This window comes from Oryzias latipes, chromosome 10, assembly GCF_053564925.1.
Source record: "Oryzias latipes strain Hd-rR chromosome 10, Olatipes_Hd-rR_3.1".
NCBI lineage: Eukaryota > Metazoa > Chordata > Actinopteri > Beloniformes > Adrianichthyidae > Oryzias > Oryzias latipes.
This window is the reverse complement of record NC_136246.1, coordinates 31,030,888-31,095,010: the sequence shown is the minus strand read 5'-3', so window position 1 is coordinate 31,095,010 and position 64,123 is coordinate 31,030,888. Positions and strand designations below refer to the sequence as shown.

At 42.1% G+C, this 64,123-nt stretch overlaps 4 protein-coding genes and 1 long non-coding RNA gene across 7 annotated transcripts; 1 reads left to right on the top strand and 4 right to left on the bottom strand.

The window, feature by feature from the left end:
- Window positions 1-7,832: 7,832 nt before the first annotated feature.
- On the top strand, window positions 7,833-16,120 carry LOC101166640 (integral membrane protein 2A). Its single transcript, XM_004073586.5, has 6 exons — window positions 7,833-8,071; window positions 8,288-8,425; window positions 12,835-13,014; window positions 13,083-13,193; window positions 14,005-14,149; window positions 14,825-16,120. Exons 1-6 carry the CDS (start codon window positions 8,000-8,002, stop codon window positions 14,917-14,919), a joined length of 741 nt encoding a protein of 246 aa, XP_004073634.1. The 5' UTR covers window positions 7,833-7,999; the 3' UTR covers window positions 14,920-16,120.
- Window positions 16,121-18,000: 1,880 nt separating this feature from the next.
- gpr174 (G protein-coupled receptor 174) lies at window positions 18,001-25,147 on the bottom strand. 2 transcript variants are annotated; one of them, XM_020706859.3, is made up of 3 exons: window positions 24,957-25,147; window positions 20,598-21,001; window positions 18,001-19,100 (listed from the first exon to the last, which is right to left on the bottom strand). In XM_020706859.3, the coding sequence occupies exons 2-3, from the start codon at window positions 20,787-20,789 to the stop codon at window positions 18,258-18,260; spliced, it is 1,035 nt and encodes a 344-aa protein (XP_020562518.2). In that variant the 5' UTR covers window positions 20,790-21,001; window positions 24,957-25,147; the 3' UTR covers window positions 18,001-18,257. The 2 variants fall into 2 exon arrangements, with proteins under 2 accessions (XP_020562518.2, XP_023815143.1); XM_023959375.2 differs by lacking the exon at window positions 24,957-25,147 and adding an exon at window positions 24,325-24,574.
- Window positions 25,148-25,671: 524 nt separating this feature from the next.
- p2ry10 (P2Y receptor family member 10) lies at window positions 25,672-37,056 on the bottom strand. Of its 2 annotated transcripts, none has more exons than XM_004073652.5 (6): window positions 36,917-37,056; window positions 36,665-36,817; window positions 36,476-36,574; window positions 27,128-27,337; window positions 26,870-27,050; window positions 25,672-26,720 (listed from the first exon to the last, which is right to left on the bottom strand). In XM_004073652.5, exons 4-6 carry the CDS (start codon window positions 27,295-27,297, stop codon window positions 25,818-25,820), a joined length of 1,254 nt encoding a protein of 417 aa, XP_004073700.1. In that variant the 5' UTR covers window positions 27,298-27,337; window positions 36,476-36,574; window positions 36,665-36,817; window positions 36,917-37,056; the 3' UTR covers window positions 25,672-25,817. The 2 variants fall into 2 exon arrangements, with proteins under 2 accessions (XP_004073700.1, XP_011478837.1); XM_011480535.4 differs by having other exon boundaries at window positions 36,665-36,834; window positions 36,917-37,029.
- A 4,491-nt stretch (window positions 37,057-41,547) lies between these two features.
- Window positions 41,548-49,040, bottom strand: lpar4 (lysophosphatidic acid receptor 4). The gene is given in 3 exon segments (NM_001305413.1): window positions 41,548-42,036; window positions 42,118-42,883; window positions 48,932-49,040. Coding segments are annotated over 2 exon segments (1,065 nt in total). The 5' UTR covers window positions 42,694-42,883; window positions 48,932-49,040.
- Window positions 49,041-53,741: 4,701 nt separating this feature from the next.
- LOC144994934 (uncharacterized) lies at window positions 53,742-54,081 on the bottom strand. The gene is made up of 2 exons (XR_013658669.1): window positions 53,983-54,081; window positions 53,742-53,868 (listed from the first exon to the last, which is right to left on the bottom strand). It is a non-coding gene; the product is annotated as an uncharacterized LOC144994934 (long non-coding RNA).
- Between the last annotated feature and the right edge of the window lie 10,042 nt (window positions 54,082-64,123).

The window sequence follows — 64,123 nt, the reverse complement described above, 5'->3', positions numbered from 1 at the left end:
ATGTGGCGTGTGGGAGAAGCTACCGTTAAGTTTTTTTTTTTGCTACATGGAAGCAGTTACTGGGTGATTTTGAGAGATCCTATTCATTTATTTTGAAGAGTTCATGTCTGGGTTAACAAGGTCATTCAGAGTTGTTGTTTTTTTATATGTAGATCTAGATTTTCTCCTTCTACTGCAGGAGCTGCGTCTGAATAAAATACATAGGAGGCAATATTTTTTTAAAATCACATATAAGCAGACAGCTCGGAGTAGAACCGCTTCTCCTCCACATCGAGAGGAGCCAGTTGAGGTGGCATCAAGTCCGGATGCCTTCTGGACGCCTCCCTGGGGAGGTGTTCCCGGCATGTCCCACTGGGTGGAGGCCCCGGGGAAGACCCAGGACACCGGAGAGACTACGTCTCTCGGCTGGCCCCAGAGGAGCTGGAGGAAGTGGCCGGAGAGAGGGAAGTCTGCGCATCTTTGCTTAGACTGCTGCCCCCGCGACCCGGAGGAAGATGGATGGATATACTGTAAGTTGCTCCTTCATATATGTCCCACCACTGGCCAAACTATGCAAAAACCAAAGACTTATACTCCAAAAAATACAGTCCATGGATCTAGTCGTCAACACGTGGATGCATCAGAAAGGAGTTGGGCAGGGAAAAACAAGCCTGGCGTATTTTTTCGACATCACCAACAAACAACTTTTCATATGGCATATTTTTCCTCTGCTCCTGATTCACAAAGATAAAAAAAAAAAGAAATACCAAAAATTACAATTTTAAGCTTAATCTTCTTAATTTACATCCCCTATTATCAGAGAAATGCCACAAGAACATGTTAAAAACAGCAAAAAACTGATTTTCATCAGAGGTTGTCTTTATTGATCACTTTACATCACACATTTAAAAATATTGGCATTCCTTTTCATCCACCATAAAGCTTCTGTGTGACAGTCCATGTCTGTGCTGCTCTGTTTTCAGTTCCAAAGGCAGCATTGTGTTAGTAGGCCTGTTAGAACTCTTTGGAAAACGCCGTTGAGCATCAAACGCTGCAGATTACTTTGGATCTTCCTGCAATTTCCTGAATGTTTTTTCATTTTTCTGCACCAGTCATCACAGCATATCACCTCCTCACCCACCTTAAAGCCCACCCACCCAACAAACTTGTTTCCTAAAGCAAGAGAGCATTTTTGCTCTCTGCTCGTCTTCCTTTGTAGTGTTTGAGAGGATCTCCAGATTAAAAAGAAGTTTTTAGCTTTTCATATATCGCCTAATGAGGCTCCCCTGTACATAAAGTGCAGACTGTGTGTGTGCTGGTGCACTTGGTGTGCGTTTGTGGGCAAGCCCTTGGATCAAACACAGTGTAAGATGAACCCATAAACAAGCCTTCAGGACCACTTAGGGGTTTCAGTCAGTCAGTGCTGAGGAGCGCATAGAGGGGGAGTGGGCCACAGAAATCAGCTGCTCTGTTTATGTACCTTTCAGTGGTGATTACCGGTCCAATCTGTCTGTTTAACGGAGGAACGTTCGCAGCTTTGCACAGAGCAGATTCATGCTCACGTGTGTTTATGTGAGACTCCGAGCTTCATATGGTACAGTTGCAAGCGCAGAGTGCTGGAGACATGCCAGTGGGTTTGCGTGTAATTAGAGCTCTGGTGTAGCAGTTAAGTGTTTATTTACTCATACGTGCAACCCTAACTGAGGAGAATGAAAACAGAGGAAGCAGAGGACCACCACAGACCAGAGACGGCTGAGGGAACGTGTTGGACACACTGTATTGCTTTGGCAGTGGCCTATGTTTCCACATAGTGGACGAAAGCTGAATCATCTGTGTGTCAATGTGTGTGCGTGGAAGCAGGAAGGCATCGGTTTGTCTGCCAGAGCAACCATCTACTCCTTCTACTCACCGAAGAGTGGACCCCGAAAAAGGTCTCAGGGAGCCAGGACTGTGTCAGCGGATTAGGTTTCATCTTTATTGTGAGGAGCTGGAGTTGCCATGGATACGACGCAGCAACAGAAGCAAGTGTTGCTACGTGCGTCTGGTGATGACGTATGAAGACAAGGAGTCCGTGTCTGGGGGGAAAAAAAACAAGCGTTCTGTCAATCTTAAGTGTGTAGAAGAGGATTGCTGGGCTGTATGCACCATTTGTGATGCAGCCTGTTCACGAAAAACCCTGTCCCATTTTTTTCTGTTACCACTTAAACTGGATCGGCGACAATGGCGGTTTCCGACCGCCTTATGAAGCCAGAAGCTACAAGGTAACAACTGGGTGGTGACTGTAGCAGAGGCTGCAGAAGTCCTGACGGCTTCAAAAGCCATAGAGCATGTTGGCCGTCATCTCCTCACAAATAGTGTCGAAGCATTGAATGATTATGAGAACTGGACAGAGTTCGTCTCCAACAGAAAACAGCTCACTTCAATGAAAGGAAGTCAATTCAGTCGCCATTGATTTCGACACACGGACACGTCATGTTGGAGACAGACATCATGATTCGTGGCAACCACTCTATCCAATTAGAAGTGGGCTTGTTGGAAGTCCACACCCCTACCACTTGAAAGAGGGCATGACACCCTGTACTTTATTGAGGCTTCTGATTGGCCAGTTTAGAATGGTTATTCTGGCAAATAGAATGACTTAGTAATAGCTGTTTATTTCTCAATAGAAGTCTACAGGATTTAGACTTCTTGGAACCAGCGGGTACTTCCTGTTTGGATTACCAGGGGGGAGGAGTCACTCAGTCCAGTTCTCAAATTCAGTCAAATTGTTGAAGGCCTTCGATTAGGCTTTTAGAGTGTCCATAAAGTGCTTATTTTGACTCAATTGTTAGTGTCTGCCTTGCTACTGGTTCTACAAAAGTTGCTTCAGCAATTGGCGGTCTCCTTGGCAACCAAGTCTTCTGCGCATCCCAAACCACCAGGACCTATGAGGGGTTCTGTGTCCCGCCCAAGGACACTTTTGACACGAGGGTGAGCAAGACGGGGAACCAAACCTGCAATCCTCCAGGAGGATATACCTCTGCACCACAGCCACCATAAAAATTGTCGATTGTTCCCAAATTTTCTTTTACATTTTTCAATAAAATATTAACATTTACTGATTTGTTTTAGATGTAAGCAGAGGGAAGATTGTTTCATAAATTGCCAGGATTACTACTATATATTATCAATATTTATTTTTTAAAATCTAGACTTTCTATTATTGTTTTTATTATTACCATCCACCATGCAACTTACTATTAACATGTTTGAATTAAATTTCAATAGTAATAACAATTAGTTGCTAGTAGGCTGCTAGAAGTTAGAAGCTGGGGAAAGTATGGTTCACTGGGGTTATGTGCCCTAATCTCATTTACTTCTGCTCTCCTCTATTCATGATAATTTATTTATCCTTCAGTCCTCCATGCCTCTGTTTGCTGCAGAGCAACACTTGTTGTCCCTCTTTCTCACTCTCCTCTGGCTGTGGACCCTCGTCTCGCACCCCCAGTTCCATCTGGATGAAGCCCATCTGCTGGACTATTCAAACGTAGTTGTACAGTTCCATCCATCCATCCATCTTCCTCCGCTTATCCGGGACCGGGTTGCGGGGGCAGCAGACTGAGCAGAGATGCCCAGACTTCCCTCACCCCAGCCACTTCCTCCAGCTCCTCTGGGGGGACCTCGAGACGTTCCCAGGCCAGCCGAGAGACGTAGTCTCTCCAGCGTGTCCTGGGTCTTCCCCGGGGCCTCCGCCCAGTGGGACATGCCCGGAACACCTCTCCAGGGAGGCGTCCAGGAGGCATCCGAACTAGATGCCCGAGCCACCTCAACTGGCTCCTTTCGATGTGGAGGAGAAGCGGTTCTACTCCGAGCTCTCCGCGGGTGACCGAGCTTCTCACCCTATCTCTAAGGGAGCGCCCAGCCACCCTGCGGAGGAAGCTCATTTCAGCCGCTTGTATTCGGGACCTCGTTCTTTCGGTCATGACCCATAGCTCATGACCATAGGTGAGTACTGGAACGTAGATCGACCGGTAAATTGAGAGCTTTGCTTTTCGGCTCAGCTCTTTCTTCACCACGACGGACCGATAGAGCGACCGCATAACTACGGACGCTGCTCCGATCCGCCTGTCAATCTCACGCTCCGATTTTCCCTCACTCGTGAACAAGACCCCAAGATATTTAAACTCCTCCACCTGGGGCAAGGACACTCCACCGACCGAGAGATGGCAAACTACCTTTCTCCGGTCAAGGACCATGGCCTCAGATTTAGCGGTGCTGACCCTCATCCCAGCCGCTTCACATTGGCCGCAAACCGCCCCAATGCACGCTGGAGGTCCCGGTTCGATGAAGCCAACAGGACAACATCATCTGCAAAAAGCAGAGAGGAAATCCTGTGGTCCCCAAACCAGATCCCTTCCGGCCCCTGGCTGCGCCTAGAAATTCTGTCCATAAAAACTATGAACAGAACCGGTGATAGAGGGCAGCCCTGCCGGAGTCCAACGTGGACCGGGAACAGGTCTGACTTACTGCCGGCTATGCGGACCAAGCTCCTACTCCGGTCATACAGAGACCGGACAGCCCTCAGTAAGGCTCCCCGGACCCCATACTCCCAGAGCACCCCCCACAGGATGCCACGGGGGACGCGGTCGAACGCCTTCTCCAAATCCACAAAACACATATGGACTGGATGGGCGAACTCCCACAAACCCTCCAGCACCCTAGATAGGGTGTAGAGCTGGTCCACTGTTCCACGACCAGGACGGAAACCGCACTGTTGTTCCTGAATCCGAGGTTCGACTATCGGACGGACTCTCCTCTCCAGTACCCTGGCATAGACTTTCCCAGGGAGGCTGAGGAGTGTAATTCCCCTATGGTTGGAACACACCCTCCGGTCCCCCTTCTTAAAGAGGGGAACCACCACCCCTGTCTGACAGTCCAGTGGTACAGTTCCCGACCGCCACGCGATGCTGCAGAGACGTGTCAGCCAAGACACTCCCACAGCATCCAGAGACTTGAGGTGCTCAGGGCGGACTTCATCCACCCCCGGGGCCTTGCCACCGAGGAGCTAGTTGACTACCTCAGTGACTTCAGCCCGGGTAATGGACAGCCCCACCCCAAAATCCTCATTCTCCACTTCTTCAAAAGAAGGCGTGTCAGTGGGATTGAGGAGATCCTCGAAGTACTCCTTCCACCGCCCGACAATGTCCCCAGTCGAAGTCAACAGCTCCCCACCTGCACTGAAAACGGTGCCTGTGGAGAACTGCTTTCCCCTCCTGAGTCGTTGGATGGTTTGCCAGAATTTCTTCGAGGCCAACCGATAGTCCTTCTCCATGGCCTCACCGAACTCCTCCCAGGACCGAGTTTTCGCCTCCGCAACAGTCCGGGCCGCAGCTCGCTTAGACTGCCGGTACCTGTCAGCTGCCTCTGGAGTCCCGCAGGCCAGCCAGGCCTGGTAGGACTCCTTCTTCAGCTTGACGGCATCCCTTACTTCCGGTGTCCACCACCGGGTTCTGGGGTTACCGCCGCGACAGGCACCAGAGACCTTGCGACCACAGCTCCGAGCAGCAGCAGAGACAATGGAGGTGGAAAACATGGTCCACTCGGACTCAATGTCCCCAACCTCCCCCGGTACCTGTTTGAAGTTCTCCCGGATGTGGGAGTTAAAGACTTCCCTGACGGAGGGCTCAGCCAGACGTTCCCAGCAGACCCTCACAGTACGTTTGGGTCTTCCAAGTCTTTCCGGCCTCCTTCCCCGCCAGCGAATCCAACTCACCACCAGGTAGTGATCGGTGGACAGCTCCGCCCCTCTCTTCACCCGAGTGTCCAAGACACAGGGCCGAAGGTCACCTGAAACAACTACAAAGTCGATCATTGACCTCCTGCCTAGGGCGTCCTGATGCCAGGTGTACTGATGGACACCCTTGTGCTCGAACATGGTGTTCGTTATGGACAAACTATGACGAGCACAGAAGTCCAATAACAAAACACCACTCGGGTTCAGATCAGGGGGGGCGTTCCTACCAATCACACCCCTCCAGGTGCCACTGTCATTGCCCACGTGGGCATTGAAGTCCCCCAGGAAGACAATGGAGTCCCCCGTTGGGGCACTTTCCAGTACCCCTTCGAGAGACACCAAGAAGGCCTGGTACTCCGAACTGCTGTTCGGCCCGTAAGCCGAAACCACAGTTAGAGACCTGTCCCCCACCCGGAGGCGGAGGGACATGACCCTCTCGTCCACCGGGGTGAACTCCAACACTTGGCGGCTGAGCTGGGGGCTCACGAGTAAGCCTACGCCAGCCCGCCGTCTCTCACCTTGGGCAACTCCAGAGTGGTAGAGAGTCCAACCCCTCTCTAAGGACTGAGTTTCAGAGCCCAGGCTATGTGTGGAGATGAGCCCGACTATATCTAGACGGTATCTCTCAACCTCTCGCACCAGCTCAGGCTCCTTCCCTCCCAGAGAGGTGACATTCCATGTCCCAAAAGCCAGGTTCCATGATCGGGGTTTGGGCCGCCGAGGCACCCGCCCTCGACTGCCACCCAAACCACATTGCACCGGCCCCTTTTGAGGTCTCCTACGGGTGGTGGGCCCATGGGAGAGTGGTCCCACGTCGCTCCTTCGGGCTGTGCCCGACCGGGACCCGTGGGAAGAGCCCCGGCCACCAGGCGCTCGCCTCCGAGCCCCGACCCTGGGCCTGGCTCCAGAGTGGGGCCCCGGTGACGCCAATCCGGGCGACGTAATCGGGTCCTCGTTGTTTCTTTTCATCAGGGGTTTCTGAACCGCTCTTTGTCTGGCTCGTCACCCAGGACCTGTCTGCCATGGGAGACCCTACCAGGGGCTTAAGCCCCAGACAGCTTAGCTCCTGGGATCACCCGAGCTCTCAAACTCCCCCACCACGTTAAGGTGGCGGTTCACGGGGGAGAGTTGTACAGTTCGATAAGCTAATTCTTCTTTAACAGTTCTGGTACATCACTTGTCCGTCCTGGGAGAGGATCCCTCCTTTATGTGGACGTATCTGACGTTTCTTCTTTGTTTTTTCTTATGGGTTTTGCCTCATTGAGGAGGGTCTGAGGGCAGGGACGCCCAGTTTAGTTTAGTTTAGCAACCAGCTATTATATTTTTATAACTGATTTTATGTTTTGTACAATTAGTGAAGCCCGTTGTGACAACTTTGTTTTAATATTGGGCTATATAGCCAAAACATCAACCAGTGTGACTCAGACATAAATATCTGGCACTGAACAGTCAAGTTTTCCAGATTCCTTGTAATTCTAGAAAGGCAATCAAGTATAGATTTAATTTGTACAAACAAGTAAACAAGAATTAACGGCTAATTCATTCACCTTTATGTTCAATCCAGACACACACTGGACTGTAATGATGGTGGATCGTTTTTTTTGCTGCTGTCACGTGTGTGATGATACTTCATAGTAAAATAAACTAAAATAGATTTATCTCATTTTGAAACAATGTATAATGGCATAGGTCAATTGGATTAGGAGCTTGCCTCAGGCAGATTGATCTGGTTGGATTGTATGAATAGAAATAGATTAAATGAATAATTAATTGATTGCTACACCCCTATTATAATACAATATTATACAACTATAACATAAAATGCGATAACAATTCATATTTAGATGTAATCATAATATATGTAGTTTCAATGAGTGGCCACTAGATGGCGACAGAGTTGCCGCATTGAGTGAGAAGAACCTCGGGGCGCAAAAAACCTTGTTGTTTTCCGTTAACCGTTATTCAAAAACATCTGGATGCGCTTGGAAAGTCGGACTTTAAAAATGTCTTACATTCCCCCCAGCAGATCCCGTTGCAAGAGCGCGAGGACGTCTGACGCGTCATCAATGCATTTCCCACCCCCCCTCCCCCTCCCCACCGGAAGCGCTCGGCAGAGCGGTGGAAGCAAAGTGCGTCACACAGCTGAGCCGCAGAGGAAGACAGCAGAGAACCTCAACCCGCGGCTGCATCGCCGAACAGCACGCCCCGCGTCGCAGAAACCCGAGCCTCCGTCCGCGCGGCAGCATCATGGTGAAGATCGCCTTCAACTCGGCTCTGGCGCACAAGCCGCTCAGCAAAGAGGCTGCGGCCGCTGCCAAGGTGAGCTGACACGGGGGCCCGCGCGTGACCGTAAGCAGCAGGCCCGCGCCGGACGCTCTGAGTCTGAGTGCATCCTGCTCGGGCCGTGGGATTTGCACAATTCCTGCAGACGTTTTGTTTGGCCGCACAGCTGATCTGCACATCACTCAAACGAGGCTGCACGTTATTTGCACCACCGACATTCCTGGTGTCCCCCATCTGTTGTGTTGCGTTCAGGATCCTGAAGCGGCCTCTGTCCCCGTGGTTGCAGAGGGATCAACGGGTCGCTGCCTGCTCACCCTGCTGGGCATAGCCTTCATCCTGAGTGGGCTCATCGTGGGGGCGGCATGTCTGTACCGGTATTTCACCCCAAAGGTAAATTTCAAACTCATTTTCTATTTCCAACTCATCTGCATGTCAGCAGAGAAGAAATGGGGACGTACCTAAAATTTCAAACCCTTATGTCATTGGAAAGGGCTTAAAGAGCTTTCCAATTACATAAAGATCATCCAGATAGCTCAAAGAATGAGAAAGTTGGGCCACTTTTAGTCATAAATTTCTGTCAGATTCTTCTTCCACAAATAAAAAGCAAAGTTGTACAATTTCTGAGACCCAAAACAAGGACATCATAACCTTCTTATTCTTTGTCCGATTCAGGAAAGAAAGGCATCATTACAAAGCTAGTGAAAAGAACTACAGGAAAATCTATATTTATTTCCATATGATCAAATAAACATGACTTATGACCAGAATCGAGACAGAATTAAACAGATGTTTCGGGGCTCAGTAAAGCTTCAGCTTGACCTAAATCAAGTTCAGTGAGGATCACAGTATCTTGAATCAAGAGGAATAGATATATATATATAAATATAAAATATGAATAACCAAGTGGCAGATCCAATTTAAACAGAAATCAAACGTGACACATGAAAAATTGAGTAAAAACTAAATAAATAGTGTTTACAGTCTGAAGAAATGTAAAGATAATGGGTAAAATACAATTAAATATTTGTTAAAGTTCTTGATTCTTTTTAATTTTATGAAAAACAAATACATAAGAATACAACGTCCAATAAGCATATACTCAGTTACATGTGCCCCATAATTCTCAGTAGTCCGATGATCAAATAACATTTAACTGTTATTGATTCATAAAAATAAGTCTTAAAAGTCATTTCGAGCTGATTTTACATGATGATTATAGATAATAACAGAATTACGAAAGAGTATTTTGAGCCCTTTAAATAATTAGACAACTACCTAATCACGTTAAATTTTTTGCAAGCGGTTTTGTGAGTTAGTTATAACTTAGTTAGTTAGTTATATGCACGGATTAAAAAAAAAAGAGAGAAACAGGTCAAAGACAAGTATATCGACTATGTTTTTACCAGATTTGCCCGACTTTACGCAACTTACCGAGAAAGCAATTTTTGTTAGAAGAGAGACTCGTCGCTGCCGCGCGCGCGCAGGTCAAATCGGCGCTGTTGTGGGAGGAATATCCGCCGGAAGTGCTGCGCATAGACACCTCCCTAAAAATGAAAAAATCAGATAGTCTCCATCCAGATTATCTGTCATCAGACTCATAGAAAACAGTAAAAAAAAACTGTCCTGCTACTTTTAAATAAAGTGAAACTAATTATTAAGGGAAAAAACTGCAGTCTCAGGAGGAAGTGGAGGGTTATGTAACATCAGGAAGCATCCCTGCATCTCAATCCGTTGTTTTTATTTTTGGGACAGATTATCTTTAAAGTCCCCCTCTGATGAAAATCTGGATTTTGTTTTGAGTTTTTGACATGGCAATTTTTTAATTTAATGTAATAAAAAAGTCATTTCGTTTTTGCATTTCTGAGTATTTCTCCTTATCTCCTGTCAATCAAACTAAATTAATAAGCCGTTGTGATGTCACAGCGGCCCAGGAGCGCATGTGATCTGCCCACATTTAAGTGCGTCCAAGAATGGATTTTATTTTTAAAATTAAAAATTTATATTCAAAAAATAAAGTTCCAACATTTGTGTTCTCTCTCTCTCTGACTTCATTTGAAGGCTTGCTGTCCTGCATTAACCAGCGACGGTAAAAATAAAAACAAGAATAGAGTCAGGGGACCAGCGGGTCAGTGTTTGGTTCGCCAGCTCGCCTCCCGGAAGCCGACATATCGGGATCACTCCAGCTCCATCAGTCCTGTGCCAGACTGTCCAGGGTGTGCCCGCCTTTGCCCAAAAGCAGCTGCTTTTGGGCAAAGGCGGGCACACCCTGGTTTAGAGAATTGCGCCGGAGGACCTCAGATCGCGTTTGTAGCATTGATATAACATTGAAACTGGCTGCCTCTGCTGGCGGATGGCGTTAACCGTTACCTGAAATCCTAAATTTAACCCTTCTTCTGGGTCAGTGCGATCTACCGTATGTTCAGGACGCCATAGGGCACACTGGATTATAGGGTTTATGAGGGCTTTTTCTGTATTTAACGCATACAAAAGGCACACTGGGTTTTAAGATGGGGGCATGTTAACACAAACCGGTGAAACATGCATGCACGTGTGTTTAAAAAAAATAAAAAAAAATAAAAAGGCAGCAGGAGCAAAACTTGGTTCTTTATTTTTTCAGTCAGCATCCAAAAATCCATCAAAGTCCTCATCTGAAATGAACAGCTGGGCTAAATTTCTTTCAAACACGGCAGGTTTTTCCCTTTCGTCATCGTCAGAGACTATCTTGTTGCCGTGCGGCTCCTCATGCCCCCCCAAGCGTCTTACAGTCCATTCACAGACTGTGGCGTAACTCGCCCGGCGCCGCCTCCCAGTCTTAGTAAAACAGTGTTCGCCATGCGTCATCCACCGCTCCCACGCCGTTCCCAACCTAACTTTGGACGCCCTGTTCACACCGATGTCCAGCGGTTGGAGCTCCTTCGTCAAGCCTCCTGGAACGACAGCGGCTGTGAGATGTCGAGTCGGTCTTCCAACTCGGGGCGCCTCGCCTTGTTTCCGCGGAAACTCAGCCGCGCGGGTCTTCTTGACTTGTCGTGGTTTGTTTTCCAGCTTCCTCCACTCTTTACCGAAGTCACGCAAAAACCCATTAGGCGCACCGCAGCATAGGGCGCTCCGTGCATTTTGAAGAAAATGTAAGACTTGACACATTGTCCAATAAGTGTGGATTTGGAACCAAAAATAGGTCACTTTTCCCCGTTTCTTTATTCTTTAACATAAACTTTTGAGAATAGAGACTGTCAGTCGGTGTCGTTTGTGCCCCCCCCCCTGTGTTAAGCTCTTCACTCATGCATGAAGCAGCTTGCCGAAAGGGGGGGGGGTTGAGGGCGGGGCCTCTGAACTCAGCACCAACAACCAGAGGCTTCAGATAAACATTAAATATTTCTTTTTTTTAAGGACATTTAGGTTGTGGGATTTTGGTTCAAAACCTCATAATCATAATTAAAACACCATGGAGAACTATTTTATTAAAAAGAATTGCCATAAGGGGAATAAAAAAAAAAAAAACAAGGCCTCCTCTGAAGGCCATTAACAGGACAGCAGAACATTTGTTGCCTAGCAACCACTTTAATTAAAGGGTTCTCGTGAGAGCAGGCGATCAGAACGAGGTTTATGTAAGAGAAGCAAGTCACTATTCTGCTTAATAACCGTCTGTTCAGCAGGTGGAGCTGATGGTAAACACCTGTGCGGATGGATGGCTTCCATGCAAATTCTAAAATCATGAAAACTGTGTCTTTGTTGGATTGGTTTTGCCTGTGATCTGGAGAACAAACCCTTATCTCTGATGCGAAACTGATGCCTCAAAGTTTTTAAATGTATTTTGAAAACTTTGCATAGTGTTGGACATTTCTGCATCCAACCAGGAGCAGCTTGAGAGCTGCTTTGTGTTGAACCTCTGTGGCTAGAAGCTGAATTTTGGGCAGAAAAACTGTTATTTTTATCTGTTTTGTGCAACATAAAAGTAGGATTATTTTTACTTGACCAAAAAAACATTCTGTAACTTACAATATTTATGTTTTTTGTTTTTTAATTGAAGGAAGTTTTATTTTGAAAAACTAACATATTCTGTCCACCATGTACATCTAGCGGTAGTTTTTTGCCTCGTCTCCTTACTACCTTGTTTAAAGCGGCTGCTCCAACTACCAAAATAAAAGCCCCAAGGTAACAAATTTAAATAAAAAAAAAAAGAATTTTGAAAGTTTCTTCGGGGAGAAAAGAGCCAGTGAGGAAACAAAAGAGCCTACCAACTTCACAGAAAAAAGAAAAGCTGCATTTAACAGACAAAACCAGGAGTTTTTCTTTAAAATATGAATTCATTGCTACAATTGAATCAAATAAAATTGCTGAGTCATGGAAACGTGTAAAAGGGACATTTAAGATTTTTCCTACAGCAAAGCTAAATTAGGCAGAAAATACTCCTCTGTCAAAGAGAAATGCTTGAATTGAGATATCCGTGTTCATGGAAAACGAGCTGAAATCTTGCCTTTTATTACATTTGTACAAATAAGAAACAACTTTGTTTCATTGAATCTTCATCATCTATGAAATATCTACACATTACCTTTCTCAAACTAAATTTCATCTATTAGCATTTTAATTTGAAAGATAAATATTCAAGACACCGGAAGCTTAAAAAAGTATCGGCCTCCTCTTCCTCCCGTCTCTGGAAAAAATATTGTCTGACTTTTTCAACTAAAACGGTTTAACCTGGCAGTCTCGGGTTCCGAAAGTTCTGTTTTTCTTTTTGGTGATTTAGTTCAAGTTGTGTTTTCACTTCCTGTTGTTGCATCTCGCTCTCCCATCAGAGGCTGTACCACGGCGCCATGCAGTTCAGCGACGTGTTAACCCCCGAGGAGAGCCAGCCGTACTACCTGCCACGGGTGGAGGAGGAGGTGGAAATCTCCGACAACATGGCGGTCATCAGCGTGCCCCCGCCTCGCTTTAGGCCAGGAGACCCCGCGTACATCCTGCATGACTTCCACAGGGTAAAGTTGGGCAGTATTCGGTTCTCAGGAGGAGGCGGGGCCTTGACGCCTTTGATCTCTGTGAGCAGAAGCTGACGGCGTACCTGGACCTGACTCTGAGGACCTGCTTCGTGATCCCCCTCAACACCTCGGTGGTGCTCCCCCCTCAGGACCTCATTGACCTCTTCTCGCAGCTGATGGTGAGGCCTTTCTTTTTGGTTTCCTGCTGTGTATTTCCCTCCACCAAAAAGTTATTTTCAAAATAAAAGGTTTCACTGATAACATTTTCTCATTTCACAAAGATAAAAAAAGTGAGGTGAAAAGCTTCAGTCGCTATCACAAAATATTTCATTAATAAGAAAAATAGAGTAAATATTAGTACGCCTTTCTCTGTGGTGAAACTTGCGTGCTTTGGCAGAATTAAAACATAATTTTTCCATCTCCAATCACCAATAAGGCATGAGTGGACATGCTCTCTTCCCTAGAGGCGTTTTTTTTTTGCCCCAACATAAAAAAAGCACATTTTTTTATGTGATCTGCCAAACACTGGTGCCAACCTTCCACCAGAGGCAAGGTGGGGCTCAGCGTCTTGCCCAAGGACACTTCCACGCAAGGGCGGGAATCAAACCTGCAACCTTTTGAGGTCGACCGCCCTACTGCTGTTTTTTAACCTGTCCTGTCCAACAGCTGAGCAAACAGATGAGAGCTGAAGGCCTCTTGTGTTGGACATATTTTACTGTTACAACAGGGGTTTATGGATCTTCTGACAAACCAGAGGTATATTTGAATAAACCCCTTTTGTAATTTAGCCTAAACTTTATTCATCTTAATCATATTTGTAACAGTTTTTTGTTGGAGAAAAGGAAAGGAGGGAAGAAGAGAGAGATGGATGTCAGTGAAGGGGGGGGGGGGGGGGGTAAAAATATGAAGCAGCATAAAGCAACTAGTTGTTTAGAATCATTATGGTCATGTTTAGATGTAATACAGATTTCGTTTTGTTTCGGCCTTCAGTCCGACTCGTACCGCAGCTATCTGGTGCACGAGGACCTGGTGGTGACTGAGCGCATCGACGACGTCAAGCCTCTGGGCTTCTACATTCGCCGACTGTGTGACGGAAAGGAAACCTACAGGATGCAACGCCGTTCCAGCCTGCCAGGTTCGGGCGAGTCACGCAATGAATGTGTCGCAGCTTTTGTGTCTTTAATGTTACTTCTGCGCTCAGCGGACGAGCAGCTTTTCATGAAGCAGTGATGTAGAAACACGAACATAATGTGCAAGGCCGGACATTGACGGGAAAAGGGGATGGACCCACCCCCAATGTGATCGCCTGAAAATACTTAAAAAAATACAATTTACACACGCACAACTTAAAATTACAGCAGCTTAAAACTTACTACGAATTCAAAACGACTCCTACTCATGCAGATCTTTAAATGGTACGCAGCAATCGCCTCATATACACACACACACACAAGAAACTGTTTTTACAAGTGAACACAGTTACACACAAAATGTATCAGTTAAAAATCAAGAGTTACGCACATCCAATGTTACACACACACAGGCAGACACAAGTTACCAATCAAAAGTTACACACAAATCCAATATTACACACACACAGGCAGACACAAGTTACCAATCTAAAGACACACACACAAATCCAAAATTACACACACACACACACACAGGCAGACACAAGTTAGCAATCAAGAGTTAGGCACACACAAATCCAAAGTTACACACAAATCTTTTTTTTTCCATAAAAAGTCACAATCAAAGTCTAGGCCGACAATTAACGTAGAGAAAAAAACAACATTGTGTGTATTTCTAGGCGGAGGCATCGAGAAGCGTTCGGCCGAGGACTGCTTCACCATCCATCACTTTGAGAACAAGTTTGTGACGGAGACCCGGATCTGCAAGGCCTGATGGGAAAGCACAAGCAAAAAAGGGTGGTTGAGCGGCAGAGTGTGAGTCACAGAGGGAACGGAAAAGAGTTGGTGGGAGGTGATGAAACCGACTGCAGAAGAGAGCTACTTTTGTACAAAAACTCCGGTGTTTGCCTCTTGCTTTTTCAGCTAGTGTCGAGTCGATTTAAGTTCCCGCATTTGAACCTATAAGCCTCTCCTCTGCCCCAAACATGCAGACGTCTTAGCTGTTTTGCTCAATATTCTCTAGCTTATGTGTTGCAATTAACCCAAGTTGAGTTTCCGTTGACGATGGTTTTGTTGCTGTAGCTTTCTGCAAACACATTTTATTGCTGTTACTGTGTTCTAACACCTTATGATTGGAATTGTTAGTCGTTCTGCTGAAAAGTGAAATCCTTCATGTCAGACATGTCTTGTGTGATCCTACTCATGCCAGTAACCTAAAAACAGATGTGTCCGTATATACTACTATAGGAGTAATAGCATTGATGTTTCCGGGCAAGCGCAAGTACATTACACACGTAGGAGTCCTTTTCATTCCTTTTTATCGACGATCCGAGATGCACACGACCGGTTCTGTAGATACTTCTATTACCCCAGACCTCTTCTGTTTGTGTTGTGTATTAGCGTAACCAATCGTAAGCACTCTGGCACCGTCGACATGCAGGTATTGTGTTTGAAAAATGAAAGAAATTGCACACTGAAACCGAAAGATTCCAGTTTGAAGACCGGATGAGGAAAAAGGGAAATTTCACAAGCCGAAAGCATCATTTTTCTAATTTGAAGTCTGATTTTAAAATTTGAGAGTTCCTGATTTATTGTTCTTGGAGACTGCTGTAAGAATTTTTGTTTTAGTTTTACCAGAACAGCTTAGCTGCTTGGATTTGTTTGAAGTGATTAACTTTTACGTCGGTTTGTTTGTAAAGCAATTCAAAGTGCTTTGCAGAAAAATAATTGATAGATACAATTTAATAAAAGTGTGAGCAATAAAAATGTTATTAAATTAGAAAAAGAAAAAAACCTTGTGTTGAATAACTTGAGTCATTTTAGTTGGTTCTGGGAGACAATCAGTGAGAAGTTAAAGTTGGCTTTGGACTACTTTTGTAAAAGAACGCTTCAAGATTTGAATGAAATGTGTGTACACTACTAAACCGAGCTGAACCTGGTTGTTGAATAAAGTTTCTTTTCTTTACCTACCGAAAGCGTTGCCTTGTTTGTCTTTGTCGTGCATTAAAATACACTTTTTCTTTCTCTAAAAGCTGTTCCAGGGAAAAAACAAAAACCACAGAAAATAACTATAAACCTCTTTTTGGCTTCTTTTTTGCAACAAACTGATGTTTTTCATTGAAAGACCCACTCCGATGCTCCTTTTTGGTATTTTAAAGTGTTCCCTGTGGTCTTTTAACTATGGTTATGCTGTCTTTAGCGAAAATCAAAACACCTGTTTTCTATGACATTTCTGTAGAGCTGCAGTAGTTCATTAGAAATTCACCTCTAGTCATGAGTACTGAGAGCTCTCTGTTTACACTCTTTACAGTAAGCTTACAGCCCCTCATACCCCCAACCTAACATTACAAGTGCAGCTAAAATAGCGAGCAGAATTGGGGCTATCCAGCTGTACATGGATCTATCTGTCTGCAGGTGGACGCACCAGAATGTAGCGGAGCAGAGAGATGACGAGGGCCGGCACTGTTAAATCTGAGGCCATGGGTCTAAACCGGAGAAAGGTAGTTTGCCATCTCTCTGTGGGTGGAGTGTCCTTGTCCCAGGTGGAGGAGTTTAAATGAGGGAAGGGAGGGAAGACCAGAGCGTGAGATTGACAGGCGGATCGGGGCAGCGTCCGTAGTTTTGCGGTCGCTGTATCGGTCCGTCGTGGTGAAGAGAGAGCTTAGCCAGAAAGCAAAGCTCTCACTTTACCAGTCGATCTGCGTTACAATTCTCACTTATGTACATGAGCTCCGGGTCATGACCGAAAGAACCAGGTCCCGCATACAAGCGACCGAGATGAGCTTCCTCCGTAGGGTGGCTGGGCGCTCCCTTAGAGATACGGCGAGAAGCTCAGTCATCAGCAGAGAGCTCAGATTAGAACATCCAGAGGAGCCAGTTGAGGTGGCTTAGCCTGGATGCCTCTTGGATGCCTCCCTGTGGAGGTATTCCAGGCATGTCCCGCTGGGCGGAGGCCCCGTTAAGACCCAGGACACGCTGGACAGACTACGTCTCTCAGCTGACCTAGGAACTTCTCCGGGTCCCCCTGGAGGAGCTGGAGGAAGTGGCCGGGGCGAGGGAAGTCTGGGTATCTTTGCTTAGACTGCTGCCTCTCTGACCTGGTCCTGGATGAGTGGAAGAAGATGGATAGATAGAACTCATGATTTTGATTTCAGGTTAATTTGTGAAAAGCAACTATTCCACGCTCAGGTAATTCAGCTGAATATCAGATTTTCAAAGGTCACGTTGTTGGGTAATGAGTCTGGTCTTAGTGAAAAATTGCAGAAGATCTTCAAATTCCACTGTTAAGAGAATTATAGTACAATTCAAAGAAAGAGAGAAAAGAATCAACAGATTCTTGCCCCTGTTGATCTGGGCCTTCAAAAAAGAAGCTTTGCGGTTTGAAGAGAATTAAAAACAAGTTGACGAAGCTCATCAGTTCAAAGCTGAAAGGATTTTCTGAATTGAAAACTGCAAAGGGAGTGTCTACGAAGAACTAAAGTGAGTTGTCCTACTGTCGATTATGTTGTAATTGTTCGCTTTGCGTATTAAATAAAGAAATTTAAAAATTACCTTTTGCATGACTGCGTCGTAAAATATTAGGTTTCTGACCAAAATCCTACACCAATCTATACACTTTTCTGACTGAATCCCTTTCAGAGGAAAAGGGTTGCTGGAGCCTATCCAGCAACCCTTTTCCTCTCTGTTCTGGTGACCATAGACCTTCATTTTACTATTTTATTTAGTGGCCTATTGACAAGAAACACACGTTAGGATTGATTGAAGAGCTGAGTTTATAGGTTTAAATCTTTAGAGTTTTAAATCTTGTTTAAAGCTTGTTCTGGTTGTAAATATGTATTTAAATACAGGAGACCAATTGGCAATTGAGTGGTTTATTTGTCTGACAGTTAATCAGAATTTCGAACAAGCTATCCAACGGATAAGATGAGAATACAAAAATGTTCTACTTTTTGTGTACTCTGTGATCATGACTGGTTTGTTAAATTCTCGTTTAATAGGACAATGGTGCAAAAAAAAGATAGAAAAACAGGTTTTTAATGACAAAAATAACATGTCACAACACAAACTAATCTACAGATTTTCACATACTTTGGTAAATTTGTATCCCTCTTCTCAGGGTGAGGGAGTCACTGTCTGCATTGGGGATAACAGAAGATCTACATTTATACTTTCAAAATCTCCTCCACTTATGCAGGACGTTTGCCGGTGTAAAGTATTGCTCTCTGAAACGTTAGTAGTCCTTAGTCGTCTCCAGAATTCATAAGTGGTGAAATAGTACATGAGTGGATCCAGGCTACAGTTCAAGCTGGCCAGGCAGAGGGTCAGTGTGTGACAACGCTTAATGAAGTTCATGACAGAGCAGTTGCCCAGGCTGTTGGATTTGGCCAGGAAATCGAGGGGCAAGGTCACGTGATAAGGGGCAAAGCACACCAAGAAAACAATGGTACAGCTCAGCACCATTCTTAAGGCCCTTTTCTTTTCCCCTTTGTCACGAATCGCTTCCGCTGTCGTCTCCCGGAGGCTCCCGGCAGTGTAACATGCACAAACCAGCACCACAATCAAAGGGATAATAAAACCCCCTAATTCTGCCAGGACTAGTAGAACCCCAACTGTCGGGGCACTGATGTTCTTCATGGGAAGCTCTGAAAAGCAACTCATGGACTGATTGCTGCCAGAATCCGAGCTGGGGTACCTCAGCAAAGGGAAAGCCAGGCAGAAAAGTGAGATGACCAACCAGCCAAGTCCACAAACGAGAAGATCTCCCTTCTTCTTGGATGAGTTATAAATCAGTGGGCATTTGATCAGCTGGCAGCGGCGAACGCTGATGCACGTCAGGAAGAAGATGGACGCGTACATGTTGACGTACTTGACATAGAAACAGGCCATGCAGAGAAAATGTCCAAAAGGCCAGGTCCTGTTCAGGTAGTAGTAGATCCGTAGAGGCAAGGATAGAACCTGGGGAGAGGTGCACAAGTGTCTCATTAAGATGTTCAAACAAGAAAAACCACAGGTTAATCAGCATAATTGGACATGTTTAAGATGATCTTAAATGGCTTTTGTGTATCATTTATACATGTTTTGTTGTGTTGTGGGGGGTGTTGTAGACTCCCCCCCCCAAAAAAAAGGCAAAAATGCTTTGCTCCATTTATCAATGTAGGTTTTTGTTTAAAAATGTTTCCCTTGTAATTCTGAAAGGCTGCAAATATCACATACAACTTTGAGTATTTTACTATCTTGAGAGTTTTGGAGGAAAAAAATCAGTCTCACAACTTTAAAACATGTGTTTAATGTTCAGTATCTCCGCTCTTTTTCTCTTCTTCATCAGTTAACTTTGGCATTCCACAAGCCTCTTTTCCTGGTCCCATTTTGTTCTTCCTGCACATGTTGCCAGTAAAGGAAACGTGATCAAGTTTCACTGCTATGCTGATGACACTCAGCTTTTTCTATCACTGATGTAAACATTACATTGATACGTAGCCAAAGGTAGGCTATGATTATTTACATTTTACTAAGAGCAAAGAGAGGTTTATGAACTCTGTTTTACTAGTATTATGGTATTATTTACTATACTATATAAAAGAGTTTGTGCCACTTTTTGCTTATGTAAGAGCACTTCAGGAGCATTCAAATCTTCTTTTATCTGAGACTTTTTCTTTTAAGTCAAAGCCGTTTCATTATTCTTTATCACCTTGAAAAAGGGCTCCTTTGTTTTATAGCTTTATGGCTGGTCTTGTTATGCATTTTATGCTGCTGCCAGCGAGGCTTTCTACTATTATCTCTGCTAAGTTGAGAAAGTGCATCGTCCAGAACCAAAGTGCAAACTGAAACATGCCTCTTCTTTTCTAGATTTATTCTTCAATTACTGAGTGGCCTAGAACCTTAGCTCTTCTCCTGTCTCCTTCAGCCCCTTGCTCTCATATTGATAGCAATATAAATGTCTGGTTTTTATGATTTATTTTTTGCCCACCGTAAAAAAAAAAGATTTAAAAAAAATTGCATTATCATGTAAGAAAACTGTTAGATTAATGGAAAACCTCCAACTTTCAATTCAAGTTTTTACGTTGGGAAAGTCAAACTATACTTAGGCAGGACTAAAATACTTCATTATGAGTAATTGCTATTTTGGGGATGTTTTAAAAACTTCCCCAACATTGCTGGTATTTGATGGAAGTTAAAACAGTTGCCTTTAAAAACTCTAACTGCAAGCCCATAGCATGACAGCTCCACTTCCATGCTTCAGACAGATGAATCATATTTATAACATTTTTTCAACCTTTTCTCACAACATTTCTGGGTTTGCTACAGATAACACGATCTTTTAAAAATAATTTCCTGAGTTAATAAAATGAACTGCATTTTTCTCCATCTCATTTCTGACTAACATTTTTCTTCTTGTACTGATTATAGAAGATGGCAGAAAAAACAAAAGTCTTGTGGAGATTGTTGAAGTACCTGCAGCAGGTCAGACAAAGCCAGGTTCATCATGAACAAAACAGCCTTCTTGGTCTCCTTGATGTAGATCTTGAACACCCAGAGTGCCAGGATGTTGAAGATCAGACCGGGCGCTAAGATCACGCTGTAGACCACTGCATACACTTTGTGCTGGTAATCCTTCAAACTCGAATCATCGCAGGTTTCATTCATCTTAAGCCAAGAACTTCAAATGTCGAAAGGTTCTCTAGCCAATTCGCAGAAAAGAAGTAGAAGAGGAAGTTGTTTGAAGCTCGCTGGCGTTCAGGTAGGAGCTTCTGCGCTGTCCATCATGGCGAGGAGGGGTTCATCCTGCTGTCTCTCTGGGTAGTCTTTTGGAGGTGCAGGCGGTTGTTTCGCACTGACAAGCGGTCAGGGTTTAGGCTCTGCAGAAAGAAAATAACGTGCATCTCAGGAGAATGATCACAACTATGTGCAGGAACCTGTTTCCTCTCTGCCTGAGCTTCCTCGTTTAAATGCTGAAGAGGAAACACAGCTGCTCTTCTGCCCAGAACAAACTGGATCAACCTCTTCCCAGGTGCATGCTGGGATAGGGGAAACTTGGATAGCTCCACATGAGCATCCACATCATTTGCTTGTTGCATGGGCAGATACACATCATGTTTTAATAAAAGACACTTACCTGCTGTGTAACACTGATCACATTGTTTCCCTGTTTGCCACACATGGCTGTATTCTCTCACATTGCCAACAACCGTGGGTGAAACTAGCCTTGATGGTCCCATTAGGCAAATTGGACCATGTCAACAATGCCAAAGAAGCATTATATCTCAGTAAGCGTACTGTATGGAGACTTTCTAAAACAGGAAACTCACAGAGCAGCTTGCGACTCTTGGTATGTCCTACACAATAAATCTTCTACAGATACTGGTGTTTAAAATCTGATGGAAACTCTGCTTCACCCACAACTGTAAACATCAGTGGGCGTTCAAGCAGCAAAGAGCTGGAATTAGTCATCCTTAGAAGTCCCTTTTTTCTACCTAGAGCTCACTACAAGCCATCACTGTGCAATGATATTTTTCAAGCGTGCAAACAGGAAATTGGGATGTTTAAAAAAACATCTGAATGTTTTACATATCATGCCTGTAACAGTATACCTCTTTTGCTTTTTCTGATTAGGATCACTGAAAGGGGAGTGCCAAAAGCATAGAGAAAGGTGGTTCACAACACTCATTCATTAGCTTTAGGACTTTTTTTAACCTTTTTATCTGGCTAATGCATAGAAAATGATTTTTCATGGCTCTGAAATCAGTAACCAATGGCAGAGTGCGACCTGTTTGGGATGTTTGCGCGCTTCAGTTTAGACTGAAAACTTACTGTTCTGGCATTTAGTGAACATGAGTTGCAGAACATGTGCTTCTACCTTGATGAAGGCCCAAAGCGCGTTACAGTCACAATCCCCCATGCACACACTGATGGTAGCGCAGCTGTCTGACACCGGCTGCAACCTACAACCACCAGGAGCAATGTGCATAAGCAGGCAAAGCGGGAACCAAACCCGTGATCCTCCAGAGATTGACCGCTTTACCTTTGCCCCACGATTTTTGCAAAGTTCTCAAAGATTTGTGCAAAACGTGAGCAATGAAGGAGTAATAACTACCGCTACGTGTGCTTAACCCGCATGCTCCACAGCTGGACTGCACAGCTGGTTTGAGTTTCCATCACCATGAAATATGTTAAAAGAATGTAAAGAATTAAGTCTTCTTTATCTTCTTCATTTAAAGTTTCATCTTTCCTTGTAGGAGTTGACAGGGGCTGACGTTTGATTAGGCGAAATGCGTGCAAAGGAGAAGAAGCTTTTCTTTAGTTTGTTGGGTCGTCTTACAGACCAGGGCCAGTTTGACAACTGCTGGGTGTCCGAGTTGGGTTAGGAATTCCTCAACTTATACAGCACAAATGGTCTCAATTCCAACCTTTTGCCCTATTCTTTCATTATAACCACAATTTTATCAGTTAAGCACTAATAAGGGAGACAGGCTCTGTAAGAATAAACACAGAACTTATTGTTTTTAGGTCAGGAATTATTCTATTTTTTTCAGCCTTGACTGATCAGCCTTTGGGTTACTTCTGCAGGGTAACATGTAAAAACAAAAGGAAGTAAAAGATACCAGCCATGAAACCAAGAAAATACTGTTTTAAATGAACAAACGTGTTCAAAATGCAAAGTTAGAATGCTCACATTTGATTACTGAAAGAAAGATCAAGGAAGTGAGTGTCTTTTTTAAAGGTATGATGAACGCAACATGTAACAGGACATTTTTTTCCGCCTCAGTGGCTTTGGCGCAATTTCAAAACGAAAAAAGGAGGTCACTTCCAGGAACTTGGGGCTGGTGTTACTTCTCTGTCAGTACATCTTTATGTCTTCATTCTGAACCGATAGGCGAATCGCCCGTCTTTCCTCCTAGCCAATCACAGTCATATACAATGTCCTCTTGTTTATTGCAGGAGTTACGGTCTACGAATAAGCAGCATTAGAAGCATGATATAAGTTTTAAGGTTGTAAAACTTCAGAGAGACCTGAAAATGTTCACACTTTTTCAAAGTCGAAATATTTGCAGAAAAATAAGTATAGAATGAAAACAAGGATCTGATTGCGATCAAATGTTTATGTAGATCTGGCAAATTGAATGCACTCTGAATAACAGACACAGCATTGAGGAGATTAATCAGTACACAGTGTGCTGTTAAAAAGCACGCAAAATTTCACAGAAAGAAATCTGCAAACGTTGAGACAGCAAAAGATGGAACGTGATATAGTGAGGGAACACTGTATTGGCCTTTAAATTCATGGATGTTGAACTCTCCGCATTCCAGACGGCTTCGCTGGCCCCCGTTTTCCACCTGGAATGATGCTTTGGGATGGTACTAAACCACCACCAGCAGCATCTCAGCTCTGGAATGTATTCACCTTCGGTCTGCCAGGGTTGGCCAACCTGCTTCCCTGCCTGTTTTCCAGCTCTCCCTGGACTGTTGGAAGCTGACGACCTCAAATCAGGTGTTCAGTCAGTCAGGATGTGGAATCACTTCAGACAGCTCAACAACAGAAAGCTGGAAATCAGGCAGGGATGTGGCTCTTGAGGACCAGAGTTGGCCAGCACACAAGACGACTTTGACCTAGAGCCTAACCACCAAAAATGTAAGGACTTATTCGTTTCCGTAGCCTTTCGCCCCAAAGATTTAGCCTTTGACTTGTGAATTAAAGCTTGTTTGAAAACAAAACTCATTAAAGCCATTAAATGTTTAACCAAAAAGCCATTCATAAGAGGGACTTTTCACATTCACTTTGACTCAAAGCCCACGTGTTCTAAATCTGCCTACATGTCTTAGTCACTGTCACAGTTTTTTCAACCAGTTTGGAAAGTTGCTCTGAGAGACTGAAAAGGCGTTATGTCATGAAGTGAATTCTCACTATCATAATTATCAGTAGTCGTAGTAGTAGTATATTTTTAACACTACGTCTAAACAAACAGCCTGGTTTTGAATTTACACTAATACCAGTTGCACTGAGTGAAACTCATCCTTTATCTCTATACTTCTGAGTCTTTTAATTCAATATTGCACACAAATAAACCCAACTTTTACTCTGAGAATCAAGGAGGTAAGAGGATCAAATGTGTCTTTACAAGCCAATGAAGCATTTATGAGCCTGATTCTTTTATTGAACATGTAGTTTTTTGCAGGAACTTACCTAAATGCAGCCCAGCAGAAAAATGTAGAGCTTCATTTTAAAATGCACCTAAGCAGACCATAAAAAGTCCTGATGGTGGGTCTTGAAGAGATTGTGTACGCGGAACCTCAACGGAGCTTCTCCGGTAAACTTTGTTCCTCCGCACCGACCCCTGAACCCTGTTACTGATTCTCCATTTATCAATCCCAGCATGGACCGTCCGATAAGGACTTCCAGCCTTTCTCTGCAACGTGAACAGACTACTGACTCTGACGCTGACTTACCAGCTTGTAGTTCTCTTTTCCTCCCATATGCTGTCAGTGATAAACTCTTCACAACACATGTGTGGTCTATAGCCCTTAACCTTAGCCTAACGTCTAAAGTTCTTCCGCTTAAGTGCAGGGTTTGGGGTTTTTCTGCTCTGACGGGACGTCTAACCAGTGACGGCCCTGGTCCCTCCACTTGTGAGTTGCTCAGAAACAAGCACAATCCACATGGAGGCACGAAGGAGAAACTAAGACACACACCCTCAGCATGACACACATTCCTCACACCGATGGAACATCTCAGATCCTCCATGAAAATGAGGCTCCACAGTGACAGAAAACCAAAACATGTTTCCATTCGAATCAGCCGGGGTCATAAACTCTCACCTCTGTGTTTTGAGGGTTTCGGCTTCACAAAAGCAGAACCTTGAGACTCTTGTTTCCTCCTCTTCATCCACTCTTTTAAAATCCCTTTTAGTGTCAGGAATTGATCTATGTTTCCATGCAGTTTGTCTCCTAAAATGTGTCTTAAGTCTGTTGTCCCACTCCTAGTGTGAAACTGAGCTGTACTGGAGGTTTTGACTCACACACACAGGGCTTCCTGTGAAAAGGAAGGGGGTGTGGTTTTCAAGACTTTACCTATACTTCTGCTATTCCTCTTACACATTTTTCTTTTAGTGTAAGCTGAAACCGCACGACAAAAAAAAACCACATAAAGTTAAAAAAAGCAGAAATGCAAACGCAGATGGGTTTATCTCCCACTAGGTTCTGTGGCGTGCATAAAAATAAAAATAAGAGCTCATATGGGAGGTTTTGTAAAGAAGAAATGACAAAAAAGGGGGTCATTTTATTTGAAAATTGCTGTTGGAGCTGGGTTTGGCAGATGTCTGTTGTCTTTTTTTAAGGTCACCAACTGCAGACCCTGACATAGATTTGATTCTCAGAGGTGCAAAAACAGCTGCCAACCATCTTTACTTGTTGATTTAGAAAGTGCAGCGAAAACACGTCACACGCCTGTATTTTGTGTGCAACACCCTTTGTTAAGAGGAAACCTCGGTGTGAGCCGAGAGACGCAGAGGAAAAAACGAGCGAAACGGAGAGGTTACAAAGTTCAGCCTTTTATTTACAATAAACTACAGTCTCTGAGATGAAGCGAAACCAAACCAAACATTTGGTGCTTTCAGGATGGATCAATTCTGGTGAAGGAAAGTTTAACTTCTGAGTCAAATCTAAATTGACCACAGTCTTTTAATGTCCAGATCCGTTTTTTCCCAGAAAAGTATCTGGTTCCTGCTTCTCCCACTTTGAGGAGGTGCTCTCCCCCCTCAGTAACCTGCTCTGCGCTGGACCCTCTGTCGGGGAGGTGACCGGTGAGGACAGGATGGACGAGGAGAAGGAAGAGGTGCGTCTGGCCAGGTGCATCCTGAACTCAGCGGTGAGAAAGTAATAAAGGAGCGGGTTGAGGCAGCAGCTCAGGCTCGCCATGCACAGGGAGATGGGGTGAAACTGCTTCACCGCCAGCCTGGTGGCACAGTGGGTCATAAGGTTTTGAGAAACCAGTAAGTAGAGCAGGAAGTTGATGTGATAAGGGGCGAAGCAGAGCAGAAAGAGGGCCGAACAACCCAGCACCATCTGCAGAGCGCGCTGCTTCTCACCGCGGATCTGCTTTTCGCGATATTTGTCTGAGTTGGAGGTGACAGACTGGAGGCGGTTGCGTGCTAAGGAACTCACTGTCGAGCTCTTCTGATCACGCGTCTCCTTGTGCCTGAGGGACATCACAGTACGGAAGGAGCTGTAGCCGATGAGGGCGAGGGGGATCAGAAAGCCGAACAGCTCGCACAAAGTGATCATGGTGATTCCCACAGACTGGGACACCTGCCGTATGGGTAGGTCTTTAAAACAGCTGGACTCTTGGATGAAAGGCGTACTCTGGTTTTGGGCTGCAAACGGCGTGGATCCTGAAGGTTTTTGGGTGGAGGCGACTTCTGATGTCGACGGGTTGCTGTCGTTTCTCATCAGGATGAAGGGGGAACACGCCACGCCAACCACGACCCACGTGGTTACAGCGATGACCAGGTCGTAACGGCGCCTCCAGCGACGAGCGCTGAACGGGTTGAGCAAGAAGGCGCACCTTTGCATGCTAATGCAGACCTGAAAGAGTCAGGCAACAAAAAGCTCTTCATGAAAGACAGACCTCCTGTTCAGCTCTCTGTGCTATTTTAGCCACCTGCGCTCCCATAATCCTATTTGAATTTCCTTGTTCCTCCAATTAGTTTCATCCAAATGTTTGGCCCTCTTACCAGGAAAATGATGGAGGCGTACATGTTGAAGAACTTCAAGTAGAAGCAGAACAAGCAGATGCTGCGTCCGAAAGGCCATGTGTGCGTGAAGTAATAATAAATCCTGAGAGGCAGGGAGAGGACGTGCACCAGGTCCGCCAAAGCCAGGTTTATCATGAAGATCACCGCCTTCGTCCTTTTGCTGTCGGAGCAAAGCAAAGTAGAGTTCAGTCCTGCAAGGTGGAAGCTAAAACGTTCAGCGTCTGTGCGGTCGGGCACCTGATATGTCTGCAGAGGACCCACAGGGCAATGGTGTTGAGGATCAGGCCGGGGATGAAGAGCAGCAGGTAGAAATAGGTGTACATCCTGTCCATCATCTGGTTGAAGCTGGTCAGGTTGTCGTTGCATAAGGCGGAGTCGTTCAGAAATCCACTCGTGTTCAAGGTCATTTTTTCTTTTATGCTGGTTGCTTCTCCTGTTCGTTCATTTCTGAAAGAAATAGAGCACAGAATAGTTGAGTTCAACTCTTCCAAATGTAAAAAAAATGTCATTTGTTTCTATAAAAAAACAAGATTTTAAATAAAATGTGCAGTTCTTGTCTTCTTTTATTTGGTCTGGAAATTGGGAACGTTGGAGTGTTGTAGTGTACAAAATAAGACATTCTGGGGGAAAAGTATTAGCATGTATGTAAATTTACCTGTACATTGAAGATATAAACCTTTTTTTTATCAATGAATGCTTACATTAGGACATAATATTTTCAATTATCAGAGCAATATACTAAAAGATAAATGTTTGTAGCCAATTTCAAGATTAAATTTAGTCTTAAAAGGGCACTTAACATTTTTTTTGATTAAATCTAACCCAGACAAATTCTAGATCTATTGGCAGATTTTTTCACCTATAAAAAGATAAAAACATCTATTTTTTCTAAACCCGTATTTTAAGAAGGATGTTTTTATGCAGTGCATGACAAGAAGAACTCGACAAATCAAGTGTGACATGATGTAAACATCATAAGGACAAAGAGCATCCATGTGAATTTAAGTGACTAATTCATCAACCGCTTATTATAGTTCTACTCAGCATGTTTTTGTCAATTTGTTTAAAAATGAGGAAAAACCTCAGCTGTACCACGATGGAGGATCTCCCAGTAAAAGTATACTTAGAGCTTTTACCCTGATGTCACATATTTACAAAAGTTTAGGTCAGATCTTAGTTGATTCTGTTTTGCTCCCTCCCTGAAACGATGTTTATTTTAAAGGAAATTTATGTCAGGAAATTCCGGAATGTGATGAGGGTTGGTCTGCTGTCTCAGCATTAATCTGGTTTATTTTGAAAGATGTTCTGGTTAAAAAAGAAGACGTCAGAGCTGTGTCTTTTTTAAGCTACAAAAGACGGCAGAGTTGTTCATCGTTCCTGATTCTAAAAGGATATTTGCACCGGTCCGCAGTGGATGCAGTTTGTCATGGACAGACATGCATCTATGATGGTTTAATTTGTTATCACTGCTTCAAGGAGGCTGCTTCCTAAACTAGAAAGTGCCGTAACTGACCAGCCTCTGGCAAGGGCAAGGCAAGGCAAGTTTATTTGTATAGCACAATTCGTACACAAAGTAATTCAAGGTGCTTCACAAAACAGAAAAGTGCATTAAAATCACAATACATCATAGAAATAATCAACATAAAATTTATTTTAAAAGAAAAGGAAGAAAAAAAAAAAAAAAAAAAAAAAGATTTAAAAAGAAAGGAAGGAAAGAAAGGTGCAGATAGGACCTTTCAGTCATATACACGGCTAAACAGAAATGTTTTAAGTCTAGATTTGAACATGAACACAGAAGAGGCCTGTCTTACGCCTTCAGGGAGGCTGTTCCAGATTTTAGCTGCAGAATATTGAAACGCTGATTCCCCTCGTTTAGTTCTGACTCTGGGAATCAACAGGAGGCCGGTCCCTGAGGTCCTCAGAGTACGAGATGGTTCATATGGCACTAACATGTCAGAGATGTACTTTGGTGCGTGGCCATGGAGAGACTTGTACACAAGCAGAGCTGCTTTGAAGTCTATTCTTTGAGGTACAGGGAGCCAGTGCAAAGACCTGAGCACAGGACTAATGTGATCATACTTCCTGGTTTTGGTCAGGACTCGAGCAGCAGCATTCTGGATGTACTGAAGCTGTTTTACAGCTCGTTTGGACAGGCCGGTGAGCAGGCCGTTACAGTAGTCTAACCTACTGGAGACAAATGCATGGATAAGTATCTCCAGGTCTCGCTTTGAGATTATGTTTTTGATTTTGGCAATGTTTTTCAGGTGGTAAAATGCCGCTGATGTTACTGACTTGATATGGCTGTTAAAGTTCAGGTCAGAGTCCATGATTACCCCTAGATTTCTGACTTGATTTGAGGGTTTGAGAGACAGAGAATGAAGGTAGCTGCTGACAATTTCTCTTTGTTTCTGTGGGCCAAAAACAATAACTTCGGTCTTGTCTGAGTTTAGCTGGAGAAAGTTGTTCTGCATCCACGCACTGATCTGTTGGAGGCAGTGGTTGAGAGAATCCACCGGCCCATATTCACCTGTTGTCAGTGACACATAGATCTGAGTATCATCTGCATAGTTGTGATAAGATATGTTATTACTGCGTATTAACTGCCCTAGTGGCAGCATGTAGAGGTTGAACAGAAGGGGTCCCAGGATCGATCCCTGGGGCACACCACAATTCAAGCCCATGTAGTCTGAGACACAACTCCCAATTTCAACAAAATATTTCCTGTCTTCTAGATAAGACTTGAGCCAACTTAGGGCAGATCCAGAGATGCCAACCCAGTCTTGGAGTCTGTGCAAAAGGATCCCATGGTCAACAGTATCAAAGGCAGCGCTCAGGTCTAGCAGGATTAAGACAGTGACTTTGCCATCATCAGTGTTCAGGCGGATGTCGTTGGTTACCTTGATAAGAGCACTTTCTGTGCTATGATGGGGTCTAAAACCTGACTGGAAAACATCAAACGAATTGTTTAATAAGAGAAAGTCAGTGAGCTGTTGGTAGACAACTTTTTCAAGGACTTTTCCTAAAAATGGCAGATTAGAGATAGGTCTGTAATTATTCAGTAAAGTGGGATCAAGACCGCTCTTTTTCAGGAGGGGTTTAATGACTGCAGTTTTTAAGGCCTCTGGAAATATTCCAGATTGAAGAGACATGTTAACTATTTGAGTAATTGATGGCAACACACTGTTCAAGACAGACTTTAGAAATCTAGTGGGTAACACATCAAGGCAGCATGTAGACGAGTTCAGACGGGTGATGGTCTCTTGGACAGTTTGGTCAGTGACAGGTATAAAGTGAGTCAGCTTAGAGTGAGTAGGTGGCCGTTCGATAGTTATATGTGTTGTGGAGTTGATGGCTTTTTTAATGCCCTGAACCTTGTCATTGAAAAATACAGCAAACTCATTACATTTAGGTGTACAAACCAATTCTATTGGTAGCTGGGTTGGAGGGTTAGTTAATCTGTTAACTGTTGTGAACAGGATACGAGAGTTGCTGCTGCAACTTCCAATTATTTCAGAGAAGTACCTTTCCCTTGTTCTGCATAAGATCTGGTTATAAGCGTACAACTCCGCCTTATATATTCCATAATGAACCTGGAGTTTTGACTTGCGCCACTTTCGCTCGGCTCTGCGGCACTGTTGTTTCTGTGCCCTGACTAGATCATCATTCCTCCAGGGAGCTTTCTGTCTATGTTTTCTCAATTGAACTTTCATAGGGGCAATGGCATCCAGAACATTCAAGATGCTAGAAGTAACAGAATTCAGCATTTCATCAACATTGGCACCAGAGACGTTTTCAGGGTTTATCATTTCTACAAACTGTGCCCTAGTGCTCTCATTTATTTGTCTCCTTTGGACAACTGCAGGGCCAGGCGGTGGTTTGGGAGCAACAGACAGGTCAAAGAATACACAGAAATGATCAGAGAGGGCGACATCAACCACACTGACATTGTAAATAGTAATCCCCCTTGTGATGAGCAGGTCCAGAGTGTGCCCTCTGCTGTGGGTGGGGCAACTCACATGCTGAATTAGACCAAAGGTTTCAAGGACAGCATTGAGCTCTTTTGCATTTCTGTCATTGACATTATCAACATGAACATTAAAATCACCTGTAATGACTAGACCATCAAAGTCTGTGCACACAACTGAGAGCATTTCAGTGAAATCATCAATAAAACTTTGGCTGTGCTGAGGAGGTTTGTACATAACTATGCAGAGTAAGGGAGGAGTTTGTTTTAACTCAATCTTAAAGGACACATACTCAAATGATGAAAACACACCAAATGATAGTCTGCGGGTTGCAATATTATCTCTAAACAGTGCAGAAACGCCTCCACCCTTTTTATTTTCTCGTATTTCCGATTCATGTTTGTAGTTGGGGGGAGTTGATTCGACTAGAACTATGTTTCCTGTGTTTTTGTCAAGCCATGTTTCAGTTAAAAACATAAAATCAAGATTAAAAGAAGAGATAAGATTATTGATTATTGTGTCTGTAATTGGAGGGGGAGAATTAAAACACAACCTATATTTTTTCCATTTTATGTATAATCGGATTCGGTTTTATTTAAAAAAAAAAAACGACTGGATTTTCTCTCCAACATCCAAGTCATTCTTGACACACATCAAGTGGCTTGTCACGTGTCGAAAATACAGCTTCTACTTTCTCAAAGCGACTGCGCCAACCCTTACGATGAAACCCCCAAGGTAACAAAGTTAACAGAAAAAAAAAAAACACATTCGGAAAGTTTCTTTTCACAATAAAAGAGCCAGTGAGGAAACAGAAGAGCCTTTGACTTAATAAGAAGTAAATAAAAGTAAAGTGCATTTAACAGACAGGAGTCTTTACCCCAAATTTAGATTTATTGCCACAGTTGTTCCCACACACCATAATAGTCAAGCATGTGATTAATGTTAAAAAGACGTATCTAATAATGCTGCTCAAACTGGTTATTCATGTTTAATATTTAGAAAATTCCAGTTTTAGTCACAGTTTTTTCTTCTTCTATGTATCTGACACAGCTTAAAAGCAGGGCCGGACTTAACAGATCGGTGGGCCCCAGGTGGACATTGGCATGGGGGCCTTCCACATAGGTTGAATGCATCATTTTTTTTAATCTTTCCCTGTTCTCTTCTTCTTTTTCCTGTTCTGTCTTTCTTCCTGCACATCAGTTTTGTTGCTGTTTAACTTACATTGTTAGTCTTTTGAGTGAGATTGTTTTCTTTTATGGCATCAACACTAAAGTGATCATTTTCACCCATGCCTCATCTTACCATGTTTAAAAAAAAATCCCTTTAATGAGTCTCTTTCTGTTCGCTCACTTGCTGTTATTCTATTTTTGGAATATTCCATTTCTGGAGGCAGACGGGGAGAGACAAAACACTTTCACATTGTAGTTTTCATTTTATTTTATTTTTTGACAGAGTCAAATAATGATGGGCATGGAAATAATTTTTCAAGTGTTCAGGTGTCAGGGGCCCAGTCAATTGCTTACCTTTGTCTAGTGGGAAGTCAGACGAGGTTTCATTTATTTATTTATTTATTGGCTTCCACTTTGACGGTAAAATGTTGACGGTTCCTACACAAAATCTAGTGTACAGGTGAGGTTTAAAGCAGCTACAGAGATTTTTTTACAGAGGATGAAGACAAACTTTACCCTCAAGAGTTAAGACGAAACTGGAAGTTTAAATAAAAAATCGCACCCCCTCTTCGGCCTCATAAATATAAATCATTGAACCGCTCTGTGGCTCGAAAAAATGTTAAAAATCCCTGGTTTAAGGCAACTGCATTCCAGCATGACTAATTGACGGTGAAGTTCGTCTTTGGAAATTTCAGGTAGAAAGCGTCCCTGAACGCGTCCCCTGTGAGCGACTGTGACTGCGATTTCCTCCTGGGAATTAATGAGACGCTTAATGCAAACAGCAAAAGTTGACTTCATTTTTTTTATTTATTTTTTTAACTTCTACCTCATCCACAGAACAACATTCACAAACTATTGTGTCCTGCAACCTCAGGAATAATCTAGATTTTGTGATCCTTTTAATCGGCAGAGTCATTGCTTCTTCATCTTGTTGATCATTGTTTTTACTTATTTATTTATTTTTTAATTGGTAAAATTTATTGACAAAAAAGTCAATAGTGAGGCCTGCAGTTCTTTACATACTATTTTTTTTTTTTTGATAACTTCCTGGATGAGTCAGCAACTCAGTCCTGCCGAGTTTCACTATCGCTCCAAATAAATAGATTTTTTTTTTTTTTATACTTGCTGAACTTTGTCCAGCTGCTTTCACTGAGGTGAATCTGGTGAAGGAGAAAATACCTCTCAGATTATCACCTTTTCACCACGGTGAGTCAAACGGAGTTACACCCCAACTTGCTGTGTGAGAAGAAACAAGTTCCCTGCTGGGCCTCAACTTGTGTAATTTCAGCTGAGTTGGCAAAAATAAGACTCTTTGCTGTCCTTCAGGGTTACCTTTTATTGTTATTTTTTTTACAATAATCTATGAAGTGAACGCTTTGGCCTGGGAATCCACCTCTCTCATTTTTTCTTGTTTGTCATGTTGGATAATGTTTGAATCCATAAGCTTCAATAAACACACGAGGAGAAGAAAATAGTAGATTTCAGGTGAAATCTTTATACATTAAACATTAAAACAAGGGATCAGCATTAATTCTTCATAAAAAAAACTTAGGCATAATTGCTAACTTTGGTTCTAGAAAACCATGAAGGTTCAGGCTTAAGATCCCAGCTGTGCAATAACAGTAATATAATTATTGTGCATTATCTTGTGTTATGAATAGATTTAATTCTTAGCTATGGGTTTTGTGACTTGACTTCCTATTTATAGACCAGGAGTGCCACTCAATTGAAAATATAAAAAAAGGAAGGAAACTAAATTAGGAGAAAATGACACTTTATTTTTAGCCGAGTGGTCATTTCCCCCTAGAAAACTGATATGTTGAAAAATTGTTTTAACTCGCTGAAGCAATCTTTGTGTAATATCACAATTTGACCATCTACAACATTTCAACGTGTGACAAACGTCCAAAATAGGTAGAAAAGTGTTTGCCCCTTCTCCTCTTTTCTTCCTAAAAACAACATGGTAAATAAAGTAAAAAATAAAATAAAATCCTAAAATAAAACCTAAACACGTAGGTTTAACTTGAAAGGGTTGCAAAGAAACAATCTTCCTGTAGCACTTGAGGTTGATGAAGATCTTTTTCTGAAGATCGTTTTCCGTTGATACAGAGCAGCCCCGGTCCCCCTCCCCCTCCTCGTTGCTGAGAGCTCTCTGTTTACACGCTCTCCTGCAAAAACGGCTAGCAACATTGGAACCTTCCAGCCGTACAGTTTAGATCCAGATTCCAGCTCAGATGAGGAAAACAAAGACGTACGTGGATCTGGCCGTCTACAAGCGGATGCATCAAAAAAAGGGCGGAGCCAGGAACTTGTGGCACGCCTGGTGTATTTTCGACGTCACAAATAATCTCTTTTTCCAATGGCGTTTTTTCGTCTGCTCCTGATTTACGATTTGAATAAAGAAATAATCATTTTGAGCTACATTTTCTCAACATATTATCATCTTTCATTGGAAAAATGCCACAAGAACATGTTAAGAACACAGTTTTTCTAACATGACTCATTCAAACCAAGGTCTCAGAGAACATTAAGTGGTAAACGTTTTGCTAAAAAAAATGTTTAAAATTGTATACCGTTTATTTCGGGACAATCAACATACTTTCCCATTACCTAGAGAAAATGAAAAAAAATTGAACTTTTCTAGGAGAATCCAAAAATGAGATGTTGCAGATGATATGATAGTAAACGTTTCTGATAACAGAACTTTTTTTTTCCTGCATAGACTATTAAATGCTGCACAAACATATTCAGGAGAACATGCAAACCCCACACAGAAAGGCTTAAACCAGAATGTTCACACTGTGAGGCAAAGGTGCTAACCGATAAACCTCCATGCAACCAATATTTAGAAAACAAACATACATATCACTTATTTATTTATTTTGTACTTTAAGGAGTAAATACAACCTTTTGTGTTAATATATCTTCCTACTTTTTGTGCCTATTTCATTTTGAGTCAGGCTTTGTGGCTAAAATAATCGGTGTTCATTGATTTACGATAATTTCAGCCAAACTATTTCAATTAAAACAGAATGTTATGATTCAATGCAAAAATACATATTTTTATTTTCCGCAACTCGTATCCGATTTTATTTGCATGCTCATAATTAAAAAAACAAACAAACAAATGAACAAGAAGAACTCTGATTTCAATTCTCCTTTGATGTTCAGGCCTTTAATGAAGCAGATCTTGATACCTATTGACAAAAAATTCCCGTTCAAAGCTGCTCATAACTGGAAAAAACGAGCTAAAAACAAGAATGCATCAAGTTTTATGTTTTAAACCACAATATATTAAACAGATTTCTTTCCCTAAACAATAAATTCAAATTCAACTTTATTTGTATGGAACTTTTCCTGCTACAAAGCATCTCAAAGTGCTTCCCATAATAAAATAGATAATTGAAAGTAAAAAAATAGTAAACATAGAAAATAATAATAATAAACTAACATTAAATAAATAAAGACGTGTAAAAACCTAACACATACACATCCCACAAGTACTTTTAAGTTAAATGGAACAAAATTAAATTAAAACATTCATTAATTCATCTTTAGTCCGTTTTTCCCTTTCGGGGTCACGGGGCTGCTGGAGCCTATCCTGGCCACTTGTGGGCGAAGGCAGGGAACACCCTAGACAGGTCGCCAGTCTGTCACAGACATGTGGACAAGTAAAAACTGCATAAAGGCTTTACTAAAAAGATGATTTTTTTTTTCTTAAATACCTCCACAGTGGAGGAAGGTCCTTATTTTTTGTATATTTTTTTCTGCTAATTTATTGACCTAGGCTCATAAATTTGGCAGAAACCACATCCATTGAAATGTCACGTTTCATAAAAGCGAAAGCCCTCTTTTTCACATGATAGGCTCTGCATAGATAGAACATACGAGCGACAGATCAAGCAGGGACTTACCGTGCCACCAGAAACTGAGGCACATACGAAAAATGCTAACGGTTTCATCAGGAAATAGAAGCACAGCTGAGCGTTAACTCTGATTATCATAGAAAGATCTCTCTTCCTTCTACCATCAAGAAAGGTCCTCGCCCTTCCTATGGAAACCTTACAAGAGGAACAAAAAGCTGTTTTTTCAGTTGGTACCACGACATGATTTACGCTGCAGCCTTATGGGCAGTTGGTGGAGCAGTTTCACCACAGGCAGCAACACAACCTGAAACATTTTGCAATACTCACACTTGACTTTAGACCACAGAGGTTAAATATTTAAGGATAATGTGTGACTTTAAAAATACACGGATCCATTAAAAAAATAAAAAAATAATAATAAAAAACTTCACAGTTAAGGCGTAAATTATATCAATTTGCTCAAAGGTTTCACTTCTATTCTTTCACTTCAAACTTGCACTGTTTTCAATCATGCACATTTAGCAAAAGGTCAATTATGAAATAAAAACCGTTGAAAGCGTTGAGATAAATTAAACGTTTCAGTACCGTAGCCACTTCCGTCACTGTCAGTCTGAAAACAAAGAGCCCAGATCCAGAGATGACCACATGCTGCAGCAGTTTCACAAACGCAGGCTCGTCCAGAAGCTGCACGGATGGAAACAATGTCAACATCGAGCTCCCACGACAAACTTCTGCAAACGAATAGCTGGGGGGTGCATGTGATGTGAGCTTTACCGTGCCACAGTTGCGGTTTAGTTGCATGATGAGCCGAAGCCTGCTGTCGTCTGCTGTCAAGCTGATTTTCAGATTCGTGTGCACGAAGGGGAAGCTCTGCCCTCTCAGTCTGCAGAAGGACCTTTTCCTGCCGTTTGATGCGTCACAGACTCCCTAGCAACACAGCAGAACTATAAAAACACACCTGGTTGGGCACACGTTTGGTAAAAGACAAGCAAGAAGGGGTGGATTTAAAGAAACTGTGGTCCTCACCCTTAAAAAGACGGAAGATTCTTCCAGTAGATGCCCACGGAGGAGAAACCCAGACCCTCAAAAATGGTTAAGGGAACATCTGAGCGAAGTTTAGAAGCACTCTGAACTGTTTTATCTGCTTCCTCAATCAGAAAATTTACTTCCTTGTTATTTAAATTACAGTTTATCGTAACAATCATTTCGGAAAGTGTTGCCAGAAGAGTTTTTACTTCTTCTAAATCTTTTTTTTTTTTTTTATAAACCTAAACTTGAAAATCTGCAGCCATGGTGTAGTTTCAAACATGTTTAAGCGCGTCTCCACAAACCCCTATGACCTAACATGAACAAGAATGCAGAACTCAGAAAAAAGCAAACATGCCTGTGCTTCGATTAACACACACACACACACACACACACACACACACACACACACACACACACAAATCTCACAGCGATGCTATTTAGGGATCTTCTCAGATCAGTGTCTACACATCAGCGGTTCTTGGAGTTCATATAGCAGTTTTTAACTGTTCCTACTTGTGTCCACTAGGTGTCAGAGTCAGCCAACACTGAGTTCCTCCTGTTCTCCTGCTGCCATAACAAAAACAGGTCGCCTGTAAACACTCGAGCTGTTTCTCTTGAAGAGCTGGAACAATGATCTCGACAATAAAGCACTGAGAGGAGCTCCAGCCTGCTTTTACACTCCTCCTATTTCCTACCCCTTTGTTCCTCTGCAGCACTGTCATCCTCCTCTCTGCTACTCTTGACCTCAAATTCCAGAGTCCATTGACTGTTATCAGTGACTCTGAATAACACACTGCAATATTCCTGGACAAAAAAGAGGCTTAGTGCGGTTACTGGAGCTTCACCTATCTGTTTAAAATGCAGTTTCTACAGGTTAAGGCCTGGGAATGGGCCTTTAAAACGTCACTACAAAAGAACAAGTTGCACAAAAAAAAAGACTTTTAGTGGAGAATATCTGCAGCTTTCTGACTCTTCCACAGCGGTTTATCAGGATAACAATCTGAAGAGCGGACAGACTCACTGAACCTTGAGTTTTAGCCAAACTACACTCTGTAGACTTCCATCTTGCACTGGAATTTCCTTTAATATTTCCCAATTGACTACTACAATAGAGATAGCTACTCTGGGTGGATAATTTTCAATGTCAGCCACAGGTTTCTGCACTGTAAAAAATTCTGTAAGAGGTGGGAGGTGCACATTGAACCGAGCAGCTGCCATTAAAAAAACAGGCTTTAAAATATACACACATTTAACTTCTAACATAATCACAACAATTGATTCTAAAATATGGAAACAGAGAAATGAACAAAAATAAAAGTGTTTGACAACAAGCTGTACACATGCATTCACTTTTGGTTTAAAATCTGCCTTTTAACATGGGATTCAGTGGAAAATTGCTCTTTTCTGACAGCGGCCTCCTATGGTCTTTTGAGGAACTGCAACCTTCAGTACTTCCTGGTTTGCATGAATTAGGGAACAGCTGGTAGCGAATTACTACGTACCAATTATTGCATATGAGAAATGGACTCAGTGAGTGTGACGTCGCCCATAGAAAAATGACTTGCTTCCAGTTCCAACAACAAGAACTCAATTCAGTCGCCAGTATTTTGCAATAAGGTCGCCGCCATATTGGAACCAGAAATCATTAGTAAGTAGCGATTGGTCCAAATTGGTCTGTGCCAACATTTGAATGTTTGAGGGGAGACCACCTACTTTTATTGGGGCATCCGATTGGCCAGTTTATAACTTTAATTTCTTGGACTAAAGGAATAATATAATGAAAATAAAATGATCGAGAACATGTTAAAAAGGTAACAAAGCAAGAATGTTTTTTTGACAAATATAATCACTGCGGGTCCAGCGGGTACTTCCTGTTTGAAACACCAGGGGGGAGAAGTCACTCAGTCCAGTTCTCCTATACAGTCATTGGTTCTTCAACACAACATTTCACAGTTGGTTCACATTAGAATTCAGTATTACGCCTTTAGCAACTAGATACTTTTTGGCCTTTTCTGTCATTTTTAATCATATCAAGATTTTCTCCCGCTACTTTACACTGCAAGTTGTTTCCATGATTCACAATTTAGCTTTTTTTTCTGCACCAGTCTTTGCATTTAATGTCGTCCTTTTGCAATATCAAGCTTTCCTCAGCTCTTAGGCCATGGTCAACCTCCCAAAATAACAAAGGAGGAAGAAATTAGCAGAAGTGTTAGCAACGATTTGGGTCTTCATTACTTCATTTAGGGATTAAACATGCTTTGTCATTTTCAGAGATCAGACGTCCCTTGCTGTTGACACAGATGTTTAAATCGGAAATGGAATTTATTTTGCCATCATATTTTCAGCTTTAGGATGTGTTCAAATGTTTGTTATTAAAGAACCACTCCAACATGTTCTTGTCGCATTTAGCTGGTGATGGAAGACATCTATAGAGAAAGGTAAGCTTCAAATTGCATTTCTGAATGTTTCTTTATTCAAATTGTTGTAAATCAGGAGCAGACACAAAATGCGGTTGGAAAATGCTCGTAGTTGGGACGTGGGACCTTCAACGCCAAGCCAGAAGCTTCCTGCTAAGCGGCATCCACTTATAAACGATTAGATCCATGTACATTTTTTTGTTTTCCTCTCCGAGCTGGCATCTGGTTAAAAACTATATGGCTCTGATATTCCTCACCATTTTTGTTGCACTGATAATGTTTAGTTGGGGTTTTGAGGGGTTGTAAGCTAGTGTAAAAGCAGGTAAACAAATGGATGATGGGATGTGGGGGTGGGCTTACCCCACACCAACAATCCAGCCTACAAATCAGAGGTGAATTCTAAAAATGTCATTATCGGGATTAAAAGACCTCTGGGAACACTTTGAAAATAGTTAAAAGATGATCAGAGTTTGACTTTAATAGCTACATATCCATTTTCAGAAAGGCAAACATTTCAATGGTTACAAATGATAAAACCCAGTTTTATAGTCGGAGGTGAAATTTTAGTCTTTAGTCTGAACCTCAATGCACAACATGTTTAACAAAATTATCCTCTGAAAATGTTTATTTTGGCAGGTCTTACATCCTGTTAGGACTGCATTATAAAGGCATCAGACTGAAGACATTTCTGACAGACGTATTAAAAAAAAACCTGCATGCAAATTCAGCAGTTCTCACACTTGAGGATCTCTTCACTCATTACTGCGTTGTGTAAGAAGGCAACTTTGTGGATAAACAGTCACGACTGTTCAACCGTACTTTGGAATGTGAACATGTTTGTTGCCTGTAAAAGACTGTGAGCAGATCTGCAGTCTAAGGCCAGATTAAGACAGAGAGCACTCATTCAGGGGAAAACAATGGTCCATTGGTTCAGCCATAATAAGCATTTGGCCTGCGACACGGCATGCAGACCAAGGTCCTCCACTGAATCAGGGCTGCCCTGCTCAGTGAGGAAGACTTGCACAACAGAAACACAAGAGAAAGACAAACTCCTCTGCAAGTTCATGTTTGGGTTCAAGCTGACAGAGGAGCTTTGATGAGGGAAATAAAACTTTTAACAACATGAAACTTTGTCAGTTCAAGGCCGGGACATACCAGCATTATCAACACACCATTCAGGCGCTCATGTCTAGAGCCCATGTCACACAGCCAACACGCACATTTTGCGCATATTGCACACAATTGGTCATACATGAACATACGTGAAAAAAGTAAGAAAAGTTGTGGTCTATGTATAATTTTCACAGATGTTTCATGAATGAACCACATTAAAGACACCGAAGCCAAATTCCTTGTACATGCAGCGTATTTGGCCAATAAAGCTGATTCTGAAATCCACCAAAGAAGACAAATAAACCACACAAAGAACACGTAAATCAACGTAGAACATGTGTGATTATTGCTGTTTGCAATTCATTAGTGATTTGTGCGTCAGTTGTGTAATTTTAACGTGATATGATCTCCGTATACGTGTACGTAGAACGGTCGTGGACAGTCATGAGTTTGAGTACACATCTCTCAAAAATCACGCACACTTGCGTAAGATTTACTCAATAATTGAATATAAAACACTTAAAATATGCACAAACTCCGTAATTCTTAACCGACCAAAAATTTTTAACAGCTCAAAACCAGATTCACGTGAAGACCCGTCGGCCAAAACCCTTGACAGATGGTATGTATCACAAAAGAGTGTTTTATATGAGGAAAATGTGCAAAGTGCATGTAGTGGCTGTCTGACATGGCCTTAACATGACATAAAACCATGAGAAAGTCCTTACTTTCAAATAACCTGTGTTACAAAAGTACTTATTATGTTTTACTCCGAAGTTTACACCTTATGCACAATCCAGTGCATCTTCGGGACTGAGTGTGCGATAAGCCTGAGTGATGATGAGCTGGAGGGTCCCTGAACAAACAGTTTTTCTCCGTATGGCTGGAACTGAGTTCCGTTGAGTGTTCCCTCCCAAGAAAGAAAAAGTGTTCCTCAGATCAACAGTTATGGATTAATCCGAAAATCCCAGGCCATACCTCAGGACTTACCCTCAGGATTTAACTAATCTGCTAAGCTATTTGTTTGCCACTTCCAGAATCAAACAGCTAATTGCAGTTTCTAGTAAGCAAAAAAAAAAAAAAGAAAGAAACGTTGAGTCACAACTGACTGTCAGACATCACTGTCTCTTTTCCGTTGCTGGCCACAGTGTGCGTGTCCGTGGGGAGACTGTGGGGCATGTCTTTAGCCTCGGCGTCACTGCGGGGAATGCTCCCGGGGCGAGAGCCGCTTCCTTTGCTTCCCAAAACGAAGCTCTTCTGGAAGCTCTCTGAGGTGAAGTAATAGACCACAGGATCCAGACAGCAGTTGAGACTGGCCAGGCACAGGGTAATGGGGTAGAGTGTCCGCGCAAAGCGCTCCACCGTGCAGTTCGCTAGCGCTTGGGTCCGCACCAGCGCATACACAAAAAGGATGGAGTTATAAGGAACGAAGCAGATGATGAAGATGCCAAGATGGACCACGATCATTCTCAGGACACGTTTCTTGCTGTCACAGCCATGAGCGACGGTCACTGGGCGGCGGAGCGTTCGCAGGACCATCGAGGAACACACCAAATTGGCCAAGAGTGGTAAGAGGAAGCCAACAATCTGTAAGAACAACAAAAACACGAAAAAAATATTGAGTCTAACTGGTGTGCATTTATAGGAACACAGCGTGCGTCTATTCACCTCAATGAAGATAGTAATTTTAGACAGGTAGGTCTTCCAGGTGTTCTTGGAGAAGCCCTCGAAGCATGTGGTAGCTGAGTGTTTGCTGTTTATGGTGGAGAAGAATGTCACAGAGATTCCTCCACCTACGATAGTCAACCACACGGCCGCACACATGAGCGCCGCATTCCTGCGCGTCCGGATGGAGCGGGAACGGAACGGGTACACTATAGCCAAGAAGCGGTCCACGCTGATGCAGGTGAGGAAAAGCATGCTGCCGTAGATGTTGGTGATGAAGGCGGTCCCTGAAACCTTGCACAAGCCATCTCCAAAAGGCCAGTTGCGGTTGACATTGTAGTAGACCTTGAAGGGCAGCGTGAAAACAAACACTAAATCCGAAAACGCCAAGTTTGTCATGAACAGGGTGGTTTCGTTGCGGATGTTCATTCGGAAGCAGAAGACAAAAAGGGCGGCGCAGTTGGTTATCAGACCTAGAATGAAAACGACACTGTACACCGCAGAGTACAGGTCATACTTAAAGGAATCATCAATCCCACAGTTCTCCATTCCAGTCTCATTGATCACCAGGCTAGCCATGGCGGCAGCTCTAACGAAGGGTGAGTCTCCACAGAACAAAAGCACAAGCCGTCTGAAAGGAGGGACAATATCTTGGAAACCAAGGTTTATTGGGGACCTGTGAAGTCAAGCCCCCTCCAAGTCATCCTGCACCATCGGACACTAAAATGAGGCCAGTCAGGATAAAAGCCTGTGCAGCTGCTTCGTCCTCCTGCAGAGAGAAAAGAAAAAAAGAGTGACTTCCTCACTGTAAGCAACAAAACATTTCAGGCCTCCAGGACAAAGCTTGTGAATGCAGAGCACTGAACAAACTTAACACAACACATTTCAATGCAACTGATGACAAAAAGGAATTCTGTGCTGCTTTCATAAATATTCCTCAAAGCGTAATTCTATATCTGCAATTCTGACAACACGAAGATGTGGGCGCGGAGACAGAGGGACACTGTATGAGGAGCCTCAGAGGAGTGTTTCAACATGCTAATGTGGAATTGTTGATCCATGCTAACCAGTCTGTTCTGTGTTTCAGCACCCAGAATTCTGTCAGTTCACTTTGACAGGCAGCCAAATATCAGGTGGAAATTTTTACCAATATTTTTTTTATTTAGCACACACACATATATATATATATATATATATGCGCAGACGAAGTCATAATTACAACCACCAATTGGATGTATTAAAAGACTCTACATTTTGGTGCATAAAGGCAGCAGACTGGTTTTACATTCCCCCCCAAAAAACATAAAACTAAATAAATATTCCAAGCAATGACACAGTCTATCAGTTTTCGTAATGTTTAGCCATCACTCATATGGTTTTTGTGCAGGTTAGCTGTGGCCCCGCCCACACACCTGTGCTTCTCCATGGACACAGCTGCCTGCACTTTACATCAATTTGTTTGAACAGTACTTAAGTGTCTCTGTTTTAGTTTTGAGTTTCTTTTCAGTTCTGTAACTTGTAGCTCTCTGTTGTTTGTGCTGTGGTCAGATTCTTTTTTTCCATTCTGATTTAAAAAAAAAAACTGAGACTTTAAGATTAGTTTTCTTACTATATGTCTTCCATCATCAGTAAAATGCTACAAGACCCTGTTAAAAAAAACATCAAAAACACAATTTTCATTAGAGTGGGTCTTTAAGAACAAGTTCTTATTTCCAAACATGACCTGACCAAGTGCTCGTATTATTGAAAGCATGAATCCCAGTGCATTCACATAACGGTTCTACAGAAATACATTCACAGCACTGTTATCTTCTGTAGCTGGAGCAAGTTTCAACAATGGCCTGATGGAGTCTCTTAACAAAGACATGCGTGTTTATAATGAAAGTCTGAATACAGTTGGAGATGTGTTTGCAGCAGAAAGCATCACGGCCAAAGACGGAGACGGTTTTGGGAATAGAGAGTGTGATAAATTCACTGGACCAGTTGTGTTTGATCTGTCTTTATGTATGAAAACACTGGCTTTAAAGAGAGTTCAGCAATTCTGCTTATAATTAATCAAGAGAGGCCTTGCCTCAATGCAGGCAGGGCATTACTGGAAATTGCTTGTTTTAAAGACCCGCTCAGATGAAAATGGCGGTTTTAAAATGTCCTGGTGGCATTTTTCTGATATCGGAGGACATTTATAAAGAAAATTAAGATTAAATTTGCGTTTCTGATTATTTCTTGATTAAAATTGTGGCGAGTAAGGAGCAGACGGGGAAAAGGCTGTTTGAAAAAGCATGTAGCTGTTACATAGAAGCTACACTTAACAGGCTAAAACCTCCCTGCTCCACTCCTTTCTGATGCAGACTAAAAGATCTATACAGTATAAGTCTTTGACTTCCTCGCCCGAGCTGGCATCTGGCTCAAAACTCCACGGCTGGAAAGCTCCAATGCTGTTCGCCATTTATGTTGCACCGGTAATGATAGGTTGGGGTTGTGATGGGTGATGGGAAATGAGTTCCGCACCAACAGTTCCACCCACAACTTGGAGGTAAATTCCTGTAAATTCCGTCGCTCTGCAGAGACTATGTCTTAGAAAACAAAAAAACGTTTGTTTTCTTTTTGGGAGGGGGCTAAAAAAACTGCATAATCATCATTAAAAGATGAGTGGGACCACAAAGGCTACGTTCACACTGCAGGGCTTAATGCTCAATTCCGATTTTTTGAAAAAGAGTACGCAACTGTGAACGACGTCACGCGTTGTCTGTTGAAGTAGCCAACGTTAACAATGGATGTCAACAACAGTGTTGTCAACAGCGGAGCTCTTTTTGTGTTATTACATTTATTTTCCCAAAGGAGCAGCACAATTACAATCTTTTCATTTTAAGAAGGCATTGGAGCCGGGATCTGTTGGGAAATGGGGATGTGTGTGTGCTGGGGCAACGCGCGCGCGCGTGTGTGTATAAGAGAGAGGAGAGAGAGCGTGCAGCGCTCTTCTGCGCTGCACGCTCTGTCTCCTTTCTGAGGGGCAGTGGGGGCGCGCATTCATGTTGTGTGTTACGGAGGTAGGAGAACGGTAATAAAAGGTTTCCCCCAGAATAAATGCTATGGACTCTTTTTTAACCCGTTCTGGAGAATCATGGAGAATCTGAGGGTCCGAACGGGGAAGTGAACCCCGGAGGAGGATCCGCCTTGGGTCCCCCGCGCTTCTGACCACGGTCTGAAAGGGGGAAAAAAAAGTCATCCCGGAAAGGTTCAACACCACGCTCGGCCATTTCGCCGGAAATCTTTTCAAAAACCGCCCGGGTGCGATGAGAGCCCTTGAGTTTGGCCTGAATATTAATCCAATCGGTGACCTCGCTTCCCTTCCACTGACTGGTCTCAGCAGCACCGTGGTTGATGTTTATGTTCTCGTTCGCCTATTTCAACGCAGAATTATGACGTTTGTAGCGTGTCGATGACGTATGGGTCGGATACATGTGGCCTGGCCGTTCAGACGGAGGTCGCATTTCAAAAGATGGGATACGTATCGGTTTCAGGACCACATACCCAAGTGGCCTGGGTCGCATTTGAAAAGATCGGATCTGTGTCGTTCAGACTGTCACAAAAAGATCAGATACAGGTCGGATAGGGGCAAAAAAAATCGGAATTGGGTGGTTTCAGCCTGCAGTGTGAACGTAGCCTTTGAGTGGGTTTTAAAGATTACCAAGTGGAAAAACAACACGACATAAGCTCTCCAAGCTGAACTTGAACCAACTACAACACTAACACAAGAAGCACACATATTTGGAATCAACACACAACACGGTGCAAGTCTCGCTTTAGCCCACATGACAGTGAAACTCATTGCACTCCAGCAGAAGTTTCCACGGCTGCAGATCTACTTTCCTTCACAATCCAGTGTTAAAGTTCTTGGCCGAAATTTCACTTCCCACCACAGAAGCACAAAACAAAATAACTCTGCATGGAGGAAGTCCAGCGAGGAGCAGCTCTCATTATTACAAAACACAATAGCTCTTATTGCATAAACAAACAAGGCGGGGAAAGACAATGCACTCACAGCTTGTTTACCTAAAGCTGAACTTGAACGTGTGATGTCAGAGCAGGAACTAGAAATGTGTGAGGAATGTGAGGAGCTTGGACAGCTCAGCTTCTTCGCTGACGCGCTGCTTTAGGAGGGAAACCACTTAACTCGTCTCTCTTCGCGTTATCACTGTTTCTATTACGACTAATTCAATTTCACTAAGTGACTTATTATTGAAGAGTCTGATAGTTTGATTAGAATCAGTCTGCTTACAAACACATCCTGTTTTTCTCAGAACTTGGAGTGTTGTTCATGCTAATCATTGTGTAGATACTCTTTTAAGGGAGTTTCTCATTGTACATGAACAGTTTTAGTATTTCACCTCAAACAAATGTGGATTATTTACATTTAACTTAAACAAAACAAATCAAAAAAAGGCCAAACACAGTCTTAAAACACTTAGAATATAATTTTTTTATCCAATTCTTAGGTTATTCATGTTCATATTTTGGGTTACTTTCTGAAAAAATACTATTTTTTTTTTTGGCAGTTATAGGGATTTCATTTTAACCTATTTGTAGTTGTTTTTCCTGAGTTTTTTTCCCCTTATAGTTAAAATAACCCAGCAAAATATTATTCCCTCTTTAACCTCAGAGTTGGTGAAAAAACAACCTAATTTGGGTTATTTCTTGGGTTATTTCTAACTAGTATGTTACGTAGTATGTTATGTAACTAGCATGAAAAGCAAGCAAATATAGCCAAAAAAGCCTAAAGTTTATAAGTATTTACCTTATTTTTTATTATTTTATATATATATATATATATATATATATATATATATATATATATATATATATATATATATATATATATATATATATCCCAAGACTGAAGCAACTGCTTATTGTTTATCTATTTTTTAACCTATTAATAATAGTTAAAAAAAAAAGACAAATAAAAGCTCTTGACTTGGAGTTAGTGATGCAATCAGAAAGAGAAACCCAATATGTTTGCTTTTAGCTCAGAAGTTATCTAGCGGTGCCACAACAGCAGAAAAAGGCAAATTTTTCAATTTAGTGACAAACTGTAGTCTTCTGAAGTCTTATCAGCAAATAAACTCCTAACCACGAGCACACACTGACCTAAAAAATAGCATTCAGCTTAAGCGTAGAACATTTAAATGACTTTTTAAGGAGTTTTCCTGTCAAATTTGGCTTCTGGAGCATTGCCACGGTGATCCATCGGGTTAAACACGGGAGTGTGGCATGAAGCTGATTTGTCATGTTTTTTTCTCCAAAACTTTAATTCAGAATTAATTGAATAAAAACTTTTCTGATTTTCATCTAAAGTCCTCCAGCTTCATGGGAGAGCAAGTCTAAATTACAGCAGAACCCCCCCGTTTAATAAGCTAAAGTGGCCTTATCTTTGTTACGCAACAGAGCTCACCCAGCGGCGAGGTGGTCCCTCTCTGGCACATGCACTCCACGTTGTGCACACTGGAGCTCAAAAGCAATGGTCTCGTCCGGTGCCAGCTGCAATGTGACATCTTTACTGCGATTTCACACGCCTCCTGCGAGGCTTTTCCCAGCTCTCACAATGCCCTCACTGTACCCATCTGGGCCAAAGGCACACTTGCTGTCACTTTCTTAAAATAACAGCCCAAAGTGTTCTTTTTGTAAAAGAAAAACATCATAAACTCTTTGTTTTACTTTAAAATGTGACATTAAAGTTTGTCAGTCCTGCCGAAGCACCAGCTTTATCTTCTGCTCATGGAGCCTGGGCTCCAAAAACCACAGACGGGTTCGGGGTCTTTGTCCCAAACTAAGAGGAGCGTCACCCTCTGCTGCAGATCTGGAGCAGAGGTAAGCACTTCGTGGATTACCAGGAGTCCCGCAGAGGGGTTTTAGCCCTCAGTGTGTCTGTCTGTGTGTGTGGATTTCGGCTGTGCTGCGGACAGCTGCAAAGTTACAGGGTCCCTCCCCACCCACCCACTGGCAGTGACAGAAGGGGGCCTCCAGGACCCGCTGATATGAACAGATCAAACCCGAGCTGAGCTCCCATCCAGCTGTTCCTTTCTCTCAAGCGTCAGGAGGAGGAAGACGGAGAGACGGTGAGGATGGAAAGCACATGGACGCTCTTCAAAGAGCGTCTACCAAACTGTTATTAGAGAGGAAACGGGCAAACAAACAGGAACGTTTGTCTGGAATGTGACACTTTGCTCAGAAACAAAAGCACTTTAAGGAAATCTCAAACCTGCAAAAAAAAAAAAAAATTCTATTTGTGCAACAATATTTTGAAGATTGAAAACATTTCACCTGCTTTTTTCCCTTTAGGAAATGTTTTAAATGTATGTAGCTGTTTTCCCCAAAGCATTGACTTCATTCATGTTCTTAAAAAATGTGTCAAAAGCTTTAAAATCATTGGCATTAAAGAATCATTATTCTTTAATGTCACAGTAGAGGTTGATGAATTATTTAAAAAACCAATTCATTTTGTATAAATACAAAATTGACTGTTTTAACACCACACTGTAGAGAAATACCACTAATAGAATGGATTTGTAAATGTAATTTGCCACAATAATAATTTACTTTAACCAACCTATTTGTTGTCCCCATACTGATCTATTTTTTATTTTCATTTAAAAAGTTTTACATTTAGCTCTTTTATAGAATCAGAAAGTAACTAAATGCTGTTGGGGTTCTGTAGATATTGCTAAAGTTTGTATAATAACATCTTGAGAGCCACAAATAACTTTCGCTGATCTCATGCGTGCTTAAAGCATCAATTCGAAATAGAAAGGACACTCACGGGCAGCTGAACGGATGGTGACAGCCCGCTGATGTTTGCCCGAGGCGCAGCTGTCAAGAAACTAACTCCAGACCGCTTCACCTGAACGCGTCGCAGCTCCTCAGCCTCCAAACGGGACCATCTGGAGTCCCGAGCTCCCCCCACCCCCACCCCACGAGCCAAACTACCTACTGAAGAACGACCCGGTTCTACTAAGCTACGCCGACTTTTCCCGTTAATCACAGAGACTCGCTCCTCCAGGCTGACCGCATCACAGTCCGCGCCTGCAGTGCTCAGCCGGACGGAGTGTTGGTCATTGCGCAGGGGGTTAGTGCGCGCAGAGCGCGCGTGCATGGAAAGGAAACGAGACAAAAGCATCACGACGGGGGCGGGAATACCTCTTACGAGAGGGAAGGCTGGAAAAACACATCTATCTATCTATCTATCTATCTATCTATCTATCTATCTATCTATCTATCTATCTATCTATCTATCTATCTATCTATCTATCTATCTATCTATCTATCTATCTATCTATCTATCTATCTATCTATCTATCTATCTATCGTTTGATCTTCATTGGCATTTTTATGTCTATGAAAGTGTCAGTGTCGTCAAAATGACAAGTTGTGACTGCAGCATCTTTTGAATGTGACAAATGAAGTGCTTCCCAATGGTGTGTAAAGTGACAGCATTATACACCATGCACGACATTTTGAAAATTAATCAAAGAAAAATCCAGACACGGAACACGCACTTTAAACTGTACATTGCAACTGTTCACAGCATTGTGTACCTGGGGGGAAAACACACATTTACAACAACTATAATCTTCCTTTGGCTCAGTAAACCGTACGGCAGTAGTTTTTGAACTAATAAACTCTGTGCTGCAAATCAATCATGGATCGTGCTCTCGTCTCCCTGGCCGCATGTTTTTGCAACTACATTGAACTACATTCTTGAGTGTTCAAATCCAAGCTCTTGTCTGTGATGTCATCACAGAGCTTGCATCCATGGCTGCCATAGGGTTATTTGTGAATGTGGACATTAGTGATATACCTTCCTCCTCCAGGAAGAGAAAAACTCCTTAAATTGGATTTAGGAATGGTGCATTTGAAGGAAAAGGCTCCACAAGTAACCTGTCTTATTCTGCCAACCACCTTCAGAGCAGAGTGGTGGAAGCTTGCATTATCCCGAACTACTACACATTTTGTCAGATTGTCGACAGGCTAATCCCTTTCATTCTCAGGGATTATGTCCCTGTAAAGACAATCTAAAAAAGTCAACACACAAAGGTCTTGTGTTTTGTTTGGACCAACATGGGCAATATGTGGGTGAATGCAATTCTTTGAGATTGCATCACACATTGTACCGTAATATTCCCTCCTGTTGGCCCGGGACATCAAAGGTGGCTTACTCTCCAATTCAGTTGCTTCCACGAAAGCGACAGTGCCCAACCGTGTTGTGGAGGTTGGGCAAACTGTTGTGCAAAGTTTAATATATTGAGAGAAATGCAGCAAGGCCACTGAGAATAAATGTAAAGCCCCACTTCAATCATCGTTTGATCTATTGTAAAAGCATTCCCAGTGGTCTTTTAGTTATGTTTATCCTAAATGAAAAAAAAAAAAAACCTGTGTCTTTTTCTTGGACATAGTTTCTGCATAGCAGCAGGAGATGGCTAAAAGCTCGCCTATTAGTTTTGGGTTGGAGCATTGGCAAAGAGTAAGCCTGCGCTCATTTCCCATCAGCCCCTTGCTTAAACTCTCTCCTTCTAGCTTACAGCCCCTCACAACTTCAACCTAACATTGATGGTGCAATCAAAATGGCGAGCAATAATGGCGATATCCAGCCTTACAGTTTTGAGTCAGGCGCCAAGTCAGACGAGAAAAACAAAGACAAATATGGATCTATTTGTCTGCAAGTGGATGCATCAGAATGGAGTGGCGCAGGGAGCTTGTAGCCCACCGATTGTAGTTTGTCCGTAACAACTACAGGCTTTTTCGAGAGACACCTTTTGTCCACCACAATTTGAACAAAGAAATGCTCAAAAATGCAAGTTTATTCTTAAATTTCTTTATAGATGTCCTCTGTGAGGAAAAAAATACTACAAAAACATGTTAAACCACAAAAAAACCACAAATGTTATCAGAGTGGGACTTTAAATGAAGCAAAAGTGACTTTTTAATGTTCGTTTTGCTTAAATTTGTAGGTATCACAGCTATAAAAACAACATGACAGGAAGTTAAACATCTGATTACATTCTGTACTTTTTTTTGTTTCACTGTCAATGGAAAACATATATATATATATATATATATATATATATATATATATATATATATATATATATATATATATATATATATATATATATATATATATAAATAAAAAGAAATCCTTGAGACTAAACAATAAGGCTTTTAGTTTCCATTGTGATCAGACTTGTGGGTGATGACAACCTCACTCCACAGAGAGCAGGAGGAGTCGGTGGTTCAACAAAATAACCACCCATCTATCAGGAGCAAAGCAAAGAGTATGCATGATAGTGTGTGCATGTGAGACAAAGTGAAAGGAGCTGAACCAAGAATAAGTGGCGGGTGGATAGAAACCCCCTTTAAATGTGGTGCAGGCCTGTTCCAAACTAACAACTCAAAGAAAAATGGTATTGGCTACTGAATAATAATAATACTAATGCTAATTTATTAATAATATAAAAGTGTATTTGTGCAAACGTGTTTGTCTTTAACAAGAACTAAAAGAAACACACAAAAAAGACAACATTTTTTCAGAAGGAGCACAAAGAACTTGAGTTGTTTATCGCCTGTCCCAGACGAGAAGTGTCCTTGCAAGTGGCAACCTTCAAATTGGCAAACAAGCCTGCAGGGAAAAGGGAGTATTTACAGCTCCAAAGTCAGTGGAGTGCTCTTGAATTCAACAATGCATTATTAATCCCAGAGGGGGGAGTAAAACCTTTTAATTTTCTCACAGGTCAAATAAACCATTAAGTGATGTGATGAGATCTCAGAATAACAGCAGAGTTCTATTTTAGCTGATCAAAGCGCTGCCCCACCATTGTTGCAGGACAATCACCACGTCTGAGGGCACTGGATGGGTTATTTTTAAGCAGGTGACGGGGCGGTGTTGGACAGGTTCCCATTGTTTTCAGGCTGGCATTGAGCTATCACTGTGTTTTTGTGTGTGTGTGTAAGTGAGTCAGACTGAGAGATCCAGGCACTTGACAGAGGGGAAGTGTTTGCGAGTAGCGTCTGGCAGGCTGACCACCTCACAATAGCCGCAGCGAGGACAGGACATCCTGCTTGCTGCTGGAGAGAAACACAACGCCGCGAACACCAGTAGATGTGCTCAAGCGCCATCAGTGTCGGCGTTGAGGAACGTCGGCTGTGTGAGCGCACACACACTGCAGAAAAACAAGCATGTTTCCCTCATGACGTTTCATAACAGAATCCTTGGAGGCTTGTCCAGTGGATGTTCAGCTTTGCACAGCTGGATGAGCACAAACACCCCCCACCCTCCCTGCAGTTCTGATAACAACAGAAAAAAAGTATTTTGGAACAGATTTCAAGAGGAATTTTCATGAAAAAAAAAGTGTGTAAGATTTGTTGCTGCAAAATATCTGCTCCATTTCCAGGTGTGCAACCTGATGGTTCAGACACTAATGCCCCCCTCAAACCATCAGATACACAGGCTACGTCCAAACTCCCCAACTACCCCCTAACTACTAAAAAAATAGAGTGCGGGACTATCTAGTGCCCCGCATTGTTTTTGTTTTTTAACAGCAAATGTGACATCACTGATTTTCCAAAGTCAAAACTTAATTTTTACAAAATGTATTTATGAATCCACTTTGTGTGTGTGTGAGTAAAATTATGATGGTTTTATGAAAAAAATGAAATTACATTTTTTTTACATAGAAAAAATCTAGAGAGATTCAATTCACACTGACTTTTCGCAGAGACTTCTGGGAAATTTCCAGCGTTCTGGATTTTGGAAATGTAGATTCAAACGGCCCTACAAAAGGTCAAGCACACATATTTTGCTCTAAGTAGTGAGTAGTGAACACATTTGTACGGAGCCCGTGTCCTGACATTAAGATATAAAAATATATCTTGTTCCCACAGGTTATTATGTCGTTCGCACAAAATACTATTCCGTTCCCACAAGATACTATTCCGTTCCCACAAGATACTATTGCGTTCCCTCAAAATACTATTCCGTTCCCTCGAAATGATTAACTCGTGCGAACGCAATAATTATGTCGTTCGAACGCAATAATTAATCCGTTCGAACGCAATAATTATTCACGTCATAAGTCATTCACGCGGATATGCTCTCTGTATGCCGGCAAAAGCCGCTTTCAGCGGTAACTTCCGTGTCTCTGTGACCCATATTCGTTCAAAAAAGGAACATGAAAAACAAAAATGATCACTTTATTACCGTCTCAATGAATATAAGAAAAATATCAAAAGATTTATGATAACTAGGCTGTTTTGTCATACGATAGCTCCTGCTAGGCTACTACTAGCTCCGCCGCAGAGCTCTCTGATCATATATGCCGGCATTTGGGCAACTGGCTGGTCTGTTGTCAGACAGCTGATATTGTAGTTTAGGGTCGAATAGGAATAATAATATTCAGGACTTGTCTTTTATTAACTTTAGCAGTCAGTATCTTTACATTCGAAGGCTATTAGGCTACATGCTAACTGACTAGCCGATCATTTCCTGTTATTAATTTACGTCATAGATTTACAGCAGATACCTTCACATTTCTGTCTGTGTGTGTCTCATTACATTGCATTGAAGACACGGAGGATGTTTAGAAAACAGATTTATTTATTTCAAAAAGCACAAAAGCATCCATCGTATTCACGTTCACATCATCTGGTACGCCCTCAGTCATCTTGCTGCAAAAGCCGCTTCCTGCCGCTACTTCCGTGTCTCTGTGAGCATTCAATAGGGGTAAAAATAAAAGCAAGAATAGTCGATCTGTTATTTTCTCGATGAAAATCTGAAAAATATCATATTAAGCTGGATGCTTCGCCTAAAGCACTTACCTTTAGCTTGTAGCATAACAACAATAGCAGTACGTCCCGTTTCCCAGAGTGCTTTGCTGCCAATCACTAGCCAATCACCGTGTCCCTGTGACCAAGGTCTAACAACAAGACCAATAATTGGCCAGTGATTGGCAACGGAAGGGAACGGAATAGTATTTTGAGGGAACGCAATAGTATCTTGTGGGAACGGAATAGTATCTTGTGGGAACGGAATAGTATCTTGTGGGAACGGAATAGTATTTCGTGCGAACGACATAATAACCTGTGGGAACAAGATATTAATCTGTGGGAACAAGATATATTTTTATATCTTAATGTCAGGACACGGGCTCCGTACATTTGGACCCAACCAAGGTCTCTTTTCATTTTAGAATGTACTATACATCTTTTTTTTTTTCTAAAAAAATAAAATAAAAAAAAGACTCACCAATTTAATTTATCTGGCTGTCATTTTTATCTTATCTCATTTAACCGAATTGGTTCCAGGATTTCTGACTGATGTTCTCTTTTTCACTGCTTTTTGAAAACACCATTGTTTTTAGAATTAGGTTCTCGTTTCTGTTTGTTTTTTAATATATTTTGGTTTCTGGAACATTGTTTTTACTTTTGACTGTTTTTTTTCAAATTTGTTTTGCTTTTTTTTAATTATTGTTGTGATCTCTGATATGTTTTTGCACATCAGGGCCACCGTACACCACACATCTAATGATTTGTAAAACTGACTCATGCAGTGCAACATGCGGCTCTTTACTAACTAGAAAAGTATGAAGTTTGTTCTCTTCTGGATTTATAGCAGCCTCAAAAAAATCCTAATCAAATCTGAATCAACGTTGTTTTCTGCAAAGGGATTTAAATAGCAAAATCCTTAATAGGTCGTCCATTTTTATCAGGTAGATGCAGAAGTCAAAACTGCAGAAAATGCATCCAGGCCAAAACAAATTTAGTTCAGATTATCAACACAAAGTGAGATTTTTATACATTTTCAAGATTTTCAAGCTGCTGTGAAGGAGACAAGGAAGCTTATCAGTGCCAATAAAGTTCAGATTTTGATTCTTTAGTATTACTCTTCTACATAGAACAAAGCTATAGGTATGTTTTTAATTTGTTTTCCAAATAGAATCTAGTACAGAAGAAGGTCTTCTCTTGACGTCCCACTCTGATCATCTTTTAATGTATTTCCAAAGCGTCCCAGTGGTCTTTTAATTATTATTTTCCTGATTTCAGCCAAAATCAATAAAGCTGTGTCGTTTTCTAGGTTATAGTTCCTGCAGAGCGGCAGCTCTTTAGAAATTCGCCCCTGAGTTGTGGGCGAAACTGCCCCCTTGCCCCTCCCCGGTGCTGAGAGCTTGGTGAAGGGAGTTAGCGTATTTTTTACATCACAAATACAAACTTTTTGTTTTCAGATTCACAATGATTTCAGTAAAGTAGTGTTCAGAAATGCAAATTTAAGCTTAATTTTCTTAATACATGTTCTCCATCGTCTGAAAAACGGCACAAGAATTTGTTAAAAACCACAATTTTCAGATGTTTGCGGCCAGCTCCAAAACAAGTGAGCTTTCATCTAGAAACGCCAGCTGCTTCACTTGTTTGCTAAATTAAAATCCAGATGTGAATGTACCAATTAGAAATATGCATGTTATTTTTTAACTAACTAGGTATTTTGTCTTTAAAGATCCAAGCTGCTTTGGTTTGGTTGAGAAGATGAAACTTCTGCGGATAGTTTTTAGTCATTTTGTGGAAGCAAAGTTTGACAAAACGACTCCCCCCCCCCACACACACACACAAAAAAATAAAAAAATATATTGCAAACATCTAAGGCGGCCCATCCAAGCGTCTGCTGGCATTTAATAATTGGATCAGCCCAAACACGTTGAAGGTTAGGCTGCCGTGCAGAAGCATCCTCCCACTCCTCCCACCTCTTTCCAAGAGTTTGGTAACAGGCCCGAGCCCAGATGCCCCGGCTAAAGCTCTGAGAGTCCCGCCAACCAGAACAAAGACGCCGTTACTGCACCGACCTCCTCCTTCCTTTAACCTCCTCTCTTCTCCTCACCCGGCCTCCTTCCCTTTGATGCGATGATGACTGTATTTCCTTGCCGTCCTCTGCTCGCGTCGGTCCATCCTCACATTTGCCAGCTCCAGAGGGTTTTTAAGGGCCGCCCCGTCGTGCCATACATACCTCTGCCCTGACAACAGCGCCGGACAAAGGCGGCAAAGGAACACGGGAGTCTTGGGCTTTTCAGGCTTTGCGGCCTGATATTAACACGAGTGCAGACGGGTGTTTTTAATGTGGAAGTCTGGATCTGACCTTTGCCCTTTGGAAGCAGCGTTCATCCCCTAGCCTTGGTAGAAATGGAGCACGCCGGGAGAAGCTCTGCAGGAATAACCGGAGACGGAGCGGAGGCCGTTTGAACCCAACCCCAAGAGGTTCAGCGTGAGGCCGGCATGCGTGAGTGCTCGCCCTGCAGACTGAGAGGCGAGGCAGACGAGCTGACCAGACTGACCTCGGCCTGTGCAGACAGAGCTGTCGGTCTCTGTGATATAATGAGACGATTTCCCTCGTCTCAGGCTGCCCCTTAAGCCAACTGTCAAAGATTTCATCAATTCCTTTTGCTAGTGTGGCCTCTTGAGGGGTAAATTGGCAAACACAGAGGGATAATTTCATTTAGTTCACTTCTAATCTGCTTTCCTGGCACGATTGAGCTGACAGGGGACCCTGGTTGGCGAGTGCTCAAGCACTGGTGTATGCCCCAGATGAGTCTTCCTTTTAATCCTCATATTTATAACGCTAGACGCATGTCTCATGTATTTCAGATAGAAAGACTTCATATAAAACAAAAGGTCTGAGTCAGAGTACAGCCCATCTAACCACAGACACAATATGGACCGGATTGTAGCTGTCTCCACTCATGACGAATTTTCCAAAACAAGAAGAAAACGACGAAAAACACTTTGTGAGATTTTATCAACAATGACCTCCGCCTAAAAATTTAGTAAAAAAAATGTGTACAATTCTTAAAAGCACAAATGTGAGTTAAAATGCAAACAGTTCTACTATTGTCGAAACAATTTGTGTGCCTCAAGCGGGCCTCTTCTGTGGTCCACCCCCAATAAAAATCCTTTACAAAACTGTATTTTTAACAGGTGGAAAATTACAAAAGATGTAAACTCCTCCCATAATCATAACCTTAGCAGTCCAGAGTGTTTTTTCATTTGCACTTTGCAATTTACTCGATTAACGTATTAATCTGCTTTTAACTGCAATGCTTGACATCCATCACTTTAGCACGAGCCCAGCTTCTTTTTAAAAAAAGATACTGTATGTTATTTATTATGTTACACAATAATCAACCCCAAACTGTCTCAAAAACCCAATTCTGTGGGGTAAATTTTTACTGTAATAATCACAGAAAATTGTATCAAAGCTGTTTTTATATTTTATAACAAAATATCAAACATGTAGAAACAAAATAAAAATGTATGAATCTACAATGCATCACGACCCTGATGCATAATTGAAAACTTTTTGAAACCTTTATGTTGCATTTTGAATGAAAACAATGCGGGGGGGGGGCAGTTTTATTCCTGCGTCATTGTAAGCAGTCGATGCAATCGACAAACTCACTGCTGAGGGTTTAAAATTAAAAATGTTCCACTCCTCATTATCAAACAAAATGAATATTGCTAAAGGCAAGGAAAAAGTAAACTGACCATGCTGGAAAAACAAAAAAAACATTTATCAGATCCTTGTATGACAGCTCCAAGGCCCCACAGACCCCTGACCCCCAGGTCCACTGCGCCCGACGTGGGCACACCGGGCCGGGTGGCTCGGAGGACCCGGAACAAGAGATGCCAGAGGACGAGCAGGGCCAAAACTCTGGGAGCCCAGACACAAACACCCCAGCCAAGGGTGAGAAACGTACACAGTCTAAAATGTAGGAAGAAAAAAAAGAAAACAATGTAAAAACAGCCAAAATATGGACATTAAAATAAGTTAATGCATAAAAGGTCTAAAACACCTGGAATATACGGTAAATTAGAAGAAGTTAATACGTAAAAAAGGACAACTTGACTAAAAAAGCATTAAACAAATAAATATATGATCAAATATTGTATAAAATATAAGAGTAAAAATTCTAGATCCCACATACTGTATGAGATCTAATTAATGAATTAAATTGATTTGTCTTTAGTTTCTTCTAAAAAAACCTCCTCATGCATGAGTGAGTTTCTTCCGGCTCCCTACCACAGTCCAAAAAATGGGCTGAGTAGGTTAACCCTTGTGCTATCCTATGGGGTCCAGATGACCCCCCCCCCCTTACAATGACACCAGTGAAGATCACAAATCATTGAAGAAAAAAGGTTCAGAGCACTGTCTAGTGGGTCTAGATGACCCAACTCCCAATGCTAAAGTGCCTAGGATAGCACAAGGGTTAAAACAAAAGCGGCTGGACGGCTCAGTTGGCTGCGTGTAGGACTAGCACATGGGACATCCGGAGTCATTTCTCAGGGGGTGCAATGAGCTTCATCCAGTGTGGGTCATTGCGCAAGACCCTTCACGCTACTGGCTGTGAACCCACAAGGGGTCCCTGTGCCGGTCCCCAGCCCAAATAGATTGCAGAGTTGTGTCAGGAAGGGCACACGGGGTAAAAATCTCCTCCAAACCCGTGCGGTTCAGTGAAAGCTGAATCGCCTGAACAACACTAAGCCGGTGAAAAAAAACCTCTTTATCAAAACATTTCTGTTGTAAAACATCACAACAGGTTGTGTAGACACGTGGTGGCACAAAAATCAGAAATGCTTCTTCCAAAATGCAGATCACTTCTCAATATTTCTGGACAATATTTAATTAAAAAATGGACTACAAACGCATCAAAAATTTACAAATAACGTCTCTAAAGTTTATTTTTTTGCTCACAGTGTTTTGTATGCAGCTTGTTTGATGACCTTCCACACTTGGATGCATGTTTTGCTCCAGCTGGGGGGGGGGGCATTGTTTTCTCCTTTACCATTCAAGGCCGGAGGCCTCATCTTCCTCTCGGAGGGCCCAGTAGCCGTTGGCGTTGCCGTGGCAACGCATGTCCGTGAATTTGAGGCGTTTGAAGGGACGTTAAATGGCTGGGTTGTTTTTGTTTGGATGTTGTGTTCCAATATCAACACAACAGAGTAATATACTTCACTTTTAGTTGGACGAGGCCCCGCGGCTTCTCAGACAAAAGGATGCTGTTTGATGCTGTTTAAAAGTAAAATGTAATGCTTTTTAAAAATGTATATATGTTTTAAAGTCCCACTCCTATCATCTTTGTTATCTTTTTTCAAAGTATTCCCTTTTAAGTATGATTATATCGTTTTTAGCCAAAATCTAAAAAAAACCTGTGGTGCTTTCTAGGACATCGTTTCTGCAGAGCGGCAGGAGATCATAAGAAGTTTGTCTCTAACTGCGGAGCAACCCTGCCCCCCTTCCCGTCACCCACAACTGATAACTCTCTGTTTACACTCTCTCCCTCATGCTTACAGACCCTCAAGCCGCCAACCTAACATTAGTGGGGCAACAAAAAATTCTGAACAATACTGGAGCTATCCAGTCATACACGTTTGAGCTGATTCTGACAAGATAAATGAAGACGTACATGGCTCTAGTCGTCTACTAGTGGATGCATCAGTGAATGGAGCTTGTGGCTAGCCGACATCAGCACCTATCAGATTGGGTCTGTTTAAATGACCTTTAGGTTCATTTCCCTTTTTTTGGCTGTTTTTACATACAGTGTGATTTGAACTTGTGTTAAAGAAAACTTTTGTTAATATGAACTTAGTAGAATTTTTTTTGAAGGGTGACGTAGTCTATCCTTCCTGTTTCCAGTCTGTGGAGGCACCGCAAACTATTTTTGTTTCTATTTCAGTTCAGTTGTTCAGTTTAAAAAAAATGAATGGCTGCTTCTTCAAAAAGCGTAAACTATCTTTTCAAAATGTAATCAAAAATTTTTTTCTTGAACAACTAAATCAGATTAAACTATGGTTGAATTTTATTCCCGATTGTGACGCAAAAACAAGTCGCTGTCAACAATAATCGGACTACATCCAAATGAAATGCAGTAACATTATTTAACCACAAGGGGGTGCTGTTGACCTGTGTTTCAACTGAATATTCTGTACAATATCAAAAAGAACTTTAAAATAATGGTTTTAGACTCCTTTCTAAATTAAACCACTAACTGATTTACAAGTTTACAGGCTTTGCTGCCAAATCCTCCTCTTCTGGGCGGTTACAGTCAAACAGGGAGCATCCCGGGAACGAAACGACCCCCCCCCCCCCCCCCCCACTTCAGTCCTGTTAACGGCTTTAATTAATTTGTTCCAGGAACACTTGACGCTGCAGCTTCATGAGAATGGACTGAAGTGTTCTTACTAACAAGCCTCACTCTTACTCAATCTTCGAGACCTATAGAGCTGCAGCTGGGAGGGGAAAAAAGATTTCTGCAGAACTCAAAGAATTTAAATGAACCTGGGGTTCATGCAAGCCTTTTTTTGGGAGGTTTCGCTATTTAAATCAGTTCCTGTAGAAACCACAGTTTCCTGCAGTACAGGGATGTCCTGCACACGCATGATCAGGGAGGGGGGGGGGGGGGGGGCGCAATGACTCCTATTCAGCCTTTTCTGTGCATAGTTTGTATGTTTTTTTGCTTTTGGACTCTGGAAATGTTTAGTTAAGAAATACCACCTCAATGTCAATTTTTACATTCTAGTTAAAGCTGGTGTTCAGATTTCCTAATGTCACCTCAAATCCACAGCAGCTGCTGACCCTAGAATCCCCTCAAAACCGCCAGATTGAGGCCGAGATCTTGTCAGTTTGACACACAAAGACAGAAGGCTTTGCACCAAAGATGGAAAGCTGTTTCGATAAAAAACAAATGGAGCCAAAATTCCAAAATTCTTTTCCCTGCTTAGCGATGAGGGGCAGATTCTTTGCCAGAAAAAGAGCACGCTGCAAAACACAAACAAGGAGCCTCATTTACTTAAAGGAATTATGGGAGGGAGGTCTGCATTAGGCTGACCTGGATTCATTCTGGGTTTTCGTAAAACAGAGGAGAGCTGGGGGAGAGAAGATAAGGGGAGGGACCAGTTTGGGGCCAAAACAGAAAGAGGGTGAAGTCAAAGTACAGAACAAGTAGTGCTAAAATCAAATAATAGAGAACTGAAGAACCTAAAACATATAACTTCTTATGGTTATGTCAAAATCTGTCAAACAAATAAACCGCATGAATCGTTTAAACAGATTATCTGTTCATATATTTGGTAAAACCGATACATTCGACCAAACTGGTAGAAATTGTAGTTTTTAAATGAAAAGTTTGTGGAAGTTTTTGAATAAATTTTAGGTTTTTCATTCATCATGATGATGCTTTTGGCTGAAACCCCTTTTGAAATCCACAGAGCTCCCCCTGCTGGCCTAAAAACTCAGACGAATTGCAGGAGATTGAGGAAGACGAAAAGCATTGACTGCAGGGAGATGGAGAAGTTAAGGTGGTGTAATAATAAAATAATGCAAAGGTATCAGAAAATACTAAAAAGGGTTAACTGGGGATTAGCACATTGGATTATTATTTTTTAGCCAACCTGTTGACAAGGTGAAGATGTGGGCGGGGCCTTTAAGATTTGCAGTCATTTGAATATATTTTTTAAATAAATTATGATTGGTAAAACATTGTTGAGGCTTAAGACTATAAAGCTCTTTTGGGTATTTTATTTTTAAAAAGATTTGTGGGGAGAATTATGGATTATTACAGAAAATACCCATTTTATGATGTCATAGAAATTTGGAATTAAAAAAAAATTGAACAAAGTTTGACTAATTGACTAATCACAATTAATTTGACTCTGAAGTCTTATTTTATTACAATAGCAAGTTTGAAATTTGCAGGCTAAACATTTACACATTTAAAAAATAAAAATACATAATCAGAACTATTATTTTTTTGACCGACGTTTCCATAAATGTTCAGAATGGTTTTTGCTGCAGTTCATGGCAAACATTTTAGGAGACCATTCTAGGCTCCATGTTTTTATGATAGCTTTTTCTTTATTGATGCAGCCGCATGATCAGTGACGTCTAATCTCAGCTTTTAGGGGTTGATGCCTAATTTCTGATCTTTTGCTGCCCTTCTCATTAAAACAAAATAAATTGGATTACCGCTGCTAACGGTAACAGTAAATGGAATAAAGATCTGAGCTGTGCCTTTGAAGGGGTTGCAGTTGTGCCTCAGAGTAAAAGTTTGCAGAATGTTCTTACTCTAACAAGATCAAATGATGAAAAATGCAAACATATTCAGTAAAACCACTCATTTATAACATTTAGAGACACAAATCTTTTCTGGTTGATGAGTTGATAGTCAAAAACCTGACATTGCAGACATGAAACTTCCAGTGCAAAGTCTTTTTTGCCCGTCAGCATCTTGTGCCTCTGACATGAGCTGCAGAACATGAGAGTCTCACTCTGCAAATGCTCCTCGCATCGTGTTTGGACCACTTTTGAAGCTGCTGTGCTCTCCTTTAGCAAAGAACTGGCTCACATAGTCAGAAAATGTCCTTTCAGATTTATATTTGTCAGATTTGAAACCACAGTTGACCTAAAAAACAATCTAAGGTGCATCACATACCAGCAAAAAAAAGAAAAATCACCTTTGATTAGTTTCACTATGAGACACAGAAGACAGTGTGAAAGTAGCCTAACGGAAAGACAGTAATCAGTGTTACACTCCACTAATCACGTCTTTGCGTTTGACCAAGGGAACTTCTTACCAGAACTCGCATGGCATGTTTAAATATTTAGCCTACATCTGCACGAGTGGAGAACTGGGAAGCTTTATAATTCTTTACCCACAGCAAAAAATGTTTTCAGAGAAGACAAGTGGAGTTAGTTAAGGTGAAGCACAGAAAAAAAATTGCTATGAGTTTTTAAGGTTTTAGCCCATTTTTTATGCAATTTGAGAGTTTCCCCTCAAAAAAAATGCATCGGCATCAATCAACTTTTTAAGCTCAAAGTGACACAAAGTCTTCAAAGCCATAAGAATTTTTTTGAAAATTTTTCAGAATGCCGCTTGGACACGACCTCAGTGATGAACGCAGGGTCACAGCGTACCTTCACCTGGGCGACCCAACCGGGGTCATTCAGTTCCCGTCGTTTGACAGTTTGTTACACCATGAATCTTCCTCTTAATCCTCAGCCGCCCTCTGGTCTTTTTCGGCATCCTCGTTGACGCTCTTCTTTCCAGCGAGCCAAGGAGCGTGGATGCCGGAAGCACCGTTTGTCCCCCCCAAAAAAAAATCTTTAGTTGGCTCATAAAGGGACCTCCATACACTTTCTCTGTCAGGCAGATTCAGGTATCTGGTCTAATTTCGTTTGTGCAACTCCTCCATGTTAGCTCCAGCATCTGCTGCCAATCAACCATCCATGGCAACTATTCAAACAGCTGAAGGAATCATAAACGGCAAAGATAATAGAGTAGGAGTGTTCATCAATCTGAAAAAGGCTTTTGACACTATTGATCATGATATTTTAATAAACAAAATGGAAAAATGTGGAATACGAGGACTGGCATTAAATTGGTGAAACGGTTACATTAAAAACTGGCAGCAGTTTGAACAACTGGAAAATTTAAAATCCTCCCAGCTAAATTTAAGCTGTGGAGTACCACAAGGATCAATATTAGGCCCAACACTGTTCATCATAAATTATTGAGATACGCATGGTGTCAAATACACTCAAATACTTTTATGCCGATGACACAAGTATAGTCTGTACAGGGGAGAATCTGTGTGAATTTGTAAACAATGGTTCGACAAAAATAAACTCAACAAAACAAAGTTCATGATTTTTGGAAATCGCCACATTCCTGCAGATTTAGAAATAAAAGTTACTATCGATAATCATGTTTTGGAAAGGGTGACTGAAATTGAGTTCCTTGGAGTAATTATGGATGACAAAATAAGCTGGAAGCCACAAATGAAGCAGGTCAAAGCTAAACTGGCTAAAAGCACAGCAGTGTTGGGGAGAACGGCCATACACTGACTCACAAAGCATGTTTACTAATATATTCATCCATAATACTACCATATTGATAGTACAGTAAATCTGCAGTATTTGTAT

What these genes read in the sequence shown, in the direction of transcription:
- LOC101166640 (XM_004073586.5), top strand. Translation starts at nt 8,000, where the DNA reads ATGGTGAAGATCGCCTTCAACTCGGCTCTGGCGCACAAGCCGCTCAGC. An exon ending in AGGCTGCGGCCGCTGCCAAG is followed by an intron (nt 8,072 to 8,287) that starts GTGAGCTGACAC and finishes TGTTGCGTTCAG; the next exon opens with GATCCTGAAGCGGCCTCTGT. An exon ending in TCCTGCATGACTTCCACAGG is followed by an intron (nt 13,015 to 13,082) that starts GTAAAGTTGGGC and finishes CTCTGTGAGCAG; the next exon opens with AAGCTGACGGCGTACCTGGA.
- gpr174 (XM_020706859.3), bottom strand. Translation starts at nt 20,789, where the DNA reads ATGAATGAAACCTGCGATGATTCGAGTTTGAAGGATTACCAGCACAAA. An exon ending in CTTTGTCTGACCTGCTGCAG is followed by an intron (nt 19,101 to 20,597) that starts GTACTTCAACAA and finishes ACCTCTCCCCAG; the next exon opens with GTTCTATCCTTGCCTCTACG.
- p2ry10 (XM_004073652.5), bottom strand. Translation starts at nt 27,297, where the DNA reads ATGACCTTGAACACGAGTGGATTTCTGAACGACTCCGCCTTATGCAAC. An exon ending in GTCCTCTGCAGACATATCAG is followed by an intron (nt 27,051 to 27,127) that starts GTGCCCGACCGC and finishes TTGCTCCGACAG; the next exon opens with CAAAAGGACGAAGGCGGTGA. An exon ending in ACGCCTCCATCATTTTCCTG is followed by an intron (nt 26,721 to 26,869) that starts GTAAGAGGGCCA and finishes TGACTCTTTCAG; the next exon opens with GTCTGCATTAGCATGCAAAG.